The 72089-nt window shown below is 43.9% G+C and overlaps 1 protein-coding gene and 2 pseudogenes across 1 annotated transcript; all 3 read left to right on the top strand.

Annotated features, from left to right (window-relative positions):
• The first annotated feature begins 34581 nt into the window (after positions 1-34581).
• On the top strand, positions 34582-35089 carry LOC142441151 (large ribosomal subunit protein eL20 pseudogene; annotated as a pseudogene).
• Positions 35090-54974: 19885 nt separating this feature from the next.
• LOC142441150 (large ribosomal subunit protein eL20 pseudogene) lies at positions 54975-55542 on the top strand (annotated as a pseudogene).
• Positions 55543-57569: 2027 nt separating this feature from the next.
• On the top strand, positions 57570-62687 carry LOC142440242 (protein FAM90A24-like). The gene is made up of 6 exons (XM_075542734.1): positions 57570-57587; positions 58849-59021; positions 59760-59937; positions 60340-60539; positions 61144-61252; positions 62094-62687. Exons 1-6 carry the CDS (start codon positions 57570-57572, stop codon positions 62685-62687), a joined length of 1272 nt encoding a protein of 423 aa, XP_075398849.1.
• Positions 62688-72089: the final 9402 nt, after the last annotated feature.

Raw genomic sequence — 72089 nt, 5'->3', positions numbered from 1 at the left:
AGGCGAGGATCCCAGAGCCTGCTGTGAGCCAAACCAGAGAAGGAAGCCTTCAGTGAACCAGCCTCACACGGCCTCACTCACACCTGGACCGCAAAGGGAGAGGTGGTCCAGGGCGATGGAGTCATGTGCTTAGGCCTGGAGGGTTCCTCATGTGCACGGAGGGGGCCTGGCGTTTGCTGGTTGAAGTTGCCAGTGTGTCATTGACCATAGTAGATTTTTCCTTCTGAGTGCCCTGGTTTGAATCTGACCATGCCTGTCAGCTTTCACAGGCATCCTAGGATTGCATAACCTTATATAGCTTTTGGCACACCTCTGTGTGTTGACATGAATAAACCCCAGATTTGCCAAACGTTGCCCAAAGACATGAAGGACACATCGCTAAGAAGTTATTCGGTTCATTTTTTAGTTTGTTGACTTGGGTGGCAGTGATGGTGTAGCAGCACTATTGTGTGAAGACTGATGTTGTGTTGGCACAGACAGCTATTGGAAGAGGATCAGACTGTGTGGCAAACACCAAAACTATACCATATACATGCCTCATTGTCTCTCACATTTTCTGGGAAGAGCTGCACTAGCAGTCTAACCATACAAATTCTCCAGAGTCGTGCATCTGAGGGTCCAAATCTAATTTCACCATTGACAGGGAGAGTGGTCTTGCCTAAGACAGCCATGTGTTCTAGTAGTAGATGAGGGATGACACAGGATGACAAAATAACACATCATGATATCAATTCCTGAGAAAATAAATTAATTATCTATATAAGTCAGTGAGCTCTTCCCATCCCCTTTAGGACTTTGGTCAAATAATGTGTACTCCCTTTTGATTTGGGAAATCTATCGATCATTGTCTGAAGATCCACAACTTGACAAAAAGGGTGGATTGCAGCAGCGATCTCAAAGAACTGCTAATGTCCAGAACCCAACGAACAGACAGGGTGAACCACTGAAGGAGAGTGCTCCCCCATCAGATAACGTTGATACCCAGGTCAGTGTAGCTGCTGATCCCAGACTAGGATTGATCGTGGGAAGTTCCGGTATCTCCAACTCCACCACCCTGGATCATCCGAAGCTAACCTGGATAGTGATCTCCTTATCTGGTTTATTAGTCTATTCAGAGTCACTTAGGAACAGATTCAATTCTGATTTACTATGATGTCTCTGTTGTTTGCCAATTACGCAATTTCCAGTTCATTATACTCACCTCTGGACATAGTGGGTCTTCAATTTGGAATCCCTCAAAAGTATGTTTAGGGAGTTCCACAAGATATATTTCTTGATAAATAAGGGCCGCCTATGTAGGTACCTTCCAACAAACCAATATTTAATTATAATTATGTGCCCTTATGTGGACCTTTGAAAACAGCCTGTGATTTCTGCTGCTTCAATGACCACTCTTCCACCCACAGGTAAGTTGCAAGAATTGCAGAGCCTCTGGACACAAAATGAACAGCAGAAAGTGCCCCACCAAGAACTGGAATTTGACCTTAACTCTCCAGCCAGTGAGGTCAAGTAAGAAAAAAGAGAACCTGGAACCAAGAGGACTCCAGGATCCACATACCCAAAAGTCCTTCCAGGAGACAGATAGACATACAGAACAAGGACAAAGGGAAAGAATTTGTAGGGTCAGAACATTGGTCATCAGAAACTAAGGAATGTGTACATTTCCCACCCTCGTGGTGCTATGAGTTAGTTGGTTACTAAACACAAATTCAGATATTCAAATCCACCTATCCCTCCATAGGAGAATTATAAGGTTGTCTGCGTCTAGAAAGAACTACAGTCTAAGAAGAATACATTGATGAGGTTTCATTCGTTTAATTCCATGCAAACCTGTGCCACAGTATAGCACAGCAGCTTTGGAGAAATAGATTGGGGAGCTTGTATGTATTCTGGAGAATGACAGGAGGGAGAGGAACTCTTCTCACTTGACAGACAGGAGCTATAGCTAGCACGTAATGAAAGCAGGTGATATAGCAAACAGAATTGTTGGTGGTTGTGTCTAAAATTAAAGTAAGCATTAGCTTGACAATCTTCACAGGGGTTTCCATGCCTCTCTCACTACAAAACTGTTTTCAGTGTGAACCTCCAATTTGTGCTTGATCCCTGACTCCCAGACCCTCATGGAGCAGAATGTTTGGCCATGTCCAGAAACTTACCATGGTAAGTGCACAAGAAGATCAGCAAATGAAGACTTCAACCCAGAACAACCCCCGGAAATGCCAAAGTATGCAGCAGACTAACTATAAAGACCTAAGGGAGTTTTGGGGCTATATACAGTTGAGTCCTACTTCTGAATCCTTATATGAAAAAGAATGAAGCAAGAACCATAACCCTGCCAGGCACAAAAATGAACTCAAGAAGTATTAAGACTAAATGTAAACTGCTCAGCTACCAGGATCACCAATGAGAAAGCTGCACAAATTTAAGTCTTTATTGCAGGGAATGCACAGACTACCAAGTATCATGAAGGAGGCGCACACAGCAGAAGACAAAATAGATGACTGAGATATGCTAAAATTACATCATTCATGCACATCAATAGACTTCATCAGAAGAGGAAATTCAGAGGCCACAGATTGAGGAAAACAAATTTACTAAGGACATATCAGACAAGGGTCTAATTACCAAAATATACAGAACTCTACAACTGCTCGATAAGAAAACCACGAATGACCCAATTAAGAAATGAGAAAAAGGCAAGAACAGACAGTTGACAAAAATGAAGTAGCAATCACTAAGAAACGCATGAAAAAATGCTCATGACCACTAGGTATCAGGGAGATGCAAATTAAAGCCACAATGAGATATCACTTTACACCCACAATGCCAGCCCAAATACAAACAACAGACAGCAACAAATGACGGAGAGGATGTAGAGAAATTAGAACTCCTGGGCACTGTTGGTGGATTTGCAAAGACATAAAACCACTATGGAAATAAAATGGCGATACATATAGAAACTTGTAACTGAAGTCCCATTGCATCCAGCAAGACCACTGTTAGACATATACCCCAAAGAAATGAGTCACAACATGGGTGCATGTATGCTCTCCTGTGTTCATAACAGCACAGTTCACAATAGCAAGAAACCGGAGCAGCCCAGTGCCCAACAGGGAAAGAATGGATACAGAAACTATGATACGTACATAAAATGGGCCACCACCTATCCATTAAATCCAATGATGAAAGCATGAAACACCTCATGATATGGAAAGATCGAAAAACAATTAAGCTGAGTGAAGTAAGTCAATCACAGAAGGACAAATATTGTTTGAGTGCACTACCATAAGGAGAAACACCAATTAAACAAAACTTAGAGATCAATTCCCAAACAAGAGAGTAGACAGTCTACCTAAAAGCCACAAATCATGCATCACCCCCCATTGTAAGAACTACACAAGAACCACCTTGGAAGAAGCCTCCCATTGACTGGAGTGAAAGAGAAGAAGACCATCACACTGAGACAAGGCCATGCAAGATCGACAGGCCTCCACAGGCATGGAGGGAGACCCTTACAGGAAATTCAAATTGAGACCAGGGGAAGGGAACACCACCTTCCAGAGGAGGCACGGATATATATTTCTGTTGGAGAATGTGGTGGGTAAATGGGGAAGAACAGCCTCTCATCGGGAAGGGATGCTAAACAACTGTAGGAACCTTAGGGGAAAATAAACCTGATTCTAAGCTCCTGGGGAGACATTTTGAATAAGTTTCTGTCCAACCCTCAATGCTGACCCTTGCCATGGACTAAGACCTAGGATGACCTCAGACACTGGCCTTCAGGAGACATGGCTTCCCCCAAGGGTCACACCAGAAGACGTAGACATGGAAGCTCCAGTGAACAACTGAGACCTACCCCTATACTACCTGTAGCCTTTGGACTTAGGACTGAAATTCCCTGAATAGAGAGGAAGCAAAGGACGACCACCAGTGTTACTCTGGGTAGACTAGTGAAGCAAATCAATAGAAACTCATACGTGTATACGAGAGAGTTGTATACAAAGGGTAATTGCACATTAAGAAAGCACCCAACCCAGCCCAGTCTGAGCCCATAAGTCCAATATTAGCCCATTTATCCAAAACCAATCTATAAAGTTCTCTTCAGATTCATGAAACACACTCAATGACACTGAATGCAGGATGATCACAGGCCAGTGGGCAGAAATCTTTGGATCCATTGGCATTATAAGCATCTCAGCATTGGCAGGGGGTCTCTACGTGGCTTCTCTGGCTCCATAAGTCTGCATCAGGGTAAGTCCATGTGACTGCTCCTCAGGGATGTCTCACAGGGAGTCAACCTTCTCAGTAGAGTCTCCAAGGGAGTGAATAGAGAGAGAGAAATGTCTTCTTTCTCCAAGGAGGAAAATAGGTATCCCCAGAATCCTTAGGGGAAACCATGCCCACACAGAGGCCACATTGGCTATATTCTGATTGACAGACTAGACCCCACACCTTCACTCTTAATCCTCTTGTCCCAAATTGAGACCAGATTATGTAACTACCACACCACCTGTGTTAGTTCAGGTAGACTAGAGAAACAAATCCATAGATACTCATATGTGTATAAGAAAGAGCTTTATATACAAGAGCAATTGAACATTGAGAAAACTCCCAGCCCAGTCCAGTCCAAGTCCGATATTAGCCCATATGTCTGATACCAATCTATAAAGTCCTCTTCAGACTCACAAAGCACATGCAATGATGCCGAATGCAAGAAGATCACATCCTAGTGAGTGCCAAGACTTGTGGATCCAGTGGCGGTATGGGGTCTCTCAGCATAGTGCCATGTGTCTTGTCAGTAAAGCATCTCTCAGGGAGTGAGCAGAGAGAGAGTGTGTCTCCTGCATCGAAGGAGGAAATATCGGAATTCCCAGAATCCTCAGGAGAAGGCCATGCCCACACAGAGGCCTCGTTGACTATGACCCAATTGACAGACTAGACTCCACTCCTTCATTCTTAATCCTCTCAAATCCCAAATTGACACCAGATTATGTAACTACCACACCACCCCAAGCTTATGCACATGATAGTTGTTGGACTTTGGGTGAGATCCCTGGATTAATGGGGACTCAGAACCACATTACAAGTATATTTAGTATCTCAATATTGCCTGAGCATTAATGATAGGTAGTAGTCTGATAAACTAGGGTCTCCTCTTGGAAGCAATTTTACAGAAAATGTTACTATAGCACCAACAAACTATATTCAGTGTAAACAGAACTCAATTAATTAAGAAATCATTCTATACAAGGCAACAACTCAAAGACTGCAGCTCAAAGTTGGAAAATATTCCCATAAACTCCAAATCTCAGCAGCATCTTTAATTGTATGTCATTGAATAAATTGTTGATGATAGCAATACAATCCCCAATGGAAATTTTGACTTTTTATTTTATTTTATTTCTGTTTGTGTTAGTCTGGGTAGACTAGAGAAACAAATTCATAAGTATGCATATGTATATAAGAGAGAGTTTTCTATAAAGGGTAATTGTACATTAAGAAAACATCCCAACCCAGTCCAGTCCAAAGTCTTATATTAGTCCACGTGTCTGATACCAACCTATAAATTCCTCTTCAGACTCATGAAACACATGAAATGGAGCCAAATGTAGAACAATCACAAGCCAGTGGGTAGAAAGTCTTTGGGTCCAGTGGTGTTGTAAGCATCTGAGCGCTGGCAGGGGTCTCTCTGTGGCTTCTCTGGCTTCAGAGGTCTGGTTGCATCCATGTGGCTTGTCCGGCTCAGGGCACTAGGGTAGTACCATTTGTCTTGTCAGCTGCCGTGTCTCCCAAGAAATTCAGCCTTGTCCATAGAGAGTCTCCAAGGGAGTGAACTGAGAGAGATAGTGTCTCCTGCCTCCAAGAAGGAATACTGGATTTCCTAGAATTCTCAGAAGGCCACGCCCACACAAAAGCCTCATTGGCTATCTCCAGACTGAGAGGCTAGACTCCACCCCTACACTCTTCATCCTCAGATTAACACCAGATTGGGTGAAGACCACTCTGTTAGAGAGGGCTGTGATTGTTGTGGTTGTTCTCGCTGGGTTTTGTTTCTGTCATCATGACTGCTAAAGGAAACCAGGGAGCCTGGGTGGCATAGTTGTTATGTGATGGACTGCGATTCCAGAGGTCAGCAGTTTGAGGCCACCAGCTTTCCCGAGGGAGAAACACTGGGCTCTGCACACCTATGAACAGTTACAGACGGGGAAACCCACAGAGCGGTCACTCTGCGTCAACCTGGACTGCATGGCAGTGCCGGAGTGACTGAGTGACTGTTTGACAGTAACCAGAGCCATTCATGACCAACGGATAAGGGCGCTGCAGCAACATGTCAGGGAAGCAGCTGGGATCGGTCTAGCAAATGGAATACTGTCTGGGCTCTTAAAATCTTGCGTTTAAGGAAATAGCCATCTAAGTGAGCGTCAACTAAGTCCTCATCAAAGAAGCACACCAGCCTGTGTGATCCAAAGATGACAATGACAAAATCCAAATATGATAAAGGGGAACTATCAGGGCTTAAATTGGGAACATGCATTTTGTACAAGGCTAAGGCAGACAGAGGGAGCCCAAAATCCACCAGCACAGAATCTACTCAGGTCAATCCGATGGCAGAACCTCTGTGGCCACAGGCAAGGGACTCCAATGGCTTTATTATCAGAAAGAGATCATGGTAAATGTGATTATGATGGATACAACTAAGGTGTGATAGGATACTTGGACAGTTGACCTCCCTCTACACCAATCTGAACTTGCTCTAGCCTTAAATATTTCTCACTTGTTCCTTGACAGATATTTCTTCTCTGGATTTTTAAATATTGATGGTGTTCTTTTCTTTTTTATTCTTTATTTTTATCTTTATATATATATATATTTCATTTTGGTTTTGTTTTTTATTTTTTCCTGTTAGGTTCCCCAGTTTATGAAGCACAGAATGAGTGGATTCAGAGAGGCAAAAAACGGTGCAGTAGTTTATTGGGGTGGGGTGGTTAGTGTGAGGGAATTGAGGAGGAAACAATAAATGAGGGAGGGGGAGGGAACATTAGAACTCATTCCGATGATGTATATGCAGCTCTGTTTACAATCAGTTTAACTATGGAGGTATATGATACTTGAATATTATATCAAGAAAACTACTAGAAAATGAAGAAAAGACTAAGTTGCTCAACAGGTACCATGGGGGAAAGAGGAAGTTTCTGCGTGGAGGCCATTGAGTTCATTATAGTGATGGTGGAACAATGTAGAGAGGGTAACAATTTGGAGAGGGATAACAATAATGGTTCACAACACGAAGGTATAATCAATGGCATGGAATTATATATTTACTTTCTATTCCATTCTGTGCTCTAACTCAGCAGTAATGTCCTATTTATATTTTTATCCATTAAGTAGAAAGTGAAAATCTCAATGTTCCTTTGAAGGAATGCTCATGTATTTCTTTGATATCAATAGTCTACATTACACCATATGCATGTTATGTCATATGCATGTATTCAATGTTGGACATTGAATAAGGTATACTCTAGAAAAATTGATGCATTTGAACTGGGTGCTGGTGAAAAATATTGAAAGTCACCATGGACTGCTCAGAGGATAAACCCACGTGTCTTGGAAAAAGTAAGGCCAGAGTCCTTTTTTAGAGGCAACCATTGCAAGACTTAGTTTTCCATACTTAGGACATGTGATCAGGAGAGACCAGTCCCTGCAGCAGGAAATCATGTGAGGTGAAGTGGCAGGGCAGTGAGGAGGAGGAAGGCCTTCCCATGGATGGATGGACACAGAGGCTGCATCAATGGACTCAGGCAACTCCAAAACGGTGAGGACGGCGCAGGAGGGTGCAGTGCTCCTTTTGTTGGGCATGGGGTCAATATGGGTTGGACTTGAGTGGATGGCACCCAACGACAAAAACAACCTATCACAGACTAGTCGTAGATCTCTGTGATGCTCCCAGGTGATTGGTAGAAATAAGGTTATTTTCTATCTTCTTTTGTAGTTGAAAAACTTCCTCTTTTCTCAACTCTGTGACCTCATAGAGAAAATTACACTTCCAAAATTTGTTCCCACTAGAATTAGAGCATTTACTAATATTTTTTCTTTCTTCTTTCGATGATCATTTTATTTTCTTTTTCCTAATTTATCATACTATTTTTAATTTTATGATGTTAAATGGAAATTTTGGTTAGTATATTTTAATGATGTGTAACTTAATGATCATTTCCACTACCATATAGTTTTAAAATATCCCATGTGATTTGTTTTATATAAATTCCTTATATTTTTTAACCTATAGAATTTTATCAAATGAAATCTTCCAGGAAAAGTCTCCTGTTTAAAAATATTCTTTAGTTTAAGAGCATTTACTCTAAGCTACTTGCCCCAAACAATCTGGTTTGAAAGAGATTTATTGACTCTTCCATATATTACACATTTCAGTACATCAAGCATATCGAAAAAAAACTTCTACAATCTGTACCATAATCAATTTTGCAACACTTTATTTTGCCCCATTCTGTTATTCATGTAAATTTTTTCAACTTTGGTAAAAATATCAGAACAAAAGATTCTCCAATTCCACAAATTCTAATAGTATAATCCAGTGTGATTGATTATATTATTTCTGTGGTATATCTCTCTTCAAATTGTGCCACCTCCATTAAAAGAAACTCAATGTCCCCCAAGCAAAAACTCTTCCTCCTTCACCCATGGTAACAGAAGTTCACAGAGCGTTTTCTTCCCCGCACCCCTTTTAATAGATTTCTTGAAATGAAACTCACATGTCTCACACTGCTGTAGTTAAACCTCATCTAAAAAGAGTAGACCGTGCATCCTCACCATCAGCTCTGATGCTACTTGCCCCTCCCACATCCACTTATCTCTCTGCACTTCCCCTCTCAACAATTGTTGGCCATGCTCCAAGGGCAGTTCTACTTTTAGGAACAAAGCAGTGACTCACTCGCTCACCACTCACTCACTTACTCACCACTCACTCACCACTCACTCATCACTCACTCACTCAACACCACTCAATCAACTCATTCAACTCACTCACCACTCACTCAGCTCACTCACTCACTCAGCTCACTACCTCACTACTCAGTCAACTCACTCACTCACTTACTCACCACTCACTCACTCACCACTCACCACCACTCAACTCATTCAACTCACTCACTACTCAATCAACTCACTCACTCAACCTACTCACTCACTCACTCATCACTCACTTACTCACCAAAGAGAAACAAAAACAAAAGATAAGGAACAAAGCAGTAACATAAGGTGAATGTTTCGAATCCAGGAATCTCTCCATGGGAAAAGATGACGTTATCTACTACCGTAAAGATTGAAAGTCTCAGAAACTCAAAGGGGCAGTTCTGCTGTGTTTTGTACCATCACCCTACACTGGAACGCCCTCAATGGAAATGAATTTGGAATTGAGCATCCCCCCAGGGTGTTGCATGCCGTGTAATCTCTTCTAAAGTGGACCCACCGGTGCGTTGGAAGACTGGTGTGGATTAGTGTGGAATGAAGGTGTTACCGAGAGCCCTGCCCTGCTGCAAACAACTGGAAGGGAGCATCAGTGAGGGTGAGGCCAGGATCCAATATAAGTGGAAGCTTTCCAGAAACTAGTTTCCACTTATCCTTAGTCTGGTTACTCCTCTGATTCCTGGTTCTTTGAATTAGAGTCAGTGGATGGCTCTATTGCCTGCAAACTTTGGGACTTGTCAACATCGTACATGCTCATTGGACTCTGCTGAGAGAAGGCTGCCTCCCATCTTATACCTGGCCGCAAATTGGAACGTGCCTACAACTCTGCAACTGTGTGAGTAATTTCTTTGAAATCTATCTATATATGTTTACCTTTTATTGCTTTTGCTTCTCTAGAAAACCGAGCCAAACCCAGTATATATTTCATGAAATGACAAAGGGTAGATTCTAGGTTTGGGCATACAACCTAAAGCAAACCATAAGGCCATCAAGTCATTTCTGATTCATATCAACTTTAAAGGGGAGAGTAGAGCTGGCCTGTCAATCTGACAAGAGCAGAAAATGTCATTTCCTCCCTCAGAGTGGCTTGTGGGTTAGAACTGCTGACCTTGCTTTTAGCAGTCCAAAGACTCATTCACTACTATACCAGGGATTCTTGTGTTAACACAGGACTCCTTACATTTTCATGGTATTTCATAAAACAGAAAAATTTCAATAATTAGTTCAAAAATGCTCCTCGGGACCCTGAGGTTAAGTGGCAATTAAATTGTGGTGCATTCCAGCTGCTGCTGAGCACAACATCAGAGAAGCTAGCTTACATGAAGAAGAGTAGAATCGAGGAAATTTTCTTTAAAACCTGTGTTATTCAGGTTGCTGAAAGTGAGGGGGAATTGAAGCACTTACTGCTGAAGATTACCATTTGTAGCCTTCAGTATAGCTTATAACTCAATGTAAGGAAGACCAAAATGCTCAGAGCTGGACCAAAATGTAGCAGCAGCACGATCCATGGAGAAAAGGCTAAACTTATCAAGGATTTTGACTTACCTAAAGCAACAGTCGATGCTTATGGCAGCAGCAGCCAAGAGGTCAAACAATGCCTTGCCTTAGGTGAATCTGCTGCACAAGACCTCATTGGAGTATTGAAAAACAAGGATGCTACTGGAGGGCTAACGAGTGCATGCCCTGAGCAGTGATCCTCCCTTGCATCATCTGCCTGGCTCAGTAGGTCGTTAAATAAGGAATACCTTAGAAAAAGGGGTGCATTTGAACTGTGGTGCTGGAGAAGGATATTGAAAGTTACGATGGACTGCTAAGAGGACAAATCAATCTTTCTTGGAAAAAGTAAACCGGGTGCTTTCTGGAGGCAACCATTGCAAGACTTAGTTTTCCATACTTTGGACATATTGTCCGGAGAGCCAAGCCCTGGAGCAAGACAGCACATTTCATAAAGCAGAAGAGCAGTGATAAGAAGGAAGGCCTTCTAAGGCCGCAGTTCTCAACCTGTGGGTCACGCCCCCTGCGGGGGTCGGACAACACTTTCACAGGGGTCGCCCGATTCATAAGAGTCGCAAAATGACAGTTATGAAGTCCCAAGTCGAAAATAATTTTATGGTTGGGGGGATTTGCATTAAAGGGTCTCGGCATTAGGAAGGTTGAGAACCACTGTTCTAAGGGGTTGATTGACACAGTGGCTGCATCGATGGACTCAGGACCCTAAACAGTTGTGAGCTGGTGCAGGACCGTGCACTGTTCCTCCGATGTGTATAGGGTCGCTGTAGGTCAGAGCAGACAGAATGGGACCTAACAATAACTACAGCATGATGCAGCTGTGGCAGACAGATTATTTTCTACTTTAACTTATAGTTGGAAAACCTGTTCTGCTCCCAACTATGATCATATAGAGAAAAGTACACTTATCAAATAGGGCCCCACAAAAAATTAGAGAATTTCCTAATTGTTTCTTTCCTATTTTAGTAGTTTTTTTTTTCATTTTCCTAGTTCCTTTTGCTATATTTAGTTTTATTAACTCTAATGAAAAATGTAGTGATTATATTAGTGGTGTTTATAAGAAAATTATAATCTCTTGTATTATATATTATTTATATTTCATGTCATTCTTGTTCTAGAAACTCCCTATTTGGGCTCTTCTATTTTCTACATATATTTTATAACATGAACTATTTCAGGAAATCTCATCTTTTTGATGTTTGTTGTTTTCCACAGTTTATGAGAATTTAACATATTTACCCTCAAAAGCTTTTGACGTTGTACAATGTTTTTTTTAAATCATTTTATTAGGAGCTCATACAACTCTTTTCACAATCCATACATATATCAATTGTGGCCAGCACAGTCGTACATTTGTTGCCATCATCATTCTCAAAACACCTGCTTTCTACTTGAGCCCTTGGTGTCAGCTCCTCATTTTTTCCCATCCCTCCCCACTGCCTCTCCCTCCTGAACCCTTGATAATTTATAAATTATTATTATTTTATCATATCTTACACCATCCGACGTCTCCCTTCACCCACTTCTCTGCTGTCCATCCCCCAGGGAGGAGGTTATATGTAGATCCTTGCACTCTGTTCCCCCTTTCTTGCTCACCTTCCCTCCACCCTCCCAATAGCACCACTCTCACCACTGGTTCTGAAGGGGTCATCTGTCCTGGATTCCCTGTATTTCCAGTTCCTATCTGTGCCAGTGTACATCCTCCAGTCCAGCCGGATATGTAAGGTAGAATTGGGATCATGATAGTGGGGGGAGGGGGGAAACGAAGCATTCAAGAACTAGAGGAAAATTGCATATTTCATCATTGCTACACTGCACTCTGACTGGCTCGTCTCCTCCCAGGATCCCTTCGGCAAAGGTATGCCCAATTTCCTTCAAATGGGTGCTGAATCCCCACTCCGCACTCCCCCTCATTCACAATGCTATTTTTTTTTGGGGGGGTGTCTTTGATGTGTGATACCTGGTGCCTTTGCTGCCTTGTGATCTCACAGACTGGTGTGCTTCTTCCATGTGGGCTTTGTTGTTTCTCAGTTGTATGGCCCCTTGTTTATCTTCCAGCCAATAGGACCCCAGATTCTATATATTTTGACAGCTGGGCACCATCAGCTTTATTCACCGCATTTGCCTATGCACCTGCTTTGTCTTCAGCGTTCCTGTCGGGGTAGGCTGGTGTCCTTCTTCCATGTGTGCTTTGTTGTTTCTTAGCTAGATGGCCGCCTGTTCATCTTCAATCCTTTAAGACCCCAGACGCTATAGCATTTGTTAGCTGGGCACCACTCCAGGTAAGTAATGGTTATTTAATACATCTCTCTCTTGTTAAGACTAGTGAACAATTTCTTTCTGTTTGCCTTCTTTATTCTCATTTCAAGCTAGGACAACAATAATTTCAGCAAAGGACAAGTTAGAGAGAGAAATTAGTTCCATTCTAACCTTGCATCTGAGAGATTTCAGGAATGTAAATTCACTGATTTCTTGCTTATTCCCAGAGAACACCACAGCACTTAGGGGAGTGCCAAACCTGATGGATCCTAACACTCTTTCAATGGAACAAGGAAAGCAAATCTTAAAGGACTTTGGGATTCCGCAGAGAGATGTAAGTCTGTGAATATTGGGGCGAGACAAGGTGGAATAAAACAACCAAAGGCAAGCTCATTGTCACCGAGTCAGTTATGGTTAGCTCATTTGCAAGACGAGAGAGTGGAGCTTGAGAGGGGCTTATTTATGGTGACAAGGGTTGAAATTTTTATGGAAACGTATTATCAGGTCACTCTACACCAGACAGTGATACAACTTCCCTTTCATTGGTGGGTGCTCTTAAGTCAATTCCAACTCAGCAAGCCATAGGGCAATATTTCCCACACCCCAAGTGGTTTTCTGGAATGTTCCCAGGAGCAGATTACAAGAGTTTATCTCCCTCAGAACTGCTCTTGAGTTCACACCATTGACAGTTGATTAAAAGCTGAGGATTTCCTCCCTGCACCACTTGGGCTCGTCTCCAGGGGGCGACCTCCAATCACTGGTGCCATCGGACACCACGCAGGTGCGGTCCTCACCCATTGCCATTGGGAGAATGCCAACTCAGAACAATGGTCCCCATAGGGTTTGCTGCTGTAAGCTGTAGGGCTCCCGACTTCCACATAGTTCTTCTGCAGCGTGGACGAGGGAAGCCAACAGACGCCGTTTAGGTTAAGAGTGCTGAACAACTGTGCCAGCGGGGCTCCTTTTGTGGGGGGACTACCCCGAGGCTGGGAGTCGAGGGTGACTCGTAGAGAGCCTGGAGGGCTGAGTAGCATTGTTCTACACAATCATTCCCTAGGATTTATGGGGCTTCAGATATTGCTCCTGCACAGCAGCTGGTACGTTCAAGCTGCCAACAATCAATCCATGATTCCAAAGGACTCCCTACAAGTGAACTTAATATGTGAGTCAATCCTGAGAGAAGTTCTCTTCCCAAGATTAGGAGTGACAGTCAAGGTATACAACGTGAGCACGGAACAATTACAACGTACCTGACACTTATCGCCATGGGCACTGCCCGGTGCAACAGCTAGAACCTTTCAGCATCCACCTGGAGGGCACTACAGAGGCTCATCATTCTCTCTGCTTTCCACCTCTGATAGCAACTCCAAGACGTTGCCCAACGCAGTCCGGACATGGAAAACATTAATAAACTGCTTAATATTACAGATTATAGCCAAATCTCATACTTAAATATTCTATTTTTAACTGCTGTACCCAATTCCGACTCTATTTTGATTCCCTTCTGCTGTCTACCAGATTGACATGATGACTGAAAAGTGGATGGTTGCTGTCTCTGTGGAGGTGCTGCTACGGTTCCCCCTGAAGCCTGGAGAGGATCCCAGAGCCCGCTGTGAGCCAAACCAGAGAAGGAAGCCTTCAGTGAACCAGCCTCACACGGCCTCACTCACACCTGGACCGCAAAGGGAGAGGTAGGCCCGGGCAATGGAATCATGGACCTAGGCCTGAGGGGCTCCTCGTGTGCGCACAGGCTGGCATTTACATCTTGAAGTAACCTGAAACTTATTGTTCTGCGTGTCATGGACCATAGTAGGTTTTTACTTGAGTGTCCTGGATTGATTCTGATCGTGCATCTCCGCTTTCCCAGGCATCCTACAATTGCATGTTTATATAGAGCTTTATGTGCGGCTCAATATATTGACCCCAGATTGGCCACATTTTGCCCAGGGGACCAGAATGACTCATCAGTAAGAGGTTATTCCGTCAAACTTGTGGGTTTGTGGGGCTGGTGGTGGTGGTGGCACATGACCAATAGTAGTTGCTAAGAAATGTATTGGCATTGACAAGTATTGGAAGATGATAAGATAGTGTGGCAAACACCAAAACCACACCAAATACAGGCCTCGTTGTCTTTGACATTCTCTGGGAAGCACCGTAGTAGCATTCTGGTGCAAAGAAACTCTCCAGAATTGTGCATTCAAGGGTCCCAATCTAATTCCGCGATTTACAGCGAGAGTGATTTTTTCTAAGATAGCCATCTATTCTAGCAGTAGCTCAGGGATGACAGTAGATTACAAAATCATTATAGCAATTCCTGAGGATAGCCAATAGCTGTGGATGCAACTTAATAGTCAGTGATTTCTTTCCCACAAGAAACACTTGGCACTTGACAGATGGAAGCAATAGCATGTCAAGGAAAGCAGGTAATGGAGCCAAAACAGAATTGTTGGTGGTGGTATCTCAAAGAAGAGTAACACACAGCCTTTACTAACTTACGGGGCTTCCAGGCCTTGACAAACTTCACAGGGGCTTCCAGACCCCACTCAGAACAAACTGTGTTCAGTGTGAACCTCCAATTTGTGCTTGATCCTTGATTCCCCGTCCTCGGTGAGACAGGATGTTTGACCATGCCCATAAACATAGCATAGTTTATTCTGCAGGCCAGAACACCAGCAGATGAAGACGTCAACCCAGAACAAGCCCTGGAAAGCACAGAGCATGCAGCAGACTCACTATAAAGACCTAAGTGAGTCTTGTGGCTACGTCCGGGTGAGTCCGACTTCTGATCCCTCCTCTGTTTCTCTTTCCCGTTCCCCGCATTTCCTTCTTTTCCACATCCTCATTAAAGGGATTATGTGGAAGTCAGACAGCAGCGAGCTATTGGGTGCACTCTTACATATTCCAAATACTTTGATCAGCGGCATTACCCAAAATTAATCTAATACTGATATCTAAATGTCGCATACATATTTATACAAAGTGCTTATAAAATATTACCCTTTACATTATTCAAATATTTTATAAAATATTTGTTTTCCTTATTTCAACAGTAGAGAGCATAATGAAGACCTTAATTATCATATTATGTCAATCAAAAAAGTCCCTGTTAGAGTGGGTTTTCCCTTCACCAACAGCACCCTTCAGTTACACATATGCAAGGAACATGTGTTTATCTCCATTTCCTTCTCTTTATCGAGAGTAATTTCCTTGCTACTCTCATCAGAGGAAATATTAGTGTATCTCCCCCTCCCCTTATTTATTGCAGTCTTTGCTTGTCCTTACTCGCACAGGCTGTTGTCATACATCTTCTGTTTGGATATGATCGGATATATTAGCTTTTCACTTTACACTGCTTGAGAATCCAAATGTGATTAGAGGTACCAGGAAGAACCCACAGATTTCTAATATGAGGTTTCTTGTCTCACAGCTTCCCACCAGGCCAATGCCTGTCTATTCAAGAGTGAAGACATCTACCTCAGACCTGGTTCGCACAAAGGGGCCACCTATACAGACTTCTGGCATGAAGTCCTCTTGTTCTGCACAGTCTTCCATCCAGAAACCTACGGTGAGTTCCCCCCTTTCACCTCTGGGCCCTGATCAAGGGCATCAAGTAGCCTGTGCTGACTCCTTCCATCTGTCTCTGCAGCAGTCTGCACTGTTTACCACCACGACCACCAACACGCCCGACGCTTGCTCTCATGACGTTCCCCAGTCTCTCAACAAGGCACACCAGCTGAAGCACATCTTCCCTTTCCAGGCACAAAACAATTGTCCCGCTGTGGCCCCCAGCCGACAGCCTGCCACACATAGACTGAACAAGAACACAGAACTCAGCTTGCAGGCACCAAGGAAGAGGTTGTTACACGTGCCCACTGAGACTTGCAAGAATCCCACCAAAAAAACTAGACTTGAGCTTCCAGAGGCCCCTGCTGTGGTCTCCATGGCACCTGCGCTGAGGCCAGACAAGAGCTCTCACCTGAATGCAGTCCAGACCGGGGCAGTGCGGCCATCTCCACAGTCCAGCCATGTTCCACATCTCAGTGTCCTCACCCCGTTCAACAGAGCACCGCAGAGCTCCAGGTCCACAGCGGCTCCAGCCTCAGTCTCATCTAAGAAGCATGCACCTCGGGTGCCGAGCCCACAGGGGCGCCTGGATTCACAGAAACCATGTGTGCATCCCCCAAGAAGTGTCCTCTATGAAGATCTTTTTGTCTCTTCCTCTGAGAGTGATGGAGAGTGAGAACCTCCATGTCAAGAGAGACAGCGTCCAGTCTGACGTGTGTGGGCAAATGAAGAACTGAGGAGGGCGCGTGTGGGGAGCACACTGAGTCTCTAGAACCATGATGTCTCCAGTTTGGGGGAGGAGATGACGTGGGGCCACATTCACACTGTGGGGCTTCAGTTTGGAAGAGGCTCCAACTCCCCACCACCCAGAGGCTGATTTCCACAAGGCAGCTGCCAGACATGCGTCTACACTGCCTCCTTCCGACACCAACTACATCTCTGCGTGGTTTGTAACTTTTTGGAATGGATTTTAAAACTCACAGATAATATTAAGTCTACATTATATTTAAAACGTTATTGTTGCATAGATGGCAATGTAAATTAGAAAATGTATATGAAACAACATGTGACATATAAAAGTTTAAAGAATATTAGTATAAAGCTTTAAAATCATTTGCATACACTGTTAAATATACTTCTTCCATACATTGATTTAAGCTTCTAAATATAGTGTGAATATTCATCTACAGGGTGTTTTCATTCATCTCTATGCAATGCTAAGTTTCTTCGGTATTTAGTCTTGATCTCTATATATGATTAGGATTCATCTTTATATAATGCTAATATTCATATTTATACAGTGTTGAAATTCATCAGTTATAATGTTAGTATTGGTCAATATGAACTGTGAAATTTGATAAGCTCAGGAAAACAACAAGTCTATGTGTATGGAAAAGATCTGCATGTTTATTTATAGGGGTATAAATACAGGCACATACATCTGTATATGTATTATTATGAGGTAATGGGGAAATAGAGCTCTGTAGATTTACTGTACTTGGGCCACCATTCAATATTACATCATCGCAAAAACACTTTGTTTTATTTACCTGGCATTTTTTGATGCTCCCCTTCCCAACATGATCACTGAAGACAAGGTGAGTGCATAAGCAAATGTGGTCAAGAAAGCTGATGTTGCCAGGCTATCAAAAGAAATAGCGTCTGGGATCTTAAAGGCTTGAAGGTAAACATGGGGCCATCTAACTCATCCCATTTGTTTCAGGCCAGATGAAAGAAAAAATTTGTTAGAATCATTATGATAAACAGAGAAAAAAATAGATATAGGCTAGGATTTTGCCTTCTTAGGATCCACTATCAATGCTCAGCAGTCCAGAGATCAAAGGATGCACTGTATTCGGTATATCAACTGCACAAGGCTTCTGTAAAGCATTAGAAAGCAAGAGGGTTACTCTGAGGTCCAAAGTGCCCCTGACACAGCTGATGGCGTTTCTAATCACCTCATTTGAATGTGAAAGGGAAGGAGGACTTGACTCCCCACTTCGAAGGAAGACTCCTGGGAACCTGGTGCCAGCATGGCCAAGTATCAAAGCCAACAAACAGGAAGCAGAATACTGTCTCAGCTACTGCCGGAGGATGGGTCCCTCAAACCCAGGCCACTACAAACGTGATGCAGGAGGAGCTGCTTTCTTGGAGGGGAGAGGACCAATGAGGAATAAAGCCTGTGAGAGGACAGCCATGGAAATCTTCATTGGCTGATGGTGCATGAGTCAAGGTTAAGAGAAACAGCGGAAATCTTCTCATTGGGGTAGATTGAAATATACTAAATATAAAGTTAGGCATATTGGAAATGGTTCAACAATGAAATGTAGTGCATGAAGATCAATATCCTAGGCATCGGTGAGTTGAACTGAACTGGTATTGGCCTTTTGAAAGAGTGCTATGATTCACTATGCCGGGAGGATCGCAATCAGGGGAATGACCTCCAGTGCATTCTCATAAAAGATATCCCTAAATCCATCATAAAGTACTATGCTATTTCTGATAAGAATAAGGCCACAATCTTTCGAGGAAAAATAATGAATACAACTCTGCCAAGGAGTTCAGGAAGCGATTTATCAATCATGAAATCAGGATGCATTATTGGCTACTGGGGATTGCTGTGCAAAACTTGGACACAAAGAAGAGGGAACCATATTGGAAAATATGGCCTAGATGACAAGTGAAACGGGAGATCGCACGAAAGACTTTTGCAAGACAAACAACTTGTTCGCTGCAAATACTTTGTTCAACAACACAACAGTCGACTACACACATGGGATGCACACAAATCAAGTTGACTACAACTGTGGGAAACATCCAATGGGAAAAAGACAGCCTCTTCCTCGGAGAGGGTTGGACAAACTGGATTTCCATAGGAGAAGAATGACACAAGACCCATATCACTCCCCAGGGACAAAAATGAACTCAAGATACTCTAAGACCAACACATAAACTGTTCAATTATCAGGCTCATCAATGTGAATGCTGAACAAAATTAAGGTTCTCTTTGCAGGGATGCATAGACCGCCAAAGAGGTACACACAACAGAAGACAAGATAGTTGACTGGGATATGCAAAAAATTGCTTCACTTATGCACATTCATAAGAGTTCATTAGACAGGTAAACCAGAGCCCACATATTGGGGAAAATACTTTTTTACTAAGGACACATCACAAAAAGTCTACTTAACAAAATATACAGAACTCTACAAGGGCTCAGGTTCACCTTTCATTTCTTCACTTGGAGAGGATTTACTCCAATATTTTCCTAAACCATCTGGATTGAAACAGATTAATTGGCTGCTCATGCACATATCATGCAACTGAGCACGTCAAACATATCAAGAAAAATTTTACAAACTATACGACAATCAATTTTGCCACACTATGTTTTCCCATACTCACTGTGATTCGTGTTAATTTTTCACTTTTGGCAAAAAAAATGTACAGAACAAAAATTTCCCTAATTCCACAAATTATCAAGGCATAATTTAGTGTGCTTGATAATAGTATCCCTGTGGCATAGCCATTATTAATGTCCCCTCTGACATTGTTCCACCATTGAAAGGAACTCAGTGCCTCCTAAGCATTAATTAGCCTACCCATGGTAACCATAGGTCAAGGTCAGTTGCTTTTTGTTGTAGTTCATTTAATAGATTTCTTGAAATGAAATTCATGTGCCTTAAACGTCCATAGTTAGACTTCGCCTAAAAAGCGTGGAAGGTGCATCACCACCGTCACCTCTAAGGTTCCTGCACCTTCCACACCTTCCACATAACTACACTTGACCTCCTGCAATCAAGCTGGCCACGCCCAATGGGCAATTCTACACTGGCCCATGTTGCTGTTGTTGAGAACAAGGGCAAACACATAAGGGGAATGTTTTGAATGCACTAATCTCTGCATGGGAACTGTGAAAATGATCTACTACTGTAAAGATTTAGTCTCAGAAAATCAAAGGGGGCAGTTCTACACAAATTGAAATGACATCAATGGAAAGGAATTAGGCATAGAGCATGCCCCCAGTGCCAGGACATTTAATGCAATGCAAAGTCTCCTGCAAGTGGAGGGTAGGAGAGGATTAGGATGGGTGAAGGGAGTACTGAGCATCCTGACCTATGGCAAACAGCTTCATGAGAGGATCAGTGAGGGTGGGCCAGGCACTTATATAACGGGAAGCTAATAGGAAAACCTGAGCCCACATATTGAGGGAAATATATTTTACTAAGGACATGTCACAAAAAGTCTACTTAACAAAATATACAGAACTCTACAAGGGCTCAAAAAGGAAATAAGCAACGACCCACATAAGAAATGAAAAAGAGGCATGCTCAGACGCTGACAAAAAATGAAGTAGACATAACTAACAAGCACATGAAAAAATGCTCCTGTTCTCTACCCACCAGGCACGTGCAAATGAAACACACTGAGCTAACACTGCACTCACGATTCTAGTCCAAATCAAAAAGCAGGAGACAACAAAACACGACACAGGAGGAGGACGAGTTTGACCTCATATACACTGTTGGTGGATTTGTAAATACATAGAACTAATGCAGAAAATGAAATGATGATACCAAAAGAAACCTGTAACTGAAATCCAATAGGATCCAGAAAAACCACCATTAGACATTTACCCCAAAGAAATGAGACACACACTGCGAGAGGGTGTAACCTCCTCCGTATTTATAACAGCAGAGTTCACAACAGCAAGAAATAGGAAGCAGCCAATGCCAAGAGTGGAAGAATGGATGAAACAACTGTGGGACAGACACACAATAGAATATCACCGATCCTTTAAAAACAGTTGCGAACGCATGAAACCTGTTGGGGGGAGAGGGAAGGAGCTGAGTGAAATAATTCAATCACAAAATCACAAATATTGTATGACTCCACTACTGTAAGAAACACACCAATTAAACAAATCTTAGAGACCAATCCCAAGACAAAAGGAGTAGTCAGTCCACCGACCAGCCATGAGCCATACATCTCACCCCTTCAATGAACTCCAGGAGAACCACCTGGACAGAGACCCCAAGTGCACTGGAGTCCCTCCGACAAGAGGGAGACAAGGAGAAGACCATGCACTTCCTGCCACACAACATTGAGACAAGGCCATATAAGATCAATGGACCCTGCACAGGGAAGGAGGGAGAACCTTACAGAAAAGTCACATTGAGACCAGGGAAGGGCGCGTCACCTCCAAGAGGACGCCCGGGTATTTCTGTAGGAGAATGTGGTGGGCAAACGGGGAGGAGCACCTCTCCTCGGGAAGGCACGCTGCACAATCATTACAGGGAACCGAAAAGGGAAAATGAACCTGCTTCTGTGCTCTATGCCCCTGTGCTCCTGGGTAACAAATGGTGCAAGTGGGTGTTGTGGGACCTTGGTGAGACCCCTGTCTTAGTGGGAGTCCAGTGAAAGCAGACTCAGAACAACTAACCAGTATCTTTCCTATCTCAATGATGCTCTAGCATGGTGACAGGTGCTGATACACCCGGATGTGCCCTTGGAAGGAATGAGACAGAAAATGTTCCTCTAGCACCAACCGCCGTATTCAATGTAAACAGGGCGCCATCGAGAAATCCTTCTGAACAAGGCAGCAACCGAAGACTGCAGCTTGAGGATGGGCAATGCTCACAGAGACGCCTCATCTCAACAGCGCCTTGAACTGTCATTGCATAAATCACTGATGGAATCAATACGATCCTCAAGGGGGAATTTGACTTTTTGCCCTTTTGTTTTGATGGGGAAATGTAGACTTTTAAAAGTCACAGTTAATATGTATTGTACATAATAATTTTAAATTTATTGTTATATAGATGGCATTGTAAATTAGAAATTTTATGAGAAACTGAAAAAGTGAAATATCCTATTCAATGATTTCGCATAAAGCTCTAAAAATCATTTGTAGAAAGTGTTGAATTCTTCTGTTGTATTGTGTTAAGCATGTACACAGTATGTTATGATTCATTTCTTTAGAGTTTTGTTCTGTTTTTTATTAATTTTATTGGGCGCTCACAGAGGTCTTATCACAATCCATACATTTCATTGTGTCTTACACACTTGTACATTTGTTGCCATCATTTTCAAAACATTTTTATTCTACTTGAGCCCTTGGTATCAGCTCATTTTTCCCCTCAACCCCACACCCCGCTCCACCATGAACCCTTGATAATTTATCAATTATTATTTTTTCGTGAATTACACTTACACTTACCAATGTCTCCCTTCACCGACTTTTATGCTGTCTGTCCCCCTGTGAGGGGGTTATATGTAGATCATTGTCATTGGTGCCCCCTGTCTGCCCCCACCTTCCCCTTGCCCTGCTGGTATGGCTACTCTCCATATTGGTCCTGAGGGGTACATCTGTTCTGGATTCCCTGTGTTTCCAGCTCTTATCTGTTTAGAGTTTTTGAGTCATCTGTATATAATGGTAAGATTTATATTTATATAGTGTTAAAATTCATCTGTATATAGCGCTAAACTACATCTGTATATAGTATTAGGAGCATCTGTGTGGATTATGGAATATGGAAAGCTCTGGGTAAATAGCAAGCCTCTGCATGTAAAAAGATGTACATGTTTTCATTGGGACAGTTTCAGGGAAATTCATAAGGAAGGACCGTCTCAGAGCTGTGTATGTTCTGTCAATAAATCATTTGTGAATCTAAGGTTAATCAAGTTGTGTGAATATCATTTTTTCTAAGCTATGGTACCTGTTACAAAGGCTTTGGCTTTCCTTTGGTACATCCAATGCATTGTCTATTTATCTCTCAAGTTTTATTATCTGAATATGAAGAAGATCTTCCCATTGTGGTCCATGGGAATCTGGATTTGTTGATGAGGCATGACTCAGGGTGAGAAAATAGCTGAAAAACTTCTTCGAACGATTGGAACTTAAAATGTGTGTAGTATGGATTTAGGAAAATTGAAAGTGGTTACAAATGAAATGGAATGCGTGAAGATCAATATCCTAGACATCAGTGAGCTGAAATGGACTAGTATTGGCTATTTTGAATCAGAAAATCATATGATTTACTCTGCTGGGCATAACGCAATCAAGAGGATTGGCATGGCATTCCTTGTCAGAAAGGATCTTGCTAAATCCATCATGAAGTACAATGCTATCTGTGATAGGATTAAATGCTTCCACCTTCAAGGAGATCCCATCAATACAACTATTTAAATGTAGGCAGCAATCACAAAAGCTAGTGATGAAGAAATTGAGGAATTCTACCTAGGACTTCAATTGGAAATCTAGCAAACATGCAATCAAGATGCATTGATAGTTACTGGAAATTGCAACCCAAAAGTTGGAAACAAAGAGGAAGGACCAATAGTCGGAAAATACCAACTTGGTGATAGGAATGGAGCTGGAGATCCAATGATAGAATTTTGCAAGACCAAGGACTTATTCATAGCAAATACCTTTTTTCAACAGCTCAATATACATGGACTTCCCCCAATGGAATGCACAGAAATGAAATTGACTACTTCTATGGGAAGACCAGGTGGAGAAGCTCAATATCAGCAGCAGTTAAAACCAGGCCAAGGACTGACTGTGAAACAATCAATTGCTCATATGCAACTTCAGCTTAATACTGAAGAAAATTAAAACAAATCCACAGGAGCCAAAATATGCCCTTGAGTCTACGCCACCTGAATCCTGAGACCATCTCAAGAACTGCGTTAGCCACCTAGAACTGAGGACCGCAGACCTCACGAGCTGTGGGGGGTCTGCAGTAGCTCTTGCTGTGTATGCATATCAATGTTTCAGGGAAAGTTGAAAGAAATGCCCAACACGTTTTTAAAACAGATTATACAAATTTAATTGGTGCTCAGATCCCAATACTTTCGGAGATTCTGTCAAACAAGGTCTGTGCTCCATGCCATGTTTTTGACTTTCACTGGATCCCTACTTTGATGACACCATTATTTTTATTTCTGGTTAACTTTGCCTCTTCTGGGTGAGAAGGGCTCTGCAGCTAAGGGCAAAGGTACCATGCCAGCCCTCTGTGGCCCTATGAAATAGATTAGAGCTTCAATCCTGAGCTCCCTGGTTTGCAAGAGGGGATGAATGGAGGTAACAGCCCAAAGTTCATTTGCAGATAGTTCAGATATAGATGAAGCCTACATTGAAAACTTGCTGATCATTAATAAGAGATGTAGATAATCTTGCCCCCAGGCAGAAGGCCTTGGAGAGGGGATTGTCTTTACCCCTCCCTGCCCTGCCCAGGGAGGGGCAGTCTCTCTCTTAGGTGTGGCCTTGAAGGAAGTCACCATAGTGAGGATGGTGCTTGTAGTCACATAGTCAAGAGTCATGGACTATCAGCTGGACCCTGATTGCCTTTGTCAGAAGACCCTGAACCAATCATGTAAGTCCTTCTGTGTAAGAATGTGCCTGCTCCAATCATGGTTCCTCCCCTGCTTTTGTAGTCCCACCTATGCTTGTGATGTAGTGATCATACTTTTGTGACACTTTCTTCAATGCCCCCACGCCCCACACCCCACGCCCAAACCCTATTCATCTTTGGTCTTGAGATTGAGAACCCTCAGATGCCATTTCAATCCCGTGTCGGTGATCTCCCTCAGGTGTGGCTTTGTGTTGTCTTTGTCTCTTTTAAAGCTTATTAAATGTTCTCTTAAAAAAACTGTTTTCAAAATAGGATCTCTTGTACTGTAAAGCACTAACTTTATCAAAGCGCTCTTCTAATAAGGAGTTTGTATTGTCCTTTGGCCCTCTAGAAATTCAACACTCAAAATTCCTTGAGCACTAAACCCCCCTCCCCCCCCCCCTCAAAAAAAAAAGTGTTGCCATGACCTTTGCTTTGACTGCATAACTTCCACTTATTTGTAGCCAAAGCTTTGATCAAGTGTTACCTTCAGGATCCTACTGGTAAAACCTTATTTCATCTCCTCCTACAGTTCTTCCAAGAAATGCTTCAGGTTCTTGAACTCAGTTTTTAAAATTTCCACCAAAAGCTCAATCAGTTCACCTGCAGCTGATCTGGGTGCACTAGTTTGGGCAGCCATCATAAAGAAAGTTTGCTCAACTTTAATTTCTCAGTCAGAATTGCACAACTGGAACTACTTGAGATGTCTTGAGTGTGGTATTGTTTCTGCTCTTAATCACTAGTCTTCTTCAACCAGGACACAAGCAATATGAATTGTTCCTCACAGATTGATGTGGGGAGTCGGCCACTGCAGGCTTCATCTTCTCTGTCATTCTGCCCCTTCTCAAAAGGAGTTTTACATTTATAAACTGTTGGTTTCTTTCAGGACCTTGTCCTCGTACACTTTCTGTGAGCATCAATGTTTTAGCCATTCTTCTACTCAAGTTTGCCATAAATTTTATTATTGTACTTCTTTCAATTTTGGCAGAAGCATGTTGTTCTGATAGGCTTTTTAAAAAAAAAAAAAACTAATATCTTATGTTCTTTAGCACCTCAACAGGGGTGGGTATAAACAAAACCCTTAAGTGCTCCCCAGTGGCGGCTTCCACAGCTTCACTCTGCTGCAGGCTATTGAACCCGTCTGCTTGTCCCCAATAAAGCCTGCTTTTTAATCAATCCTCGGCGAGTATGGTCCGTCTCTTCTCGTTTCGTGCCTCATTTTACCTAAAAAGATCATGTTAAAATATGTTCTAACAAGTTGGCATGTATTTGTTTTGGTGCAAACTTGAATTTTACGCATGCTGTTGTTGTGAGGTCGTTGCCTGCAGTCAGCTCTGACGCGCAGTGACCTTGTGTTCAACAGCAGAACACATTGTGCAATCCTCATAATTATTTCTCAAACCTAACCCCTTTGTTGCAGCCACTGTATCAATCCATCTTGTCCGAGGTCTTCTCTTTACACTGCCTCAATATTGTCCCAAGCATGATGTCCTTCTCCAGGGACTGGTCTCTCCTGACAACATGTCCAAAGTACATGGGAAGAAGTCATGCTGTCCTGGCTCAAAGGAACATTCTAGTGGTAATTCTTCTAAGACAGATTTATTTGTTCTTCTGGAAACCATGGTATTTTCAATATTCTTATCGGCCCCCCAATTCAAATGCCCTCTCACAGTTCATCAGCTCTTCTGTCATCAGCTCTCAGTGTGCTAAATCCATTCTTGAGATGGTCTCAGAATTCACGTGGCTGAGACTCAAGGGCATATTTTGGCTACTGTGGATTTGTTTTAATTTTCTCCATCATTAACCTGAATTTACATATGAGCAATTGATCATTTCATTCCCAGTCAACTTTGGCCTGGTTGCAGCTGCTGCTGCTATTAAGCTTCTCCACCTGGTCTTCCCACATGCGGGGAAGTCCATGTGTATAGTTAGTTATCTTTTGTGTTGTTGAAATAAAGTATTTGCTTTGAACAAGTCCTTGGGCTTGCAAACTTCTATCCTGCAAATTTCAGCTTCATTTCTATCACCAAGTCCATATTTCCAACTAGTATTCTTTCCTCTTTGTTTAAAATTTTGCATTGCAATCACCGACTATCGATGCATATTGACTGCATGTTTTCTCAATTTCCAATCAGACTTAGGTAGAATTCTTCAGTGTCTTCATCACTAGCTTTTGTGGTTACTGCATACATTTGAATAGAAGTTGTTTGATTAGATTTCTTTGAAGTGGGTAGATCTCATCCAATCACATGCGGCATTGGCTTCATGAGGCTGTGTTGCTCTCAGCATAGTAATCACCTGTGCTAGTCCAGGCACAGTAAATCATATGATTTTCTGATTAAAAATAGCTAATAGTAGTCCATTTCAACTCACTAATAAGTAGCAGATCAATCTTTATGCATTTCATATTTTGATGACTCCTACTGTATTTAATATCAGTCTTTCCTACCAACTACCCTCAATATTTATATCCTAGACAGTGGTAGAATTCCCATCTTCCATGGGGGAGACCAGGTTCAATTATTGACCAATGTGCAGCCGCGTCCTGCCTACCATAGGAGGTGTGAGCATTGCAGTGATGCTGAAGGGTTTTCCGTGGAGTCTCCTGGCCAAGACAGACATGAAGAAACTACCTGGTGGTAGTTACATAATCTCATGTCAACCTGAGGGTATTAAGAGTGAATACGGTGGAGGTTAGCCCATCAATCTGGTTGCAGCTTGATTGGAGGGCTACTGAGATCAACGGTTCTCTGAAGGCCAGCCTCCCTCTCTCTGCTTTCACCGTCCTGTTCACGAGCACATGGAGCCACGCTGAGACCTGGGAGAGCCTGGAGAGGCTTCCACCTTCCACTACCACTGGATCCACAAGACTTTGCACCCACTGGCTTGTGATCTTCTGACATTTCGCATCATTGCATGTGCTGCATGAGTCTGACAAAGAATTTATGGACTAATATTAGACTGATGAACTTGATCTACATTGGGCTGGGATGTTTTCTTTATATACCATTACTCACTGAAGGACCCATGAAAGGAGAGCTGTGTCCTGTGTCATGTATCTGTCTAGGACAGAACGCAAACATCTGTCCTAGCTGGTTCTCATAAACCGCTTCGTTACTGCAAACGGTAAGGGAATTGTGGAAGTAGCTGCAAACAGTGTTTCCCTGGTAGAATGTAAACAAGCGGTATGGGCCGAGATACAGAAATCGCTGTCAAGGCAATGAGAAATTCAAGTGTGGGAATAGCAAACTTGTCTGGGAACACTGCCAGTAACTAGTACATATAATAAAGCACTGCGGGCTGTCAAGGCTGCTGCAGTTTCGTACCATTTCTGTGTCTACATTGTGCTGCAGTGCTGTGTTATCTGTGTGTGTGTGTCTATTCATGTTCTATGTCTATTCTCCCTGCTCAAGAAGCTGCTTCACTCGTTGATATAAAGCTCTTTCTTTTTTGTTTTATTTTCATTTTATTTACGTATTTTTAAACATTTTATTAGGGACTCATACAACTCTTATCAAAATCCATACATACATCAATTGTGTAAAGCACATCTGTACATTCTTTGCCCTCATCATTTTAAAAGCATTTGCTCTCCACTTAACCCCTTTGCATCAGGTCCTTTTTTTCTCCCCTCCCTCCCCGCTTCCTCAAGAGCTCTTGATAATTTATAAATTATTATTTTGTCATATCTTGCCCTGTCTGACGTCTCCCTTCAATCCCTTTTCTGTTGTCCATCTCCCGAGGCGAGGCCACATGTAGATCCTTGTAATCGGTTCCCTTTCCAACCCACTCTCACTCTACCCTCCCAGTATCATCCCTCACACCCCTAGTCCTGAAGGTATCATCTGCCCTAGATTCCCTGTGCCTCCAGCTCCTATCTGTACCAGTGTACATGCTCTGCTCTATCCATACTTGCAAGGTAGAATTCGGATCATGATAGTTGAGGGGTGTTGGGGAGGATTTGTGTAGGAACTGGAGGAAAGCTGTATTCTTCATTGGTGCTACATCGTACCCTGACTGACTCATCTCCTCCCCTAGACCCCTCTGCCAAGGGACCTCCAGTGGCCGACAAATGGGCTTTGGGTCTCCACACTGCACATCCCCCTTGATTCACTATGGTAAGATTTTTTTCTGATGATGCCTTATATCTGCTCCCTTAGACACCTTGTGATCGCACAGGCTGGTGTGCTTCTTCCATGTGAGCTTTGTTGCTTCTGAGCTAGATGGCCACTTGTTTACCGCCAAGCCTTTAAGACCTCAGACTATCTCTTTTAATAGCCGGGCACCATCAGCTTTCTTCACCATATTTGCTTATGCACCTGTCTTTCCTCAGCGATTGTATCATGGAGATGTGCCCCCAATGATATGATTTTTTTGTTCTTTGATGCCTGATAACTGATCTCTTTGGAACCACGTGATCACACAGGCTGGTGTGTTCTTCCACATGGGCTTTGTTGCTTCTGAGCTAGATGGCCACTTGTTTATCTTCAAGTCTTTAAGACCCAAGACGCTATATCTTTTAGTAGCTGGGCACCATCACCTTTCTTCACCACATTTGTTTGTTCACCCGTTTTGGCCTCAGCAATTGTGTCGGGAGAGTGAGCATCATAGAGTGCCAATTTAATAGAAGAAAGTATTCATGCATTGAGGGAGTGCTTGAGTAGAGGCCCAAGGTCCTTCTGCCACCTTACTACTGAATCTATAAATATAGACAGATAGATCTATTTCCCCATCCTCATATATATTTGCGTATGTACATGTCTTTGTCTAGACCTCTATAGATGCCCTTTGCCTCCTAGCTCTTTCCTCTATTTCCCTTGACTTTGCTCCTGTCCCACTATCATGCTCCATACTCACCTGGGTTTCAGCTATCCCTCCTCGTTACCTTACCCTTGATCATGCCCTACCAGGCCTGCCACACCCACCTCACTACCAACTTGGATCCCTTCTTGTTCCCTTGTCCCTGGGTTTGTTAACACCACTTCCTTACCCCCTACCTCCCCCTATCCCATGTCCCCCACAAACTGTTGGTCCCTTTGTTTTACCTCCAGATAGTTCATCCAGTCTATCTTATTTAGACAGACCTGCGGAGATAATAACATGCACAAAAACAAGACAGAGCAAAACAAAGCAACAGTATACAACAAAACAACGACAACAAACCACTGACAAAGAACAAAACAAAACACATCAAGAAAGAAAAGCTTGTAGTTAGTTCAAGGATCGTTTGTTGGCCTTTACAAGTGTTTTCTAGTCCACATGTTGGGACACCATGCCCTGGCCTCAAAGTCCACTGTCAGCATTCTCTGGAGACCTTGCTGCTATGTTCCCTGGCTGTTCCGCTACAATCCCCCAGTGCTTTGCCTCAGTGTGGTGGGATCAGGTCGGGCGCAATTCCCACACTATGTCTCTGGTGCTATCCGCGGCAGGGCCATGGGTCACGGAGGGACATCATGTCTCATAGTTGGGCTGGCCACGTGTCCTCTCTGTGGACTGGCTGCTCTAATTGGGGTCATCATCCTCAGGGCCTGGTGGGCCAGGATGTGCTCCATTCTCTCCAACTACCCCTTCATCTGATCAGATATGACCCTCTCCTAGAATAAAACTCTTTCTTACACATCTATGACTTCCTCTGGATTTGCTTTTCTAGTGAAGCCAGCCTAACGGAGTTGTGATGATTACTAGAAGCACAGAAGATGACAGAACCAGGCAGTAGTTCATCATGTTGAGCATGGGGTTGCCATGAATTAGGACCCAACACAACTGCAACTAACAACAGATGTGGTTTAAATGCACAGAGATTTAAAATTGCAGTCCTTCTGTTACAGCTGTATCCAAAAGGTACATTCAGCTATGACTCTGACTCTAAGTCCCTTGTACTGGTGCTGCTAGAAATTGACAAGAAAAATTGGGAAGACCAGCTGGTGGCAAATCCTACTGAGCCTCTGATTTAAATCAGTTACCATACTCCTCTGTTCACTCTCTACACACATTGAAAATGTGCTCTGGCAAGTGAGCTCTTTAAATGTCCCTACCGACACTACCAGGAAATATCTAACACCTGGGACATTATTCATCTTGGGTAGTATAGCATGCATTGCAGACTATTGTGACCTGTTCGGTGGCAAACAAGGGGCACTGAGACCTTTGATGGCCTAATGTACTGGAGGTAGACGGACCATTGTTTCATCATGAGGAGCTTCAAATAAATAACCCTGCGAAGTGGTTATTCAAAACCTACTCTTTACGTTTTGCTGGAAGATGGAGTCAGCTTGTTTTCCCTTAGTGGTTAAGTAAAGTAAGTTGCTATGTAGTCATTCTGTAGCGTGTATTACATGTAGGAGTTTTAGAGCAAGCAAGACCTGGAATTCAATCCTGCTCTGGTACTTGGTAACTTTGTGATCTATAGCAAATACCCAATTACTGACTTTTACGGTTGCTTATGTTATTAAGCTTATAGGTAAAATGGTAGCACATAATCAGTATTTACTGATAGCAAAAAGGCAATTGGATCCAGCAGATAATTATTCATAATTAGCAATAATAAAACAGGAAACTGAAAGCACCTCTGAAGTTTTCTCTAAAGATAAGCTTCTGCGAAATAATTTTCAAACTTTAGATTTTTGCTCTGAAACTCATACATAGATGTGTGTTTTCTGTACTCCAAATAACATCTTGTATATGTGTCAGAATATATGAGAAGAATATTGCTCTGGTTGCTCTCCAAAGTTTACACTTTTCTTCAGATAGTTGTTTTTAACATATGGATTAATTCAAAGTTCCTATTTCTTTTAAAGTTTCATTGACAAGCATTTCACATAGTATACAATTTAATCCTTGAATCGTATTAAGGGTTGTGCAATCACCACCACAATCAGCTTCAGAGCTTTAGTTTGCTTGGCTTGGGACTTTATACAGTGGGCTAAGGCTAGCAGGTGAAAGTGTTAAGCTAATTAGTGTAAGTAGCGTAATTTAGTTGCTGCCTTTCTCTTTTATGCAGAGAATCCTTGTCACAATGCAGAAACTCCTTGACACTTTTCTGTCTTACCCATACTTGACCCCTCTGAGCATGTGAGGGGTTGGTGCTTGTTTGTTGTTGTTGTGGTGTTGTGGGGTTTCATTTTGGTCACAATAGGACTGCTGAGGAAACCAAGGAGGCCTGGTGCACAGGTGTTACATGATGGGCCGTGACCCCCAACGGCGCTAATTTGAAACACCAGCTTTCCCCAGGGAGAAACGCAGAGCTTGTCCCGCTCATAAGCTGTTTCACAGTCTGAAACCCACAGGGGGCCACCAAGAGGCAACCTTCACTGCCTGGCAGTGAGTGAGTGGGTGGGTGAGAGAATGAGTGAGTGAGTGAGTGAATGAGTGAGTGAGTGAGTGAGTGAGTAAGTGAGTTAGTTAAAGCAACCAGAGCTATTCATGACCCATTGACAAGCAAATGAATTGTGGGTTCCCATTTCTTTCTAGCCCCAATACAACAATCCTAGTTCTGGTAACATGGTCCTGTTTGATTGTCTTAGTCTGGGTAGACTAGAGAAAAAAATTCTCATGTGTGTAAAAGAGACATGTGTAAAAGACATATGTAAAAGAAACTCACATGTGTCTAAGAGAGAATTTTATATAAAGGGTAATTGGGCATTAAGAAAGCATCCCAACCAAATCCAGTCCAAGATCATAAGTCCGATATTAGGCCATATGTCTGACTCCAATCCATAAAGTCCTCTTCAGACTCATGAAACACATGCAATGACACCGAGTGCAGGGTAATGGGTAAAAAGGGTAATGGGTAATGGGAGGTCAGTGAGTAGAAAGTCTTGGATCCAGTGGCATTGCAATCATGTCAGTGTTGGCAGAGATCTCTACGTGGCTTCTCTGGCTTCAGAGGTCTGGTTGCATCAGGGCAGACCCATGTGGCTTCTCCAGCTCCAGGCATTACTGCAGTTCCATGTGTCTTGTCCGCTGCAAATGTCTCCCAGGGAGGGAGCCCAGAGGTGTCTCCTGCCTCCAAGGAAGAAATGTATGGCTTCCCATAATCATCAGAAGAAGGTGATGCCCACAAAAAGTTCTCCTTGGCTATGATCTGATTAACAGGCTAGACTCCACCACTTTATGGTGAATCCTCAACTTGACAAAAGATTATCTAACTACCACATTGATACTCACCTTCATGGAGAGCTCCTGAAATAAGGGCGCTACAGAAAAATGTGAGGAAATTGCCTGGTGCCAGTCTATCAATGTCTGATGTCTTAAAGTCTTATATTCAGACAGGGAGCCATCTCAATGAGGTGTCAACTAAGTCCACATCAAAGAAGCACACCAGCCTGTGTGAGCAATCCAAAGGTGAAAATGACAAAATCCAAATATGATGAAGGGAAAAATATCAGGTCTTAATTGGTGAACACCCATTTTGTACAAGGCCCTGTAGGACAGCGGGAGCCCCAAATCCAACTAAAGACAATCTAGTCAAACGAATCCTCTGGCAGATGCTCGCTGGCCATGACAAGGGACCTACATGGCTTTACTATCAGACAGAGATGGTGGTGAACTTGAGTAAAATGGATCCAACTACGATGTGATAGGACACTTGGTCAGCTGATCTCCCTCTTGACCCAAACTGAATTTACCTAGGCTTAAATAATTCTCGCTTGGTCCGTGACAGAACTTTCTTCTCTGGATTTCAAAATATTTCTGGTTTACTTTTTTTCTTATCGTATATTTATATTTTTAGATTTTATGGGTAGATGTATGTAGGTATAAAGGAAATGTATATATTTGTTTCTTTTTGGTTCTGTTCTTTATTGTTTCTGTTAGGATCCCAGGTTATGAAACACAGAAGTCGTGGATGCAGAGAGACAGAAACTGATGCACTTGACCAATGTCACCATGGGTGCAAGACGAAGCGTGGCTGCTGAGGGGCATTGAGTTCATTTTCCTGACGGTGGAACAATGAGAAGAGGGATGACGGTTTGGAGAGGGATGACCACAATGACTCACAATACGGAGATGTAATCAATGGCACCGAATTCTATGCTTATTGCTTCTTCCATTTCCCCGTGTAACTCAGCGGTAATGTCCAATTGATACTTCTTATCAGTTAAGGTGAAAGTTAATATCTCAAGGCTCCTTTGAAGGACCATTCAGATATTTCCTTGACATCAACATTCCCTATTACATCATATAAATGTGTAAGTTCAATATTGAGTAAAAAGTACCTTAGGAAAACGGATGCATCTCCAGTGGGGGCTAGAGGAAACCACTGACAGTTACCATGGGTGCTAAGAGGACAAATCCATGTGTCTTAGGAAAAGGAAGGGCGGGTGCTCTCCAGAGGCAACCATTGCAAGATCAGTGTTCATACTGCGCACATGTGCTCTGGAGAGACCAGTCCCTGCAGCAGGAAATCATGTGAGGTGAAGTGGCAGGGCAGCGAGGAGGAGGAAGGCCTTCCCATGGATGGATGGACACAGAGGCTGCATCAATGGACTCAGGCAACTCCACAACTGGGCGGCTGAGCGGAGTGAGCAGTGCTCCCTCTGTGGGAGTGGGCTCTCCATGGGTGGGGCTGGAGGCCCTGGTACCCAACAGCAGCAGCAGCACCTCTCAGCTGGGATGCTCCCAGCTACTGGGAGAAAGAAGGTTATTTTACACCTGGATTTGTCGTTGAAACTCTTCCTCTGTTCTCAACCACGTGATCTGACAGAGAAAAGTCAACTATGTTCCCAGCAGAATGAGATTATTTGCTGGTCATTTCTTTCTTCTTTCAATGATCATTTGATTTTCTTTTTCCTTATTTATCATACTGATTTCACTTCTTTGTGAAAATGGAGTTGCTTTTGCGGGTCGGGACGAGCGCGGAAGGTCCGCCATGAAGGCCTCCGGCGCGCTTTGTGAGTACAAGGTGTGGGCCGCTGACTGCCCACCCCCAAGTGCCGGACCCCGCCACTCTACCTTATGCGCTTCTTCGCCCCCAACCATGTCGTCGTCAAGTCTCGATGAAGAAGATGAAGAAGTCTTCCGGGGAGATTGTGTACTGCGGGCAGGTGTTCGAGAAGTCCCCTCTGCAGGTGGAGAACTTTGGCATCGGGCTGCGATAGGACTCCCACAGCGGGACCCACAACATGTACCGGGAGTACCGGGACTTGACCACCGCAGGCGCCGTCACCCAGTGTTATCGTGACATGGGTGCTCGGCACCGAGCCCGGGCCCATTCCATCCAAATCATGAAGGTGGATGAGACTGTAGCCAGCAAGTGCCGCCGGCCTTCGGTCAAGCAGTTCCATGACTCCAAGATCAAGTTCCCACTGTCCCACCGAGTCCTGCGACTCCAGCACAAGCCACGCTTCACCACCAAGCGGCCCAACACCTTCTTCTAGGCTGAGACCTCTCGCCCCAGTATGCCCAATAAACGCTTCGGGGATCGGCAAGAAAAAAAATGTATTTAATATAATCTAATAATGCTTGTAACTAAGGGGCGTGTTTCCGCTATTATATACCAAGTCGTGTTTTATATGCCCTGCGATTTGTTTTATGTAAATGCCCTATTTTTTCTGGACTTTTAAAATTCTATTTGTTTTTAGGAGATGAACCCTTATGAGAAAGTTCACCTTTCATTTCTTCACTTGGAGAGGACTTACTCCAATATTTTCCTAAACCATCTGGATTGAAACAGATTAATTGGCTGCTCATGCACATATCATGCAACTCAGCACGTCAAACATATCAGGAAAAATTTCACAAACTGTACGACAATCAATTTTGCCACACTATGTTTTCCCATACTCACTGTGATTCGTGTTAAATTTTCACTTTTGGCAAAAAACTGTATAGAACAAAAATTTCCCTAATTCCACAAATTCTAAAGGCATAATTTAGTGTGCATAATAATAATATCCCTGTGGCATAGCCATTATTAATGTCCCCTCTGAAATTGTCCCCCCATTGAAAGGAACTCAATGCCTGCTAAGCAGTAACTAGCCTACCCATGGTAACCATAGGTCAAGGTCAGTTGCTTTCTGTTTTAATTCATTTAATAGATTTCTTGAAATGAAATTCACGTGCCTTAAAAGTCCATAGTTAGACTTCGTCTAAAAAGCATGGAAGGTTCCTCAGCACCATCACCTCTATGGCTCCTGCACTTTCCACACCCACTTACATAACTACACTTGACCTCCTGCAATCAAGCTGGCCCCGCCCAATGGGCAATTCTACACTGGCCCATGTTGCTGTTGTTGAGAACAAGGGCAAACACATAAGGGGAATGTTTTGAATGCACTAATCTCTGCATGGGAACCGTAAAAATGATCTACTACTGTAAAGATTTAGTCTCAGAAAATCAAAGGGGGCAGTTCTACACAAATTGAAATGACGTCAATGGAAAGGAATTTGGCATAGAGCATCCCCCCAGTGCCAGGACATTTAATGCAATGCAAAGTCTCCAGCAAGTGGAGGGTAGGAGAGGATTAGGGTGGGTGAAGGGATTACTGAGCATCCTGACCTATGGCAAACAGCTTCATGAGAGGATCAGTGAGGGTGGGTCAAGCACCTATATAAGGGGAAGCTCTGCACACTCTGGTGGCCTCTTTGCCTGCACCTGGTTACTCCTGATTCCTGGTTCAGGGAAGTTGAGGCAGTGGACGGCTCCATTGCTTGCCGATCTGGGACTTTTCAACATCTTACTGCATTCCTTGCGAACCTTGGATCCTGTGACCCTGCAGAGAGGAGTCTGACGCCAGTCTGAGTTCTGGTCCCTCAAGGGAACGTGCCTACAACTCTCCAACAGTGTGAGTAATTTCTCTGAAATCTATCTCTATGTGGACTCCTTGTTGTGTTGCTTTTCTGGGGAACCGAGCCAAACCAAGACACACTTCACGAAAGGACACATGGTCCAACCAAGAGCAAATCTCAAGGCCATCAAGTCATTGCTGGTCCATAGCAACTCGAAAGAGGAGAGTAGAAGTGATCTTTTGGGTTCTGAGTCTGTTGATGTGGACGGGGACAGAAAGTGTCATCTTGCTCCCTCAGAGTGACTGTGGGGTTAGCACTGCTTACCCTCCTTTTAGCAGCCCAGAGAGCAATCCACTCTACTACCAGGGTTCCTCGTGTGGACGCAAGGACTCCTGACACTCTTAACAGGATTTCATGATACAGGAAAATTTCAATAATTATTTCAAAGATGTTCCTTGAGACCCTGAGTTGAAGTGGCAGTTCCAGTGTGATAGAGCTCAGCTATTGCCAAGCAAATCATCCTATGAAGCTCTGGGAGTCAGAGAGGTTTCTTACAAGTCTGTGTGATGCAGATGACTCATCTTGCATGTTGAAAGTGAGGAGGAATTGAAACACTTATTACTGAAGGTCAAGCATAGTAGCCTCAGTGAATATTACAACTCAATTAAGGAAACCATAATTTCAGAGCTGGACCAAAAGGTACCGTCATGATAAATGGAGAGAAGGTTATACTTGTCAGGGACTGTGTCTCATTTGCAGCCACGTTCAATGCTCTTGGAGGCAGAAGCCAAGAGATCAAATAATGCCTTGCCTTAGGTCAATGTGCGGCGCAAGACCCTGTTAGAGCATTGAAGGGCAAGGAAGTTACTGTGGGGCTAATGAGCGCATTAACCCAGTCACGATATTTTCCATTGCATCATATGCATGGCTCAGTTGGACAGTAAATATGGCATACTCAAGAAAAACTGGTGCATTGAGTTTTGCTGGAGATGAATGTTGGAAGTACCAGGGACTTTTAGGAGAACAAATTCTTCTGTCTTTATGATTATTTCCTATTTGTCCTTTTTAGTCTCTTTTCAAGGTCGTACAACATTTTCCGTGAACGCTTAAGTCAGGGAGAGAAGCTAGTTCTAGGCTAACCATGCACCTGAGAGATTCCCGGAATGTACATTCCCTCGTTTCTTGTTCATTCCCACAGAGCACCACGACACCGAGGGTGGTGGCAAGCCTGATGGATCCGAACACTCTTTCAATGGAACAAGGAAAGCAACTCTTGAAGGCCTTTGGGATCCCACAGCGAGATGTGAGTCTGTGAATATTGGGGTAAGGTGGAATAAACCAACCAAAGGCAAGCTTGTGTCCACTGAGTCAGGCAGGGTTAGCCGAGTTGCAAGAGGAGAGAGCAGAGCTTTGCACGCAGAGCCTGGGAGTCTATTGTGAGGCATGGAAACGCTTCTGGACTGAGCAGACTTGTCTACAGGGTCAGTCTGTTCAGTTTCTGAGGCTGCAGGATTTCCTCCTGCCCGGCAGCTGGTACACGGAGGCTGCCAATGGTTCGCAGTGGCCCACATTTAATGCACGATTCCAAAGGGCGCCCTGCAGGGGACTACTAGACCTGAATATGTGAGTCAACCCTGAGAGAGGTTCTCTGCCTGTGACTAGCTAGGGGTGATATAAAAGATTTACAACATGGTCACGAACCAATGTGGGTGGCCCTGATGGGAATGGGCACTGTCGGGTGCAACTGCTGTGACATTTCAGTGTCCTCCTGGGGGACACTGCAAAGTCTCATTGGTCTCTCTGCTTCCCTCCGCTGATAGCGACTCCAAGACTTTGCCAAACACTCCCTGGGCCGGGGAACAAGGGAAACCGGAATGCTGTGTTTGACAGTGCACAAAATGACCAAATCTCATGTGCGCTTCTTCTATTTTTTATCTTTTGAACACAGTTCTCATTCTATTTTGACTCCCTTTTGTTGTCTATCAGATTGACATGATGACTGAAAAGTGGATGGTTGCCAGCTCAGTGGAGGTGCTGCTACGGTTCCCCCTGAAGCCAGGAGAGGATCCCAGAGCCCGCTGTGAGCCAAACCAGAGAAGGAAGCCTTCAGTGAACCAGCCTCACACGGCCTCACTCACACCTGGACCGCAAAGGGAGAGGTAGGCCCGGGTGATGGAGTCATGGGCCTAGGCCTGGGTGTGTCATGAGCACACAGGCAGGATGGTGTTCGCTGCTTAAACTAGCAAGGACGTGTTTATTCTGTTGCTGTTGACCATAGTAGGTTTTTCTTGTGAGTCCACTGGTTTGAACCAGTCTGTGCATTTCAGCTTTCCCAGGCATCCTATGGTTGACGGCACGCCCCTGGGCAGTGTTCTGTCTGCCTCTAGGTATTGATTCCACGGGGCCCAATGTGGCCCAGGGACCTGCATGACTCAGCAGTGACAAGTGATTCTGTCACACTTGTGGGTTTGTTGGGCTCAGGGGTGGTGGTGGTGCAGGACTGGTATTAGTTGCTATGAAATGCACGGGTTTTGACAAGCATGGGAGAGGGACCAGACAGTGTGACCAACACCAAACCACACCAAGCAGGCCTCATTGGGTTGAACATTTCACAGGAAGAGCTACAAAAGCATCTAAGCGTACAAATCCTCCAGAACCGTGCATCTGAGGGTCCCCATCGACTTCCACTGTGTACAGGGAGAGTGGTCTTATCTAAGACAGCCATCCATTCTAGTAGCTGTGGCGTGAGAGAGCTTAAAAGAGTAATACATTTTGATGTCAACTCAGGAGAAAATCCATTAGTTGTGGGATAGATTAATAGTCATGTCTTTCCCAAGCCCTTTGGGACTTTTGTCTATATATGTAGCTCAAGCTCTGTGTACTCTCTTGTGTTCCAGGAAATCCATCAACCAAGGTGTGAGGATGACTAACCAAAGACCCACAGACGTAACAAAGAAGGTAGATCGTGACAGGCCCCAGCAATCTCAAAGACCCTCTAAAGTGCAGAACCTGAAAACCAGACACAGCGGACCAGTGAAGGAGAGGTCTCCTCCATCAGATGGCATATCTTCCCAGGTAAGTGTGCCTGCTGACCCCCAGAGGGCGCTTAATCACAGACAGCTCTGTTATCTCCAGCGGTATGCCCTGCTTCATGCAAAGCTGATAAGGAGTGAACAGTTATCTGGTTGAGGAGTCTATTCAGAGTCTGTTCAGAGCAGAGCCAATTCTGGTTCAGTGTCGTATCTGTGGGGTTTTTTGCCCATTATTCACTTTCTGGTTCGTTAGACTCACCTCAAGCCATGATAGTCGTTCCCCTTTGGAATTCCTTAAAATCTATGTGTGGGAGAAGCACAAGATTTGGGATTTTCTGATCAGTAAAGAGCCACCTATGTATGTAGCCTTCCCAAACCCAATATTCAATAATTTGTCCTTATATTGACCTTGGATTCAACCACCATGCTCATCTTCCACCCACAGGTGAGGTGCAAGAACTGCGGGGCCTGGGGGCATAAAATGAGCAGCAGGAAGTGCCCCATGAAGAACTGGGATTTGGCCTTACCTCTCCAGCCCTTGGGGTCAAGTGTGGAAAAAGAGAACCTGGAACCAAGAAGACTCCAGGGGACACATTCCGAAAAGTCCTTCAAGGAGATGAACAGACATACTGAACAAGGACAGAGGTAAAGAATTGCTGGTGGCAGAACACTGGCCATTGGAAACTAAGGATTGGGTCCATTCCAGAATTTGGTGGTGCTATGAGTTGTTGTGAAACACAACCTCAGATATTCAAATGCACCAATCCCTTCATAGGAGAATGATAAGGTGGTGTGATACCAGAAAGATCTACAGTCTAAGAAACCATAGATGGTGAGGCCACTAGTTGAATCATCTCAGTGGATGTGGGATTCGGGCCTCCTTCCTGGGCACACCCATGCACACCATAGCAGGGAAGCTTTGGAGAAATAGACATACTCAGGAGCTGTTATGTACTATGGAGAATATCAGGAGGGAGAGGATATAGGGAACCCTTGGCACTTGACAGATGGAAGCAATAGCATGTCAAGGAAAGCAAGTAATGTAGCCAACACAGAATTGTTGGTGGTGGTATCTTAAAGAAAAGCAACACACAGTCTTGGCAAACTGTACAGGGGCTTCCAGGCCCCTCCCAGAAAAAAAAACTATGTTTAGTGTGAACCTCCAATTTGTGCCTGATCCTTGATTCCCAGTCTACGGTGGGGCAGAACGTTTGGCCATGTCCATAAACTCAGCATAGTGTATTCTGCAGGCCAGAACACCAGGAGATGAAGACAACAACCCAGAACAAGCCCCGGAGGGCACAGAGCATGCAGCAGACTCACTATAAAGACCTAAGGGAGTCTTGTGGCTATATCCGAGTGAGTCCGACTTCTGATCCCTCCTCTGGATCCCTTTCTGGTTCCCTGCACTTCCTTCCTTTCTATGCCCACATTCAGTGAATTCTTTGCCAGTCAGACAGCAACATCTCAGTGGGTACACTTTCTTTATTGATTCTTGATATTTTGAAAATTTCATATATTTTTTCAGAAAGTGCTAATACAATATGACCTTTTACACTACCCAGAATATTTTAGAGAATGTTTTGTGTCCCTTCTTTCAAAAATAGACAACATAAAGAGGACTTTCACCATAATGCATTGATCAAGAAAGTACCTGTAGAAACAGCTTTTCATTCACAAGAAGCCCCATTCAGCGTCACAGATTCAATGACCATGTGCTTATCACTACTGCATGTCTTTTTCAAGAGTAACTTCTTTTTTCTCTCTTCTTGATTGATGGAAATACTAGGGTATTCCTGCCCAGCCCCCTTATTTATTGCAGTATTTGCTTGTCCTTCCTCCCACCAGGCTGTTATCATACATCTTCTGTTTGCAAATGAACAGATACGTTATATCTTTACTTTACACTGCTTGAGAATCCAAACGCAATTAGAGGTACCAGGAACAATCCAGAGATTTCTAATATGAGGTTTCTTATCCCACAGCTTCCCACCAGGCCAATGCCTGTCTATTCAAGGGTGAAGACATCTACCTCAGACCTGGTTCGCACAAAGGGGCCACCTATGCAGATGGCTGGCATGAGATCCTCTTGCTCTGCACAGTCTTCCATCCAGGAACCCACAGTAAGTTCCCCCCCTTCACCCCTGGGCCCTGATCAAGGGCATCAAGTAGCCTGTGCTGACTCCTTCCATCTGTCTCTGCAGCAGTCTGCACTGTTTACCACCACGACCACCAACACGCCCGACGCTTGCTCTCATGACGTTCCCCAGTCTCTCAACAAGGCACACCAGCTGAAGCGCATCTTCCCTTTCCAGGCACAAAACAATTGTCCCGCTGTGGCCCCCAGCCGACAGCCTGCCACACATAGACTGAACAAGAACACAGAACTCAGCTTGCAGGCACCAAGGAAGAGGTTGTTACACGTGCCCACTGAGACTTGCAAGAATCCCACCAAAAAAACTAGACTTGAGCTTCCAGAGGCCCCTGCTGTGATCTCCATGGCACCTGCGCTGAGGCCAGACAAGAGCTCTCACCTGAATGCAGTCCAGACCGGGGCAGTGCGGCCATCTCCACGGTCCAGCCGCGTTCCACATCTCAGTGTCCTCACCCCGTTCAACAGAGCACCGCAGAGCTCCAGGTCCACAGCGGCTCCAGCCTCAGTCTCATCTAAGAAGCCTGCACCTCGAGTGCCAAGCCCACAGGGGCGCCTGGATTCACAGAAACCATGTGCGCATCCCCCAAGAAGTGTCCTCTATGAAGATCTTTTTGTCTCTTCCTCTGAGAGTGATGGAGAGTGAGACCCTCCTTGTCAAGAGAGACAGCGTCCAGTCTGACGTGTGTGGGCAAATGAAGAACTGAGGAGGGCGCGTGTGGGGAGCACACTGAGTCTCTAGAACTACGATGTCTCCAGTTTGGGGGAGGAGATGACGTGGGGCCACATTCACACTCCAACTCCCCACCACCCAGAGGCTGATTTCCACAAGGCAGCTGCCAGACATGCGTCTACACTGCCTCCTTCCGACACCAAATACATCTCTGCGGCGTTTGGAAATCTTTTGGAATGCCTTTTAAAAGTCGCAGTTAATATGTATTGTACATAATAATTTTAAGTTTATTGTTATATAGATGGCATTGTAAATTAGAAATTTTATGAGAAACTGAAAAAGTGAAATATCCTATTCAATGATTTCACATAAAGCTCTAAAAATCATTTGTAGAAAGTGTTAAATTCTTCTGTTAGGCATCTACACATGATGTTATGATTCATCTGTTTAGAGTTTTGTTCTCCTTTTATTAATTTTATTGGGGCTCATACAGGTCTTATCACAATCCATACATTTCATTGTGTCTTACACACTTGTACATTTGTTGCCATCATTTTCAAAACTTTTTTTTCACTTGAGCCCTTGGTATCAGCTCATTTTTCCCCTCAACCCCGCACCCCCATTCCACCATGACCCCTTGATAATTTATCAATTATTATTTTTTTGTGAATTACACTTACACTTACCAATGTCTCCCTTCACCGACTTTTATGCTGTCTGTCCCCTTGTGAGGGGGTTATATGTAGATCATTGTCATTGGTGCCCCCTGTCTGCCCCCACCTTCCCCTTGCCCTGCTGGTATGGCTACTCTCCATATTGGTCCTGAGGGGTACATCTGTTCTGGATTCCCTGTGTTTCCAGCTCTTATCTGTTTAGAGTTTTTGAGTCATCTGTATATAATGGTAAGATTTATATTTATATAGTGTTAAAATTCATCTGTATATAGCGCTAAACTACGTCTGTATATAGTGTTAGGAGCATCCGTGTGGATTATGGAATTTGGAAAGCTCTGGGTAAATAGCAAGCCTCTGCATGTAAAAAGATGTACATGTTTTCATTGGGACAGTTTCAGGGAAATTCATAAGGAAGGACAGTCTCAGAGCTGTGTATGTTCTGTTAATAAATCATTTGTGAATTTAAAGTTAATCAAGTTGTGTGAATATCATTTTTTCTAAGCTATGGTACCTTTTTACAAAGGCTTTGGCTTTCCTTTGGCACATCCAATGCATTGTCCATTTTATCTCTCAAGTTTTATTATCTGAATATGAAGAAGATTGTGGTCCATGGGAATCTTCATTTGTTGATGCGGCATAACTCAGCGTGAGAAAATAGCTGAAAAAAATCTTCGAATGATTGGAACTTAAAATGTGTGTAGTATGGATTTAGGAAAATTGAAAGTGGTTACAAAAGAAATGGAATGCATGAAGAGATCAATATCCTAGACATCAGTGAGTTGAAATGGACTAGTATTGGCTATTTTGAATCAGAAAATCATATGATTTACTCTGCTGGGCATAACGCAATCAAGAGGATTGGCATGGCATTCCTTGTCAGAAAGGATCTTGCTAAATCCATCATGAAGTACAATGCTATCTGTGATAGGATTAAATGCTTCCACCTTGAAGGAGATCCCATCAATAACTATTTAAATGTAGGCAGCAATCACAAAAGCTAGTGATGAAGAAATTGAAGAATTCTACCTAGGACTTCAATTGGAAATCTATCAAACATGCAATCAAGATGCATTGATAGTTACTGGAAATTGCAACCCAAAAGTTGGAAACAAAGAGGAAGGAACAATAGTCGGAAAATACCAACTTGGTGATGGGAATGGAGCTGGAGATCACATGATAGAATTTTGCAAGACCAAGGACTTATTCATAGCAAATACCTTTTTTCAACAGCTCAATATACATGGACTTCCCCCAATGGAATGCACAGAAATGAAACTGACTACTTCTATGGGAAGACCAGGTGGAGAAGCTCAATATCAGTAGCAGTTAAAACCAGGCCAAGGACTGACTGTGAAACAATCAATTGCTCATATGCAACTTCAGCTTAATGCTGAAGAAAATTAAAACAAATCCACAAGAGCCAACATATGCCCTTGAGTCTACGCCACCTGAATCCTGAGACCATCTCAAGAACAGCGTTAGCACACCGAGAACTGATGACCGCAGACCTGACGAGCTGTGGGGGGTCTGCAGTAGCTCTTGCTGTGTATGCATATCAATGTCTCAGGAAAAGTTGAAAGAAATGCCCAACACGTTTTTAAAATAGATTATACAAATTTAATTGGTGCTCAGATCCAAATACTTTCGGGGATTCTGTCAAACAAGGTCTGTGCTCCATGCCATGTTTTTGACTTTCACTGGATCCCTACTTTGATGACACCATTATTTTTATTTCTGGTTAACTTTGCCTCTTCCGGGTGAGAAGGGCTCTGTAGCGAAGGGCAAAGGTACCATGCCAGCCCTCTGTGGCCCTATGAAATAGATTAGAGCTTCAATCCTGAGCTCCCTGGTTTGCAAGAGGGGATGAATGGAGGTAACAGCCCAAAGTTCGTTTGCGGATAGTTCAGATATAGATGAAGCCTACATTGAAAACTTGCTGATCATTAATAAGAGATGTAGATAATCTTGCCCCCAGGCAGAAGGCCTTGGAGAGGGGATTGTCTTTACCCTTCTCTGCCCAGCCCAGGGAGGGGCAGTCTCTCTCTTAGGTGTGGCCTTGATGGAAGTCACCATAGTGAGGATGGTGCTTGTAGTCACATAGTCAAGAGTCATGGCCTATCAGCTGGACCCTGATTGCCTTTGTCTGAAGACCCTGAACCAGTCATGTCAGCCCTACTGTCTAACAATGTGCCTGCTCCAATCATGGATCCACCACCCCCACCCCCACCCCGCTTTTGTAGTCCCACCTATGACTGTGATGTAGTGATTATACTTTTGTGACACTTTCTTCAATGCCCCCACGCCCCACACCCCATGCCCAAACCCTATTCATCTTTGGTCTTGAGATTGAGAACCGTCAGATGCCATTTCAATCCCGTGACGGTGGTCTCCCTCAGGTGTGGCTTTGGGTTGTCTTTGTCTCTTTTAAAGCTTATTAAATGCTCTCTTAAAAAAACTGTTTTCAAAATACGGTCTCTTGTACTGTAAAGCAGTAACTTTATCAAAGCGCTCTTCTAATAAGGAGTTTGTATTGTCCTTTGGCCCTCTAGAAATTCAACACTCAAAATTCCTTGAGCACTAGCCCCCCCCCCCTCCAAAAAAAAAGTGTTGCCATGACCTTTCCTTCGACTAGATAACTTCCACTATTTGTAGCCATAGTTTGATCACGCTTTATCTTCAAGATCCTACTGGTAAAACATAATTTCATCTCCTGCTACAGTTCTTCCAAGAAATGCTTCAGGTTCTTGAAGGCAGTTATTTAAATTTCCCCCAAAAGCTCAATCAGTTCACCTGCAGCTGATCTGGGTGCACTAGTTTGGGCAGCCATCATAAAGAAAGTTTGCTCAACTTTAATTTCTCAGTCAGAATTGAGCAAGTGGAACCACTTGAGATGTCTTGAGTGTGGTGTTGTTTCTGCTCTTACTCACTAGTCCTCTTCAACCAGGACACAAGCAAGATGAATTGTTCCTCACAGATTGATGTGGGGAGTCGACCACTGCAGGCTTCATCTTCTCTGTCATTCCGTCTGTTCTCAAAAGGAGTTTTACATTTGTAAACTGTTGGTTTCTTTCAGGACCTTGTCCTCGTACACTTTCTGTGAGCATCAATATTTTAGCCATTCTTCTACTCAAGTTTGCCGTAAATTTTATTATTGTACTTGCTTCAATTTCAGCAGAAGCATATTGTTCTGATAGCCTTTTTTTAAAAAAAAAACTAATATCTTATGTTCTTTAGCACCTCAACAGGGGTGGGTATAAAAAAAGCCCTTAAGTGCTCCCCAGTGGCGGCTTCCACAGCTTCACTCTGCTGCAGGCTGTTGAACCCGTCCGCTTGTCCCCAATAAAGCCTGCTTTTTAATCAATTCTCGGCGAGTATGGTCCGTCTCTTCTCATTTCGTGCCTCAGTTTACCTAACAAGATCCTGTTCAAATATCTTCTAACAAGTTGGCATGTATTTGTTTTGGTGCAAACTTGATATGTACGCGTGCTGTTTTGTGAGGTCGTTGCCTGCAGTCAGCTCTGACTCGCAGTGACCTTGTGTTCAACAGCAGAACACATTGTGCAAACCTCACAATTTTTTCTCAGGTCTGACCCCTTGATTGCAGCCACTGTATCAATCCATCTTGTCCGAGGTCTTCTCTATACACTGCCTCAATATTGTCCCAAGCATGATGTCCTTCTCCAGGGACTGGTCTCTCCTGACAACATGTCCAAAGTACATGAGAAGAAGTCATGCTGTCCTGGCTCAAAGGAACATTCTAGTGGTACTTCTTCTAAGACAGATTTATTTGTTCTTCTGGAAACCATGGTATTTTCAATATTCTTATCGGCCCCCCAATTCAAATGCCCTCTCACAGCTCATCAGCTCTTCTGTCATCAGCTCTCAGTGTGCTAAATCCATTCTTGAGATGGTCTCAGAATTCACGTGGCTGAGACTCAAGGGCATATTTTGGCTACTGTGGATTTGTTTTAATTTTCTCCATCATTAACCTGAATTTACATATGAGCAATTGATCATTTCATTCCCAGTCAACTTTGGCCTGGTTGCAGCTGCTGCTGCTATTAAGCTTCTCCACCTGGTCTTCCCACATGCGGGGAAGTCCATGTGTATAGTTAGCTATCTTTTGTGTTGTTGAAATAAAGTATTTGCTTTGAACAAGTCCTTGGGCTTGCAAACTTCTATCCTGCAAATTTCAGCTTCATTTCTATCACCAAGTCCACATTTCCCAACTAGTATTCTTTCCTCTTTGTTTCAAACTTTGCATTGCAATGATCAACAACTATCGATGCATATTGACTGCATGTTTTCTCAATTTCCAATCAGACTTCGGTAGAATTCTTCAGTGTCTTCATCACTAGTTTTTGTGGTTACTGCATACATTTAAATAAAAGTTGTTTGATTAGATTTCTTTGAAGTGGGTAGATCTCATCCAATCACATGCAGCATTGGCTTCATGATGGTTGTGTTGCTCTCAGAATGGAAATCACCTGTGCTAGTCCAGGCACACTAAATCATATGATTTTCTGATTAAAAATAGCTAATAGTAGTCCATTTCAACTCACTAATGAGTAGCAGATCAATCTTTATGCATTTCATATTTTGATGACTCCTACTGTATTTAATATCAGTCTTTCCTATCGACTACCCTCAATATTTATATCCTAGACAGTGGTAGAATTCCCATCTTCCATGGGGTGACCAAGTTCAATTATTGACCAATGTGCAGCCGCGTCCTGCCTATCAGAGGAGGTGTGAGCATTGCGCTGATGCTGAAGAGGTTCCGTGGAGTTTCCTGGCCAAGACAGACATGAAGAAACTACCTGGTGGTAGTTACATATGTCAACCTGAGGGTATTAAGAGAGAAAACGGTGGAGTTTAGCCCATCAATCTGCTTGCAGCTTGATTGGAGGGCTACTGAGATCAACGGTTCTCTGAAGGCCTGCCTCCCTCTCCCTGCTTTCACCGTCCTGTTGACGAGCCACGTGGAGCCACGCTGAGACCTGGGAGAGCCTGGAGATGCTTCCACCTTCCACTACCACTGGATCCACAAGACTTTGCACCCACTGGCTTGTGATCTTCCGACATTTCGCATCATTGCATGTGCTGCATGAGTCTGACAAAGAATTTATGGACTAATATTAGACTTATGAACTTGATCTAGATTGGGCTGGGATGTTTTCTTAATATACCATTACTCATTGAAGGAGCCATGAAAGGAGAGCTGTGTCCTGTGTCATGTATCTGTCTAGGACAGAACGCAAACATCTGTCCTAGCTGGTTCTCATAAACCGCTTCGTTACTGCAAACGGTAAGGGAATTGTGGAAACAGCTGCAAACATTGTTTCCCTGGTAGAATGAAAACAAGCGGTATGGGCCGAGATACAGAAATCGCTGTCAAGGCTATGAGAAATTCAAGTGTGGGAATAGCAAACTTGTCTGGGAACACTGCCCGTAACTAGTACATATAATAAAGCTCTGCGGGCTGTCAAGGCTGCTGCAGTTTCGTACCATTTCTGTGTCTACATTGTGCTGCAGTGCTGTGTTATCTGTGTGTGTCTATTCATGTTCTATGTCCATTCTCCCTGCTCAAGAAGCTGCTTCACTCGTTGATATAAAGCTCTTTCTTTTTTGTTTTATTTATTTATTTTTAAACATTTTATTAGGGACTCATACAACTCTTATCACGATTCATACATACATCAATTGTATAAAGCACATCTGTACATTCTTTGCCCTCATCATTTTAAAAGCATTTGCTCTCCACTTAACCCCTTTGCATCAGGTCCTTTTTTTCTCCCCTCCCTCCCCGCTCCCTCAAGAGCTCTTGATAATTTATAAATTATTATTTTGTCATATCTTGCCCTGTCTGACGTCTCCGTTCACCCCCTTTTCTGTTGTCCATCTCCCAGGGCGAGGCCACATGTAGATCCTTCTAATCGGTTCCCTTTCCAACCCACTCTCACTCTACCTTCCCAGTATCATCCCTCAAACCCTTAGTCCTGAAGGTATCATCTGCCCTAGATTCCCTGTGCCTCCAGCTCCTATCTGTACCAGTGTACATCCTCTGCTCTATCCATACTTGCAAGGTAGAATTCGGATCGTGATACTTGAGGGGGGTGGGGGAGGAAGAATGTAGGAACTGGAGGACAACTGTATTCTTCATCGCACCCTGACTGACTCCTCTCCTCCCCTAGACCCCTCTGCAAGGGATCTCCAGTGGCCGACAAATGGGCTTTGGGTCTCCACTCTGCACATCCCCCTTCATTCACTATGGTAAGATTTTTTTTTCTGATGATGCCTTATATCTGCTCCCTTCAACACCTTGTGATCGCACAGGCTGGTGTGCTTCTTCCATGTGTGCTTTGTTGCTTCTGAGCTAGATGGACACTTGTTTACCGCCAAGCCTTTAAGACCTCAGACACTATCTCTTTTGATAGCCGGGCACCATCAGCTTTCTTCACCACATTGCTTATGCACCTGTTTGTCCTCAGCGATTGTATCATGGAGGTGTGCCCCCTATGATATGATTTTTTGTTCTTTGATGCCTGATAACTGATCCCTTTGGAACCACGTGATCACACAGGCTGGTGTGTTCTTCCACGTGGGCTTTGTTGCTTCTGAGCTAGATGGCCACTTGTTTATCTTCAAGTCTTTAAGACCCAAGACGCTATATCTTTTAATAGCTGGGCATCATCACTTTTCTTAACCACATTTGTTTGTTCACCCGCTTTGGCCTCAGCAATTGTGTCGGGAGAGTGAGCATCATAGAGTGCCAATTTAATAGAAGAAAGTATTCATGCATTGAGGGAGTGCTTGAGTAGAGGCCCAAGGTCCTTCTGCCACCTTACTACTGAATCTATAAATATAGACAGATAGATCTATTTCCCCATCCTCATATATATTTGCGTATGTACATGTCTTTGTCTAGACCTCTATAGATACCCTTTGCCTCCTAGCTCTTTCCTCTATTTCCCTTGACTTTGCTCCTGTCCCACTATCATGCTCCATACTCACCTGGGTTTCAGCTATACCTCTTCGTTACCTTACCCTTGATCATGCCCTACCAGGCCTGCCACACCCACCTCACCACCAACTTGGATCCCTTTTTGTACCCTTGTCCCTGGGTTTGTCAACACCCCTTCCTTACCCCCTATCCCATGTCCCCCACAAACTGTTGGTCCCTTTGTTTTACCTCCAGATAGTTCATCCAGTCTATCTTATTTAGACAGACCTGTGGAGATAATAACATGCACAAAAACAAGACAGAGCAAAACAAAGCAACAGTATACAACAAAACAACGACAACAAACCACTGACAAAGAACAAAACAAAACACATCAAGAAAGAAAAGCTTGTAGTTAGTTCAAGGATCGTTTGTTGGCCTTTACGAGTGTTTTCTAGTCCAGTCTGTTGGGACACCATGCCCTGGCCTCAAAGTCCACTGTCAGCATTCTCTGGAGACCTTGCTGCTCTGTTCCCTGGCTGTTCCGCTACACTCCCCCAGTGCTTTGCCTCAGTGTGGTGGGATCAGGTCGGGCACAATTCCCACACTGTGTCTCTGGTGCTATCCGCGGCAGGGCCATGGGTCACGGAGGGACATCATGTCTCATATTTGGCCTGGCCACGTGTCCTTTCTGTGGACTGGCTGCTCTAATTGGGGTCATCATCCTCAGGGCCTGGTGGGCCAGGATGTGCTCCACTCTCTCCAACTCCCCCTTCATCTGATCAGATATGTCCCTCTCCTAGAAAAAAACTCTTTCTTACACATCTATGACTTCCTCTGGATTTGCTTTTCTAGTGAAGCCAGCCTAACAGAGGTGTGGTGATTACTAGAAGCACAGAAGATGACAGAACCAGGCAGTAGTTCATCATGTTGAGCATGGGGTTGCCATGAATTAGGAGTAAACACAACTGCACCTAACAACAGATGTGGTTTAAATGCACAGAGATTTAAACTTGCAGTCCTTCTGTTACAGCTGTATCCAAAAGGTACATTCAGCTATGACTCTGACTCTAAGTCCCTTTTATTGGTGCTGCTAGAAATTGACAAGGGTATTGGGAAGACCAGCTGGTGGCAAATCCTACTGAGCCTCTGATTTAAATCAGTTACCATACTCCTCTGTTCACTCTCTACACACATTGAAAATGTGCTCTGGCAAGTGAGCTCTTTAAATGTCCCTACCGACACTACCAGGAAATATCTAACACCTGGGACATTATTCATCTTGGGTAGTATAGCATGCATTGCAGACTATTGTGACCTGTTCGGTGGCAAATAAGGGGCACTGAGACCTTTGATGGCCTAATGTACTGGAGGTAGACGGACCATTGTTTCATCATGAGGAGCTTCAAATAAATAATCCTGCGAAGTGGTTATTCAAACCCTACTCTTTATCTTTTGCTGGAAGATGGAATCAGCTTGTTTTCCCTTAGTGGTTAAGTAAAGTAAGTTGCTATGTAGTCATTCTGTAGCGTGTATTACATGTAGGAGTTTTAGAGCAAGCAAGACCTGGAATTCAATCCTGCTCTGGTACTTGGTAACTTTGTGATCTATAGCAAATACCCAATTACTGACTTTTACGGTTGCTTATGTTATTAAGCTTATAGGTAAAATGGTAGCACATAATCAGTATTTACTGATAGCAAAAAGGCAATTGGATCCAGCAGATAATTATTCATAATTAGCAATAATAAAACAGGAAACTGAAAGCACCTCTGAAGTTTTCTCTAAAGATAAGCTTTTGTGAAATAATTTTCAAATTTTAGATTTTTGCTCTGAAACTCATACATAGATGTGTGTTTTCTGTACTCCAAATAACATCTTGTATATGTGTCAGAATATATGAGAAGAATATTGCTCTGGTTGCTCTCCAAAGTTTACACTTTTCTTCAGATAGTTGTTTTTAACATATGGTTTAATTCAAAGTTCTTATTTTTTTAACGTTTCATTGACAAGCAATTCACATAGTATACAATTTAATCCTTGAATCGTATTAAGGGTTGTGCAATCACCACCACAATCAGCTTCAGAGCTTTAGTTTGCTTGGCTTGGGACTTTATAGAGTGGGCTAAGGCTGGCAGGTGAAAGTGTTAAGCTAATTAGTGTAAGTAGCGTGATTTAGTTGCTGCCTTTCTCTTTTATGCAGAGAATCCTTGTCACAATGCAGAAACTCCTTGACACTTTTCTTTCTTACCCATACTTGACCCCTCTGAGCATGTGAGGGGTTGGAGCTTGTTTGTTGTTGTTGTGGTGTTGTGGGGTTTCATTTTGGTCACAATAGGACTGCTGAAGGAAACCAAGGAGGCCTGGTGCACAGGTGTTACATGATGGGCTGTGACCCCCCAAGGGAGCTAGTTGAAACACCAGCTTTCCCCAGGGAGAAACTCAGAGCGTGTCCCGCTCAAAAGCTGTTTCACAGTCTGAAACCCACAGGGGGCCACCAAGAGGCAACCTTCACTGCCTGGCAGTGAGTGAGTGGGTGGGTGAGAGAATGAGTGAGTGAGTGAGTGAATGAGTGAGTGAGTGAGTGAGTGAGTGAGTGAGTGAGTGTGTAAGTGAGTTAGTTGAAGCAACCAGAGCCATTCATGACCCATTGACAAGCAAATGAATTGTGGGTTCCCATTTCTTTCTAGCCCCAATACAACAAACCTAGTTCTGGTAACATGGTCCTGTTTGATTGTCTTAGTCTGGGTAGACTAGAGAAAAAAATCCACATGTGTGTAAAAGAGACATGTGTAAAAGACATGTGTAAAAGAAACTCACATGTGTCTAAGAGAGAATTTTATATAAAGGGTAATTGGGCATTAAGAAAGCATCCCAAGCAAATCCAGTCCAAGACCATAAGTCCGATATTAGGCCATATGTCTGACTCCAATCCATAAAGTCCTCTTCAGACTCATGAAACACATGCAATGACACTGAGTGCACGGTAATGGGTAGAAAGGGTAATGGGTAATAGGAGGTCAGTGAGTAGAAAGTCTTGGATCCAGTGGCATTGCAATCATGTCAGTGTTGGCAGAGATCTCTACGTGGCTTCTCTGGCTTCAGATGTCTGGTTGCATCAGGGCAGACCCATGTGGCTTCTCCAGCTCCAGGTATTACTGCAGTTCCATGGGTCTTGTCCGCTGCAAATGTCTCCCAGGGAGGGAGCCCAGAGGTGTCTCCTGCCTCCAAGGAAGAAATGTATGGCTTCCCATAATTATCAGAAGAAGGTGATGCCCACAAAAAGTTCTCCTTGGCTATGATCTGATTAACAGGCTAGACTCCACCACTTTATGGTGAATCCTCAACTTGACAAAAGATTATCTAACTACCACATTGATACTCACCTTCATGGAGAGCTCCTGAAATAAGGGCGCTACAGAAAAATGTGAGGAAATTGCCTGGTGCCAGTCTATCAATGTCTGATGTCTTAAAGTCTTATATTCAGACAGGGAGCCATCTCAATGAGGTGTCAACTAAGTCCACATCAAAGAAGCACACCAGCCTGTGTGAGCAATCCAAAGGTGAAAATGACAAAATCCAAATATGATGAAGGGAAAAATATCAGGTCTTAATTGGTGAACACCCATTTTGTACAAGGCCCTGTAGGACAGCGGGAGCCCCAAATCCACCTGAAGACAATCTAGTCAAACGAATCCTCTGGCAGATGCTCGCTGGCCATGACAAGGGACCTGCATGGCTTTACTATCAGACAGAGATGGTGGAGAACTTGAGTAAAATGGATCCAACTACGATGTGATAGGACACTTGGTCAGCTGATCTCCCTCTTGACCCAAACTGAATTTACCTTGGCTTAAATAATTCTCGCTTGGTCCGTGACAGAACTTTCTTCTCTGGATTTCAAAATATTTCTGGTTTTCTTTTTTTCTTATCCTATATTTATATTTTTAGATTTTATAGGTAGATGTATGTAGGTATAAAGGAAATATATATATTTGTTTTTTTTGGTTCTGTTCTCTATTGTTTCTGTTAGGAGTCCCAGGTTATGAAACACAGAAGTCGTGGATGCAGAGAGACAGAAACTGATGCACTTGACCAATGTCACCATGGGTGCAAGAGGAAGAGTGTCTGCTGAGCGGCATTGAGTTCATTTTCCTGACGGTGGAACAATGAGAAGAGGGATGACGGTTTGGAGAGGGATGACCACAATGACTCACAATGCGGAGATGTAATCAATGGCACCGAATTCTATGCTTATTGCTTCTTCCATTTCCCCGTGTAACTCAGCGGTAATGTCCCATTGATACTTCTTATCAGTTAAGGTGAAAGTTAAAGTCACAAGGCTCCTTTGAAGGAACATTCGTATATTTCCTTGACATCAACATTCCCTATTACATCATATTCATGTGTAAGTACGATATTGAGTAAAAAGTACCTTAGGAAAACGGATGCATCTCCAGTGGGGGCTGGAGGAAACCACTGACAGTTACCATGGGTGCTAAGAGGACAAATCCATGTGTCTTAGGAAAAGGAAGGGCGGGTGCTCTCCAGAGGCAACCATTGCAAGAGCAGTGTTCATACTGCGCACATGTGCTCAGGAGAGACCAGTCCCTGCAGCAGGAAATCATGTGAGGTGAAGTGGCAGGGCAGCGAGGAGGAGGAAGGCCTTCCCATGGATGGATGGACACAGAGGCTGCATCAATGGACTCAGGCAACTCCACAACTGGGCGGCGGAGCGGAGTGTGCAGTGCTCCCTCTGTGGGAGTGGGCTCTCCATGGGTGGGGCTGGAGGCCCTGGTACCCAACAGCAGCAGCAGCACCTCTCAGCTGGGATGCTCCCAGCTACTGGGAGAAAGAAGGTTATTTTACACCTGGATTTGTTGTTGAAACTCTTCCTCTGTTCTCAACCACGTGATCTGACAGAGAAAAGTCAACTATGTTCCCAGCAGAATGAGATTATTTGCTCATCATTTCTTTCTTCTTTCAATGATCATTTGCTTTTCTTTTTCCTTATTTATCATACTGATTTCACTTCTTTGTGAAAATGGAGTTGCTTTTGCGGGTCGGGACGAGCGCGGAAGGTCCGCCATGAAGGCCTCGGGCGCGCTTTGTGAGTACAAGGTGGTGGGCCGCTGACTGCCCACCCCCAAGTGCGGGACACCTCCACTCTACCTTACGCGCTTCTTCGCCCCCAACCATGTCGTCGTCAAGTCTCGATGAAGAAGATGAAGAAGTCTTCCGGGGAGATTGTGTACTGCGGGCAGGTGTTCGAGAAGTCCCCTCTGCAGGTGGAGAACTTTGGCATCGGGCTGCGATAGGACTCCCACAGCGGGACCCACAACATGTACCGGGAGTACCGGGACTTGACCACCGCAGGCGCCGTCACCCAGTGCTATCGTGACATGGGTGCTCGGCACCGAGCCCGGGCCCATTCCATCCAAATCATGAAGGTGGATGAGACTGCAGCCAGCAAGTGCCGCCGGCCTTCGGTCAAGCAGTTCCATGACTCCAAGATCAAGTTCCCACTGCCCCACCGAGTCCTGCGACTCCAGCACAAGCCACGCTTCACCACCAAGCGGCCCAACACCTTCTTCTAGGCTGAGACCTCCCGCCCCAGTCTGCCCAATAAACGCTTCGGTAATCCGCAAGAAAAAAAATGTATTTAATATAATCTAATAATGCTTGTAACTAAGGGGCGTGTTTCCGCTATTATATACCAAGTCGTGTTTTATATGCCCTGCGATTTGTTTTATGTAAATGCCCTATTTTTTCTGGACTTTTAAAATTCTATTTGTTTTTAGGAGATGAACCCTTATGAGAAAGTTCACCTTTCATTTCTTCACTTGGAGAGGACTTACTCCAATATTTTCCTAAACCATCTGGATTGAAACAGATTAATTGGCTGCTCATGCACATATCATGCAACTCAGCACGTCAAACATATCAGGAAAAATTTCACAAACTGTACGACAATCAATTTTGCCACACTATGTTTTCCCATACTCACTGTGATTCGTGTTAAATTTTCACTTTTGGCAAAAAAATGTACAGAACAAAAATTTCCCTAATTCCACAAATTCTAAAGGCATAATTTAGTGTGCATGATAATATTATCCCTGTGGCATAGCCATTATTAATGTCCCCTCTGAAATTGTCCCCCCATTGAAAGGAACTCAATGCTTGCTAAGCAGTAATTAGCCTACCCATGGTAACCATAGGTCAAGGTCAGTTGCTTTCTGTTTTAATTCATTTAATAGATTTCTTGAAATGAAATTCACGTGCCTTAAACGTCCATAGTTAGACTTCGTCTAAAAAGCATGGACGGTTCTTCACCACCATCACCTCTAAGGCTCCTGCACCTTCCACACCCACTTACATAACTACACTTGACCTCCTGCAATCATGCTGGCCCCGCCCAAAGGGGAATTCTACACTGGCCCATGTTGCTGTTGTTGAGAACAAGGGCAAACACATAAGGGGAATGTTTTGAATGCACTAATCTCTGCATGGGAACCATGCAAATGATCTACTACTGTAAAGATTTAGTCTCAGAAAATCAAAGGGGGCAGTTCTACACAAATTGAAATGACGTCAATGGAAAGGAATTTGGCATAGAGCATCCCCCCAGTGCCAGGACATTTAATGCAATGCAAAGTCTCCAGCAAGTGGAGGGTAGGAGAGGATTAGGGTGGGTGAAGGGATTACTGAGTGTCCTGACCTATGGCAAACAGCTTCATGAGAGGATCAGTGAGGGTGGGTCAAGCACCTATATAAGGGGAAGCTCTGCAAACTCTGGTGGCCTCTTTGCCTGCACCTGGTTACTCCTGATTCCTGGTTCAGTGAAGTTGAGGCAGTGGACGGCTCCATTGCTTGCCGATCTGGGACTTTTCAACATCTTACTGCATTCCTTGAGAACCTTGGATCCTGTGACCCTGCAGAGAGGAGTCTGACGCCAGTCTGAGTTCTGGTCCCTCAAGGGAACGTGCCTACAACTCTCCAACAGTGTGAGTAATTTCTTTGAAATCTGTCTCTATGTGGACTCCTTGTTGTGTTGCTTTTCTGGGGAACCGAGCCAAACCAAGACACACTTCACGAAAGGACACATGGTCCAACCAAGAGCAAATCTCAAGGCCATCAAGTCATTGCTGGTCCATAGCAACTCGAAAGAGGAGAGTAGAAGTGATCTTTTGGGTTCTGAGTCTGTTGATGTGGACGGGGACAGAAAGTGTCATCTTGCTCCCTCAGAGTGACTGTGGGGTTAGCACTGCTTACCCTCCTTTTAGCAGCCCAGAGAGCAATCCACTCTACTACCAGGGTTCCTCGTGTGGACGCAAGGACTCCTGACACTCTTAACAGGATTTCATAATACAGGAAAATTTCAATAATTATTTCAAAGATGTTCCTTGAGACCCTGAGTTGAAGTGGCAGTTCAAGTGTGATAGAGCTCAGCTATTGCCAAGCAAATCATCCTATGAAGCTCTGGGAGTCAGAGAGGTTTCTTACAAGTCTGTGTGATGCAGATGACTCATCTTGCATGTTGAAAGTGAGGAGGAATTGAAACACTTATTGCTGAAGGTCAAGCATTGTAGCCTCAGTGAATATTACTACTCAATTAAGGAAACCATAATTTCAGAGCTGGACCAAAAGGTACCGTCATGATAAATGGAGAGAAGGTAATACTTGTCAGGGATTGTGTCTCATTTGCAGCCATGTTCAATGCTCTTGGAGGCGGAAGCCAAGAGATCAAATAATGCCTTGCCTTAGGTCAATGTGCTGCGCAAGACCCTGTTAGAGCATCGAAGGGCAAGGAAGTTACTGTGGGGCTAATGAGCGCATTAACCCAGTCACGATATTTTCCATTGCATCATATGCATGGCTCAGTTGGACAGTAAATATGGCATACTCAAGAAAAACTGGTGCATTGAGTTTTGCTAGAGAAGAATGTTGGAAGTACCAGGGACTTTTAGGAGAACAAATTCTTCTGTCTTTATGATTATTTCCTATTTGTCCTTTTTAGTCTCTTTTCAAGGTCGTACAACATTTTCCGTGAACGGTTAAGTCAGGGAGAGAAGCTAGTTCTAGGCTAACCGTGCACCTGAGAGATTCCCGGAATGTACATTCCCTTGTTTCTTGTTCATTCCCACAGAGCACCACGACACCGAGGGTGGTGGCAAGCCTGATGGATCCGAACACTCTTTCAATGGAACAAGGAAAGCAACTCTTGAAGGCCTTTGGGATCCCACAGCGAGATGTGAGTCTGTGAATGTTGGGGTTAGGTGGAATAAACCAACCAAAGGCAAGCTTGTGTCCACTGAGTCAGGCAGGGTTAGCCGAGTTGCAAGAGGAGAGAGCAGAGCTTTGCACGCAGAGCCTGGGAGTTTATTGTGAGTCATGGAAACGCTTCTGGACTGAGGAGACTTGTCTACAGGGTCAGTCTGTTCAGTTTCTGAGGCTGCAGGGTTTTCTCCTGCCCGGCAGCTGGTACACGGAGGCTGCCAATGGTTCGCAGTGGCCCACATTTAATGCACGATTCCAAAGGGCGCCCTGCAGGGGACTACTAGACCTGAATATGTGAGTCAACCCTGAGAGAGGTTCTCTGCCTGTGACTAGCTAGGGGTGATATAAAAGATTTACAACATGGTCACGAACCAATGTGGGTGGCCCTGATGGGAATGGGCACTGTCGGGTGCAACTGCTGTGACATTTCAGTGTCCTCCTGGGGGACACTGCAAAGTCTCATTGGTCTCTCTGCTTCCCTCCGCTGATAGCGACTCCAAGACTTTGCCAAACACTCCCTGGGCCGGGGAACAAGGGAAACCGGAATGCTGTGTTTGACAGTGCACAAAATGACCAAATCTCATGTGCGCTTCTTCTATTTTTTATCTTTTGAACACAGTTCTCATTCTATTTTGACTCCCTTTTGTTGTCTATCAGATTGACATGATGACTGAAAAGTGGATGGTTGCCAGCTCAGTGGAGGTGCTGCTACGGTTCCCCCTGAAGCCAGGAGAGGATCCCAGAGCCCGCTGTGAGCCAAACCAGAGAAGGAAGCCTTCAGTGAACCAGCCTCACACGGCCTCACTCACACCTGGACCGCAAAGGGAGAGGTAGGCCCGGGTGATGGAGTCATGGGCCTAGGCCTGGGTGTGTCATGAGCACACAGGCAGGATGGTGTTCGCTGCTTAAACTAGCAAGGACGTGTTTATTCTGTTGCTGTTGACCATAGTAGGTTTTTCTTGTGAGTCCACTGGTTTGAACCAGTCTGTGCATTTCAGCTTTCCCAGGCATCCTATGGTTGACGGCACGCCCCTGGGCAGTGTTCTGTCTGCCTCTAGGTATTGATTCCACGGGGCCCAATGTGGCCCAGGGACCTGCATGACTCAGCAGTGACAAGTGATTCTGTCACACTTGTGGGTTTGTTGGGCTCAGGGGTGGTGGTGGTGCAGGACTGGTATTAGTTGCTATGAAATGCACGGGTTTTGACAAGCATGGGAGAGGGACCAGACAGTGTGACCAACACCAAACCACACCAAGCAGGCCTCATTGGGTTGAACATTTCACAGGAAGAGCTACAAAAGCATCTAACCGTACAAATCCTCCAGAACCGTGCATGTGAGGGTCCCCATCGACTTCCACTGTGTACAGGGAGAGTGGTCTTATCTAAGACACCCATCCATTCTAGTAGCTGTGGCGTGAGAGAGCTTAAAAGAGTAATCCATTTTGATGTCAACTCAGGAGAAAATCGATTAGTTGTGGGATAGATTAATAGTCATCTCTTTCCCAAGCCCTTTGGGACTTTTGTCTGTATATGTAGCTCAAGCTCTGTGTACTCTCTTGTGTTCCAGGAAATCCATCAACCAAGGTGTGAGGATGACTAACCAAAGACCCACAGACGTAACAAAGAAGGTAGATCGTGACAGGCCGCAGCAATCTCAAAGACCCACTAAAGTGCTGAACCTGAAAACCAGACACTGCGGACCAGTGAAGGAGAGGTCTCCTCCATCAGATGACATAGCTGCCCAGGTAAGTGTGCCTGCTGACCCCCAGAGGGCGCTTGATCAAGGACAGCTCTGTTATCTCCAGCTGTAAGCCCTGCTTCATGCAAAGCTGATAAGGAGTGAACAGTTATCTGGTTGAGGAGTCTATTCAGAGTCTGTTCAGAGCAGAGCCAATTCTGGTTCAGTGTCGTATCTGTGGGGTTTTTTGCCCATTATTCACTTTCTGGTTCGTTAGACTCACCTCAAGCCATGATAGTCGTTCCCCTTTGGAATTCCTTAAAATCTATGTGTGGGAGAACCACAAGATTTGGGATTTTCTGATCAGTAAAGAGCCACCTATGTATGTAGCCTTCCCAAAACCAATATTCAATAATTTGTCCTTATATTGACCTTGGATTCAACCACCATGCTCATCTTCCACCCACAGGTGAGGTGCAAGAACTGCGGGGCCTGGGGGCATAAAATGAGCAGCAGGAAGTGCCCCATGAAGAACTGGGATTTGGCCTTACCTCTCCAGCCCTTGGGGTCAAGTGAGGAAAAAGAGAACCTGGAACCAAGAAGACTCCAGGGGACACATTCCGAAAAGTCCTTCAAGGAGATGAACAGACATACTGAACTAGGACGGAGGTAAAGAATTGCTGGTGGCAGAACACTGGCCATTGGAAACTAAGGATTGGGTCCATTCCAGAATTTGGTGGTGCTATGAGTTGTTGTGAAACACAACCTCAGATATTCAAATGCACCAATCCCTTCATAGGAGAATGATAAGGTGGTGTGATACCAGAAAGATCTACAGTCTAAGAAACCATAGATGGTGAGGCCACTAGTTGCATCATCTCAGTGGATGTGGGATTCGGGCCTCCTTCCTGGGCACACCCATGCACAGCATAGCAGGGAAGCTTTGCAGAAATAGACATACTCAGGAGCTGTTATGTACTATGGAGAATATCAGGAGGGAGAGGATATAGGGAACCCTTGGCACTTGACAGATGGAAGCAATAGCATGTCAAGGAAAGCAAGTAATGTCGCCAACTCAGAATTGTTGGTGGTGGTATTTTAAAGAAAAGCAACACACAGTCTTGACAAACTGTACAGGGGCTTCCAGGCCCCTCCCAGAAAAAAAACTGTGTTTAGTGTGAACCTCCAATTTGTGCCTGATCCTTGATTCCCAGTCTACGGTGGGGCAGAACGTTTGGCCATGTCCATAAACTCAGCATAGTGTATTCTGCAGGCCAGAACACCAGGAGATGAAGACAACAACCCAGATCAAGCCCCGGAAAGCACAGAGCATGCAGCAGACTCACTATAAAGACCTAAGGGAGTCTTGTGGCTATATCCGGGTGAGTCCGACTTCTGATCCCTCCTCTGGATCCATTTCTGGTTCCCCGCATTTCCTTCCTTACTATGCCCACATTCAGTGAATTCTTTGCCAGTCAGACAGCAACATCTCAGTGGGTACACTTTCTTTATTGATTCTTGATATTTTGAAAATTTCATATATTTTTTCAGAAAGTGCTAATACAATATGACCATTTACACTACCCAGAATATTTTAGAGAATGTTTTGTGTCCCTTCTTTCAACAATAGACAACATAAAGAGGACTTTCACCATAATGCATTGATCAAGAAAGTACCTGTAGAAACAGCTTTTCATTCACAAGTAGCCCCGTTCAGCGTCACAGATTCAATGACCATGTGCTTATCTCTACTGCATGTCTTTTTCAAGAGTAACTTCTTTTTTCTCTCTTCTTGATTGATGGAAATACTAGGGTATTTCTGCCCAGCCCCCTTATTTATTGCAGTATTTGCTTGTCCTTCCTCCCACCAGGCTGTTGTCATACATCTTCTGTTTGCAAATGAACAGATACGTTATATCTTTACACTGCTTGAGAATCCAAACGCAATTAGAGGTACCAGGAACAATCCAGAGATTTCTAATATGAGGTTTCTTATCCCACAGCTTCCCACCAGGCCAATGCCTGTCTATTCAAGGGTGAAGACATCTACCTCAGACCTGGTTCGCACAAAGGGGCCATCTATGCAGATGGCTGGCATGAGATCCTCTTGCTCTGCACAGTCTTCCATCCAGGAACCCACAGTAAGTTCCCCCCCCTTCACCCCTGGGCCCTGATCAAGGGCATCAAGTAGCCTGTGCTGACTCCTTCCATCTGTCTCTGCAGCAGTCTGCACTGTTTACCACCACGACCACCAACACGCCCGACGCTTGCTCTCATGACGTTCCCCAGTCTCTCAACAAGGCACACCAGCTGAAGCGCATCTTCCCTTTCCAGGCACAAAACAATTGTCCCGCTGTGGCCCCCAGCCGACAGCCTGCCACACATAGACTGAACAAGAACACAGAACTCAGCTTGCAGGCACCAAGGAAGAGGTTGTTACACGTGCCCACTGAGACTTGCAAGAATCCCACCAAAAAAACTAGACTTGAGCTTCCAGAGGCCCCTGCTGTGATCTCCATGGCACCTGCGCTGAGGCCAGACAAGAGCTCTCACCTGAATGCAGTCCAGACCGGGGCAGTGCGGCCATCTCCACGGTCCAGCCGCGTTCCACATCTCAGTGTCCTCACCCCGTTCAACAGAGCACCGCAGAGCTCCAGGTCCACAGCGGCTCCAGCCTCAGTCTCATCTAAGAAGCCTGCACCTCGAGTGCCAAGCCCACAGGGGCGCCTGGATTCACAGAAACCATGTGCGCATCCCCCAAGAAGTGTCCTCTATGAAGATCTTTTTGTCTCTTCCTCTGAGAGTGATGGAGAGTGAGACCCTCCTTGTCAAGAGAGACAGCGTCCAGTCTGACGTGTGTGGGCAAATGAAGAACTGAGGAGGGCGCGTGTGGGGAGCACACTGAGTCTCTAGAACTACGATGTCTCCAGTTTGGGGGAGGAGATGACGTGGGGCCACATTCACACTCCAACTCCCCACCACCCAGAGGCTGATTTCCACAAGGCAGCTGCCAGACATGCGTCTACACTGCCTCCTTCCGACACCAAATACATCTCTGCGGCGTTTGGAAATCTTTTGGAATGCCTTTTAAAAGTCACAGTTAATATGTATTGTACCTAATAATTTTAAATTTATTGTTATATAGATGGCATTGTAAATTAGAAATTTTATGAGAAACTGAAAAAGTGAAATATCCTATTCAATGATTTCACATAAAGCTCTAAAAATCATTTGTAGAAAGTGTTAAATTCTTCTGTTAAGCATCTACACATGATGTTATGATTCATCTGTTTAGAGTTTTGTTCCCTTTTTATTAATTTTATTGGGGGCTCATACAGGTCTTATCACAATCCATACATTTCATTGTGTCTTACACACTTGTACATTTGTTGCCATCATTTTCAAAACTTTTTTTTTTCACTTGAGCCCTTGGTATCAGCTCATTTTTCCCCTCAACCCCGCACCCCCATTCCACCATGAACCCTTGATAATTTATAAATTATTATTTTTTCGTGAATTACACTTACACTTACCAATGTCTCCCTCACCGACTTTTATGCTGTCTGTCCCCCTGTGAGGGGGTTATATGTAGATCATTGTCATTGGTGCCCCCTGTCTGCCCCCACCTTCCCCTTGCCCTGCTGGTATGGCTACTCTCCATATTGGTCCTGAGGGGTACATCTGTTCTGGATTCCCTGTGTTTCCAGCTCTTATCTGTTTAGAGTTTTTGAGTCATCTGTATATAATGGTAAGATTTATATTTATATAGTGTTAAAATTCATCTGTATATAGCGCTAAACTACGTCTGTATATAGTGTTAGGAGCATCCGTGTGGATTATGGAATTTGGAAAGCTCTGGGTAAATAGCAAGCCTCTGCATGTAAAAAGATGTACATGTTTTCATTGGGACAGTTTCAGGGAAATTCATAAGGAAGGACAGTCTCAGAGCTGTGTATGTTCTGTTAATAAATCATTTGTGAATTTAAAGTTAATCAAGTTGTGTGAATATCATTTTTTCTAAGCTATGGTACCTTTTTACAAAGGCTTTGGCTTTCCTTTGGCACATCCAATGCATTGTCCATTTTATCTCTCAAGTTTTATTATCTGAATATGAAGAAGATTGTGGTCCATGGGAATCTTCATTTGTTGATGCGGCATAACTCAGGGTGAGAAAATAGCTGAAAAAAATCTTCGAATGATTGGAACTTAAAATGTGTGTAGTATGGATTTAGGAAAATTGAAAGTGGTTACAAAAGAAATGGAATGCGTGAAGATCAATATCCTAGACATCAGTGAGTTGAAATGGACTAGTATTGGCTATTTTGAATCAGAAAATCATATGATTTACTCTGCTGGGCATAACGCAATCAAGAGGATTGGCATGGCATTCCTTGTCAGAAAGGATCTTGCTAAATCCATCATGAAGTACAATGCTATCTGTGATAGGATTAAATGCTTCCACCTTCAAGGAGATCCCATCAATACAACTATTAAAATGTAGGCAGCAATCACAAAAGCTAGTGATGAAGAAATTGAAGAATTCTACCTGGGACTTCAATTGGAAATCTATCAAACATGCAATCAAGATGCATTGATAGTTACTGGAAATTGCAACCCAAAAGTTGGAAACAAAGAGGAAGGAACAATAGTCGGAAAATACCAACTTGGTGATGGGAATGGAGCTGGAGATTGCAGGATAGAATTTTGCAAGACCAAGGACTTATTCATAGCAAATACCTTTTTTCAACAGCTCAATATACATGGACTTCCCCCAATGGAATGCACAGAAATGAAACTGACTACTTCTATGGGAAGACCAGGTGGAGAAGCTCAATATCAGCAGCAGTTAAAACCAGGCCAAGGACTGACTGTGAAACAATCAATTGCTCATATGCAACTTCAGCTTAATGCTGAAGAAAATTAAAACAAATCCACAAGAGCCAACATATGCCCTTGAGTCTACGCCACCTGAATCCTGAGACCATCTCAAGAACAGCGTTAGCACACCGAGAACTGATGACCGCAGACCTGACGAGCTGTGGGGGGTCTGCAGTAGCTCTTGCTGTGTATGCATATCAATGTTTCAGGAAAAGTTGAAAGAAATGCCCAACACGTTTTTAAAACAGATTATACAAATTTAATTGGTGCTCAGATCCAAATACTTTCGGGGATTCTGTCAAACAAGGTCTGCGCTCCATGCCATGTTTTTGACTTTCACTGGATCCCTACTTTGATGACACCATTATTTTTATTTCTGGTTAACTTTGCCTCTTCCGGGTGAGAAGGGCTCTGTAGCGAAGGGCAAAGGTACCATGCCAGCCCTCTGTGGCCCTATGAAATAGATTAGAGCTTCAATCCTGAGCTCCCTGGTTTGCAAGAGGGGATGAATGGAGGTAACAGCCCAAAGTTCATTTGCAGATATTTCAGATATAGATGAAGCCTACATTGAAAACTTGCTGATCATTAATAAGAGATGTAGATAATCTTGCCCCCAGGCAGAAGGCCTTGGAGAGGGGATTCTCTTTACCCCTCTGTGCCCAGCCCAGGGAGGGGCAGTCTCTCTCTTAGGTGTAGCCTTGATGGAAGTCACCATAGTGAGGATGGTGCTTGTAGTCACATAGTCAAGAGTCATGGCCTATCACCTGGACCCTGATTGCCTTTGTGGGAAGACCCTGAACCAGTCATGTCAGCCCTTCTGTCTAACAATGTGCCTGCTCCAATCATGGATCCACACCCCCTCCCCGCCTTTGTAGTCCCACCTATGACTGTGATGTAGTGATTATACTTTTGTGACACTTTCTTCAATGCCCCCACGCCCCACACCCCACGCCCAAACCCTATTCATCTTTGGTCTTGAGATTGAGAACCCTCAGATGCCATTTCAATCCCGTGTCGGTGGTCTCCCTCAGGTGTGGCTTTGGGTTGTCTTTGTCTCTTTTAAAGCTTATTAAATGCTCTCTTAAAAAAACTGTTTTCAAAATAGGATCTCTTGTACTGTAAAGCACTAACTTTATCAAAGCGCTCCTCTAATAAGGAGTTTGTATTGTCCTTTGGCCCTCTAGAAATTCAACACTCAAAATTCCTTGAGCACTAGCCCCCCCCTCCAAAAAAAAAGTGTTGCCATGACCTTTCCTTCGACTCGATAACTTCCACTATTTGTAGCCATAGTTTGATCACGCTTTATCTTCAAGATCCTACTGGTAAAACCTTATTTCATCTCCTGCTACAGTTCTTCCAAGAAATGCTTCAGGTTCTTGAACGCAGTTATTTAAATTTCCCCCAAAAGCTCAATCAGTTCACCTGCAGCTGATCTGGGTGCACTAGTTTGGACAGCCATCATAAAGAAAGTTTGCTCAACTTTAATTTCTCAGTCAGAATTGAGCAAGTGGAACCAATTGAGATGTCTTGAGTGTGGTGTTGTTTCTGCTCTTACTCACTAGTCCTCTTCAACCAGGACACAAGCAAGATGAATTGTTCCTCACAGATTGATGTGGGGAGTCGACCACTGCAGGCTTCATCTTCTCTGTCATTCCGTCCGTTCTCAAAGGAGTTTTACATTTGTAAACTGTTGGTTTCTTTCAGGACCTTGTCCTCGTACACTTTCTGTGAGCATCAATATTTTAGCCATTCTTCTACTCAAGTTTGCCGTAAATTTTATTATTCTACTTGCTTCAATTTCAGCAGAAGCATATTGTTCTGATAGCCTTTTTTAAAAAAAAAAACTAATATCTTATGTTCTTTAGCACCTCAACAGGGGTGGGTATAAAAAAAACCCTTAAGTGCTCCCCAGTGGCGGCTTCCACAGCTTCACTCTGCTGCAGGCTGTTGAACCCGTCCGCTTGTCCCCAATAAAGCCTGCTTTTTAATCAATTCTCGGAGAGTATGGTCCGTCTCTTCTCATTTCGTGCCTCAGTTTACCTAACAAGATCCTGTTCAAATATCTTCTAACAAGTTGGCATGTATTTGTTTTGGTGCAAACTTGATATGTACGCGTGCTGTTTTGTGAGGTCGTTGCCTGCAGTCAGCTCTGACTCGCAGTGACCTTGTGTTCAACAGCAGAACACATTGTGCAAACCTCACAATTTTTTCTCAGGTCTGACCCCTTGGTTGCAGCCACTGTATCAATCCATCTTGTCCGAGGTCTTCTCTATACACTGCCTCAATATTGTCCCAAGCATGATGTCCTTCTCCAGGGACTGGTCTCTCCTGACAACATGTCCAAAGTACATGGGAAGAAGTCATGCTGTCCTGGCTCAAAGGAACATTCTAGTGGTACTTCTTCTAAGACAGATTTATTTGTTCTTCTGGAAACCATGGTATTTTCAATATTCTTATCGGCCCCCCAATTCAAATGCCCTCTCACAGCTCATCAGCTCTTCTGTCATCAGCTCTCAGTGTGCTAAATCCATTCTTGAGATGGTCTCAGAATTCACGTGGCTGAGACTCAAGGGCATATTTTGGCTACTGTGGATTTGTTTTAATTTTCTCCATCATTAACCTGAATTTACATATGAGCAATTGATCATTTCATTCCCAGTCAACTTTGGCCTGGTTGCAGCTGCTGCTGCTATTAAGCTTCTCCACCTGGTCTTCCCACATGCGGGGAAGTCCATGTGTATAGTTAGCTATCTTTTGTGTTGTTGAAATAAAGTATTTGCTTTGAACAAGTCCTTGGGCTTGCAAACTTCTATCCTGCAAATTTCACCTTCATTTCTATCACCAAGTCCACATTTCCCAACTAGTATTCTTTCCTCTTTGTTTCAAACTTTGCATTGCAATCACCAACAACTATCGATGCATATTGACTGCATGTTTTCTCAATTTCCAATCAGACTTAGGTAGAATTCTTCAGTGTCTTCATCACTAGTTTTTGTGGTTACTGCATACATTTAAATAAAAGTTGTTTGATTAGATTTCTTTGAAGTGGGTAGATCTCATCCAATCACATGCAGCATTGGCTTCATGATGGTTGTGTTGCTCTCAGAATGGAAATCACCTGTGCTAGTCCAGGCACAGTAAATCATATGATTTTCTGATTAAAAATAGCTAATTGTAGTCCATTTCAACTCACTAATAAGTAGGAGATCAATCTTTATGCATTTCATATTTTGAAGACTTCTAGTGTATTTAATATCAGTCTTTCCTTTCGACTACCCTCAATATTAATATCCTAGACCGTGGTAGAATTCCCATCTTCCATGGGGTGACCATGTTCAATTATTGACCAATGTGCAGCCGCGTCATGCCTATCAGAGGTGGTGTGAGCATTGCGCTGATGCTGAAGAGGTTCCGTGGAGTTTCCTGGCCAAGACAGACATGAAGAAACTACCTTGTGGTTGTTACATAATCATATGTCAACCTGAGGGTATTAAGAGAGAAAACGGTGGAGGTTAGCCCATCAATCTGCTTGCAGCTTGATTGGAGGGCTACTGAGATCAACGGTTCTCTGAAGGCCTGCCTCCCTCTCCCTGCTTTCACCGTCCTGTTGACGAGCCACGTGGAGCCACGCTGAGACCTGGGAGAGCCTGGAGATGCTTCCACCTTCCACTACCACTGGATCCACAAGACTTTGCACCCACTGGCTTGTGATCTTCCGACATTTCGCATCATTGCATGTGCTGCATGAGTCTGACAAAGAATTTATGGACTAATATTAGACTTATGAACTTGATCTAGATTGGGCTGGGATGTTTTCTTAATATACCATTACTCATTGAAGGAGCCATGAAAGGAGAGCTGTGTCTCCTGTCATGTACCTGTCTAGGACAGAATGCAAACATCTGTCCTAGCTGGTTCTCATAAACCGCTTCGTTACTGCAAATGGTAAGGGAATTGTGGAAGCAGCTGCAAACAGTGTTTCCCTGGTAGAATGTAAACAAGCGGTATGGGCCGAGATACAGAACTCGCTATCAAGGCTATGAGAAATTCAAGTGTGGGAATAGCAAACTTGTCTGGGAACACTGCCAGTAACTAGTACATATAATAAAGCACTGCGGGCCGTCAAGGCTGCTGCAGTTTTGTACCATCTCTGTGTCTACATTGTGCTGCAGTGCTGTGTTATCTGTGTGTGTCTATTCATGTTCTATGTCCATTCTCCCTGCTCAAGAAGCTGCTTCACTCGTTGATATAAAGCTCTTTCTTTTTTGTTTTATTTATTTATTTTTAAACATTTTATTAGGGACTCATACAACTCTTATCACGATTCATACATACATCAATTGTATAAAGCACATCTGTACATTGTTTGCCCTCATCATTTTAAAAGCATTTGCTCTCCACTTAACCCCTTTGCATCAGGTCCTTTTTTTCTCCCCTCCCTCCCCGCTCCCTCAAGAGCTCTTGATAATTTATAAATTATTATTTTGTCATATCTTGCCCTGTCTGACGTCTCCGTTCACCCCCTTTTCTGTTGTCCATCTCCCAGGGCGAGGCCACATGTAGATCCTTCTAATCGGTTCCCTTTCCAACCCACTCTCACTCTACCTTCCCAGTATCATCCCTCAAACCCTTAGTCCTGAAGGTATCATCTGCCCTAGATTCCCTGTGCCTCCAGCTCCTATCTGTACCAGTGTACATCCTCTGCTCTATCCATACTTGCAAGGTAGAATTCGGATCGTGATACTTGAGGGGGGTGGGGGAGGAAGAATGTAGGAACTGGAGGAAAACTGTATTCTTCATCGCACCCTGACTGACTCATCTCCTCCCTTAGACCCCTCTGCAAGGGATCTCCAGTGGCCGAAAAATGGGCTTTGGGTCTCCACTCTGCACATCCCCCTTCATTCACTATGGTAAGATTTTTTTTTTCTGATGATGCCTTATATCTGCTCCCTTCAACACCTTGTGATCGCACAGGCTGGTGTGTTTCTTCCATGTGCGCGTTGTTGCTTCTGAGCTAGATGGACACTTGTTTACCGCCAAGCCTTTAAGACCTCAGACACTATCTCTTTTGATAGCCGGGCACCATCAGCTTTCTTCACCACATTGCTTATGCACCTGTTTGTCCTCAGCGATTGTATCATGGAGGTGTGCCCCCTATGATATGATTTTTTGTTCTTTGATGCCTGATAACTGATCCCTTTGGAACCACGTGATCACACAGGCTGGTGTGTTCTTCCACGTGGGCTTTGTTGCTTCTGAGCTAGATGGCCACTTGTTTATCTTCAAGTCTTTAAGACCCAAGACGCTATATCTTTTAATAGCTGGGCATCATCACCTTTCTTCACCACATTTGTTTGTTCACCCGCTTTGGCCTCAGCAATTGTGTCGGGAGAGTGAGCATCATAGAGTGCCAATTTAATAGAAGAAAGTATTCATGCATTGAGGGAGTGCTTGAGTAGAGGCCCAAGGTCCTTCTGCCACCTTACTACTGAATCTATAAATATAGACAGATAGATCTATTTCCCCATCCTCATATATATTTGCGTATGTACATGTCTTTGTCTAGACCTCTATAGATACCCTTTGCCTCCTAGCTCTTTCCTCTATTTCCCTTGACTTTGCTCCTGTCCCACTATCATGCTCCATACTCACCTGGGTTTCAGCTACACCTCTTCGTTACCTTACCCTTGATCATGCCCTACCAGGCCTGCCACACCCACCTCACCACCAACTTGGATCCCTTTTTGTACCCTTGTCCCTGGGTTTGTCAACACCACTTCCTTACCCCCTATCCCATGTCCCCCACAAACTGTTGGTCCCTTTGTTTTACCTCCAGATAGTTCATCCAGTCTATCTTATTTAGACAGACCTGCGGAGATAATAACATGCACAAAAACAAGACAGAGCAAAACAAAGCAACAGTATACAACAAAACAACGACAACAAACCACTGACAAAGAACAAAACAAAACACATCAAGAAAGAAAAGCTTGTAGTTAGTTCAAGGATCGTTTGTTGGCCTTTACGAGTGTTTTCTAGTCCAGTCTGTTGGGACACCATGCCCTGGCCTCAAAGTCCACTGTCAGCATTCTCTGGAAACCTTGCTGCTCTGTTCCCTGGCTGTTCCGCTACACTCCCCCAGTGCTTTGCCTCAGTGTGGTGGGATCAGGTCGGGCACAATTCCCACACTGTGTCTCTGGTGCTATCCCCTGCAGGGCCATGGGTCACGGAGGGACATCATGTCTCATAGTTGGGCTGGCCATGTGTCCTCTCTGTGGACTGGCTGCTCTAATTGGGGTCATCATCCTCAGGGCCTGGTGGGCCAGGATGTGCTCCACTCTCTCCAACTACCCCTTCATCTGATCAGATATGTCCCTCTCCTAGAATAAAACTCTTTCTTACACATCTATGACTATCTTTGGATTTGCTTTTCTAGTGAAGCCAGCCTAACAGAGGTGTGGTGATTACTAGAAGCACAGAAGATGACAGAACCAGGCAGTAGTTCATCATGTTGAGCATGGGGTTGCCATGAATTAGGAGTAAACACAACTGCACCTAACAACAGATGTGGTTTAAATGCACAGAGATTTAAACTTGCAGTCCTTCTGTTACAGCTGTATCCAAAAGGTACATTCAGCTATGACTCTGACTCTAAGTCCCTTTTATTGGTGCTGCTAGAAATTGACAAGGGTATTGGGAAGACCAGCTGGTGGCAAATCCTACTGAGCCTCTGATTTAAATCAGTTACCATACTGCTCTGTTCACTCTCTACACACATTGAAAATGTGCTCTGGCAAGTGAGCTCTTTAAATGTCCCTACCGACACTACCAGGAAATATCTAACACCTGGGACATTATTCATCTTGGGTAGTATAGCATGCATTGCAGACTATTGTGACCTGTTCGGTGGCAAACAAGGGGCACTGAGACCTTTGATGGCCTAATGTACTGGAGGCAGACGGACCATTGGTTCATCATGAGGAGCTTCAAATAAATAATCCTGCGAAGTGGTTATTCAAACCCTACTCTTTACGTTTTGCTGGAAGATGGAGTCAGCTTGTTTTCCCTTAGCGGTTAAGTAAAGTAAGTTGCTATGTAGTCATTCTGTAGCGTGTATTACATGTAGGAGTTTTAGAGCAAGCAAGACCTGGAATTCAATCCTGCTCTGGTACTTGGTAACTTTGTGATCTATAGCAAATACCCAATTACTGACTTTTACGGTTGCTTATGTTATTAAGCTTATAGGTAAAATGGTAGCACATAATCAGTATTTACTGATAGCAAAAAGGCAATTGGATCCAGCAGATAATTATTCATAATTAGCAATAATAAAACAGGAAA

The sequence above is a fragment of the Tenrec ecaudatus genome, chromosome 2 (assembly GCF_050624435.1).
Source record: "Tenrec ecaudatus isolate mTenEca1 chromosome 2, mTenEca1.hap1, whole genome shotgun sequence".
In the NCBI taxonomy this organism is placed as follows: domain Eukaryota; kingdom Metazoa; phylum Chordata; class Mammalia; order Afrosoricida; family Tenrecidae; genus Tenrec; species Tenrec ecaudatus.
The sequence above is the reverse complement of the archived record's forward strand: the minus strand, read 5'-3'. Positions and strand labels throughout refer to the sequence as shown.

What these genes read in the sequence shown, in the direction of transcription:
- LOC142440242 (XM_075542734.1), top strand. An exon ending in CAGATGACATAGCTGCCCAG is followed by an intron (nt 59,938 to 60,339) that starts GTAAGTGTGCCT and finishes TTCCACCCACAG; the next exon opens with GTGAGGTGCAAGAACTGCGG. An exon ending in CATACTGAACTAGGACGGAG is followed by an intron (nt 60,540 to 61,143) that starts GTAAAGAATTGC and finishes TGTATTCTGCAG; the next exon opens with GCCAGAACACCAGGAGATGA.